General features: G+C 37.7%; 1 long non-coding RNA gene across 1 annotated transcript; it reads right to left on the bottom strand.

The window, feature by feature from the left end:
* Positions 1 to 10,241: 10,241 nt before the first annotated feature.
* LOC118156672 lies at positions 10,242 to 35,915 on the bottom strand. The gene is made up of 3 exons (XR_004746373.1): positions 35,839 to 35,915; positions 14,325 to 14,437; positions 10,242 to 10,359 (listed from the first exon to the last, which is right to left on the bottom strand). It is a non-coding gene; the product is annotated as an uncharacterized LOC118156672 (long non-coding RNA).
* Positions 35,916 to 63,749: the final 27,834 nt, after the last annotated feature.

Below are 63,749 nucleotides of genomic sequence, written 5' to 3'. Positions count from 1 at the left end.
TACCGTAGGTAGATAAGACATTTCACATTTGAATAAGAACTTAACAAAAAGTCAGGGGGGAAGGAGGATAGAGTAAATTCAAAATGACTTATATTAAAGTGACTTTCCCAGAGGGTCAGCTTACTGAGTTCGTTTCACAAGGGATATTTTTAGCAACTCGGAAATTTCATTTAGAACAACCGGCTTAGAAGTAACACAAAAAATTAGAAGTAAAGGCTACAGCTCTGTAAACAGGAAAGGTCTGGTTTAGTATCATATAACAAAATTTAATTTAATTATGCCAAAATCAAACTAAAATTTGGCTACCTAAATTGAAAAATACATAGCAATTAAAGATAACAAAGTGAATTTTAAATGTGCTGTTTTTATCTAGTAAGATCTATGTTAGTTTAAGTTGGTGTAAAATGATCTTAGCTCTACTCTCTCTTTGCTGCAGAGTTAAAGTACTGTTGATAAAAATACCTCTCAGTAGTGGGTGAAAGGTGCAATAGACATTTCAGGGATTTTCTGATTTCAGTACTGTCCAGAAATATATTTACCACTCTTGTTTGAATGTATGAGGAAAGGTATATGAAATTTCTGTGGGGTTATTTATGAGAACGAAGTAAATCTGTGTTGCTCCCGGTGGGCCCCTGTTTCCTCTGCATGTTAAAGCTATGCTTAGTGCAAGGCTGGAGAGCAGCCATCCTCACAGTTTCAGGAAACTGAGATGAACAGCCATTGACCTAGGGCCACTCTCCCTCACAGCAGATCAAGGGCCATTCTGGTTTGCTCCCAGCTTCCTCATCAGGATGCAATGGTACATCCAAGCCGTGAGCTGTTTCCTTTGAGTGCACCTCCTCTGCTCTTGGTTGGTTAGATAAGGAATATTATAAAGCTCCCCAGTCTCTTTGATGGACACAAAGGGATGTCCTACCCTTCCTTGTGTGACTAGGACTATGTGGTACTGTGTACGTGCTCCTGGTCATGGGACATCATGGCAGTTGACCAGCTCTCCTTCTGCTGGTGTTTTGGGGCACAGGTGGCAAAGCGTTGGCACAGGTCCCAGGCTTGGCACTAACGCAGCTCCCCAAACACTTTTGTAATTTCTGACATAGATACCTTAGACTTACAACTGCTTATTCACAGCAGCTATTAAGTTATTTTCATTAGTGATCACAATCAGTAGTTTTAAAAGATCTAACCGAAGTTAAAGGTGGCAAATAGATACCACTGTGTGTGATAACATGTGGAAGATAATCTGTCCACAAAATCTACAATTTAAAATCAGTGGCTTCTGAATTTCTCTTTTCAGGCAGCTCCCACTTCTGTTAGTAGCTGAGTGTTCACAGCTTCATTTCACCCCTACCATTTTTAAAGTTACTTTGAGTGACTCTGTGGGATTCTCATCTCCCCACCTCTTTCTCTCCTCATTCGGGAGAAGGCTCCCAGTAATGCAAGTGGGGGATGCATCGATGTATAGGTAAGAGTCAACCAATCTTTGTGGCTAAATGATACAGAGAAGCCACAGCTACTGAGAAGGATAGAAATTGATGAGTAAATAAGAATTATTGTTTATTCAACTAAGAAGCTGACTACATCATAATAAAAATGGATATTGCATGAAGCGCAAGTGGTGGCACTCAGCATTTAGACTGGAACAAGAAGCATTTTCAGTTTAGGCAAGAGAGATTAGGAGTTCCCAAGATTTAACTGGTAGCACTTAAAGAATTAAATGCTTTCCATCCTTGTTTATACTGTTGGTGAAAAAAAGTATTAAATATGCTTTTTGTTTAACCCTTCCATATGTGCTGAAAAACACACCAAGCAAACAGAATGAAAGCATAAAATAAAATTACTGCATTGCAACACTTCAGAAATTGTTGATGATAAACACTTAATCCTCATACTAGAAGGAGGTAGATGGTCTCCCATGCAACTGATGAAACTACTTTTTTAGGTACTGTAAGACTAATAATACTTCCATAAATTGTGCAAACTGTCTACTATGAAGCAGAAATATAGTTTTTTTTTTTTTTTCTATAGTGAATGCAAATTTGATCAAATAGTAAGCATATCACAAGATTTGCTGACCATATATTCATCTCTGTTACTTAAAGGAAAAAAAGAAAATAGACATATTCTTGAAGATTTAATACTGTTCCTCTCTATGTTCATTAGTTTGTCTTTATTTTTATATATTTTATTTTTTTGCTCAGAGAGATATATATATATCTTATATAAAAATGTTTCTTGCGATTTACACTTAATATTTCCTAAATTTGATAATATGTTAAAAATCAGCACATCTTATCATAGTAATTTAAAAATGGAACAAGCTACAATTAGATGATAATTATTTCAGAATTTGAGAGTTCATCTTACTTTAATTTCCTTTATCTGTATTTTTGTACACTGGTAAAATCTTCTAATTATTGCTACAAAGGTGTTCATGATAAAATCCTTGAGAAGATTTGGCAAATAGCCTGCATAACAAGGAAACTCATGTAACTGGTATTATAGAGATTTGTTTCCTCTTTCTTTTCAAAACAACAAAATTTTTAGAAAGGACTTCAACCTGGCATGGTAAGATGGAAAGGGTAGGATGCTGAAAAAGCAGTTCCAGCCCAACAAAGCCCTTGGATATATATTTTAATGTTAAATTCTCGGTTTACACCAGAGCCAATGGCACCACTGATTCAATAAAATAAGTGTTCTTAAGTGACCTGCTGGATTAGAATCAATATTTTCTGCCTGCTACAGGATGGAGTTCCTTAGATAGGTATTTAACAATCTAACACTATATAGCAGAAGTGCACACCATTGTAATTGCTATAAGAGCTTGAGAACACCAATAAGCCTGTGGACATGCATTATAACTTTTAATTGATATTCCCTTGTAAGCAGATGAATTTCATAGGTTAGGTATGTTATTCCAAGATGTTTGAGGGTGAAACTGCATGTATGGTAAAGGAAACCTATGACATACAGGAAAGAAATATCCCACATCCCCAAGTCCAAGCTGGAAGATCAGTCTCTGATTTATGTCACCTCAGTGTGTAACACATCTGAATTTGGACAATGTGAGCTTTAGCTTTACCAGTGCATGCATCAGTAAGATTTACCAGAGCTTACCGATTTGATGTGCAGCAACAGTGGGGCTTTGCCTGGCCTTTTTTTAACCATCTCCCCCACTGTTTAATATTTTTCTTCCCATCAACATTTCAAGTGAAAAAAAAAAAAAAAAAAAAAAAAAAAGTCAAGGAAACAAATACTTGTTACAGCCTCCTTGGTTTTCCACTACAGCTGACAACCCTGACCAGTGCAGATTTCCTGACTTCTGGCTTAGAGAGGGTGTAAAGACAACTAAAGTGTTTGTGTGGTGGGTGTTCTGCACAGAACTTGTGTTAACTGTGCTAAAATGTGTCACAACTAGCACCTGTTTCCTTCCTTGTGATCAACACCAGATGGACTGTAGGTTTTACTCAGTGAAGTCAATTCATCTCCTTGTTAATCCCTTGTGTATCAAATCAACTCTTGAACTTTTACTCTGTGAGAGGAAGAAAAAAAAAAAAAAAAAAAAAAGAGAGAGAGAGAGAGAGAGAAGGAAATGTTTAGTTAGGCCTCATTAAACTTTTTCTGCCTGGCACTGTAAGGTCATGGATAAAGAAGACCTCTTCACTTTTCAAGATGTTGAGTATTTCAGTCTTTCTACACTACCTGTTTGAGGACTAGTGTTACCCTTCTGACAATTTTTTAGATGCCTGTGACAACTCCATGTGTCCTCTTTTACCTTCAGACTAGCTTACATCCTTTATTCTTATCCATATATTTGGAAATAAAGTAATGGTTTCTTTTTCTTGCCTGTACTTGTCTGGACTGCTGTATCTTGGCTTTATTATTTCTAGCATATAGCTCACAAGGACATCACAGCTGCTGCAGTGCATTGCTCTTGCTTACCAATGGCTGAAGGCATATATATTTTTTATTTATGGTTATTAACCGCTACCTATCAATTTTTGTTCTGAAGTGCTTGAAAGATGCAGATTCCTCATCTGTCTTCTTACTCCTTTATCTAGCATGTCTTTCCACAACGCCTCATAAATACAGTTGTTTGTCTCTTTTACCCATTATATCAACTATGAACAAGTACTGAGACATGTTTGAGGAAAAGATGAGTTTGAGAAAATATTACAAAAAAATTGCTTTAAAATAAAAAGCATTTTAAAGCAAATTGAAGGAAATGTTGAGATGCTCTAGTCACCATCTGTAGGCATTTGTCATTAGGAGAAGAAAAGACCTATTGGGTCTTAATAGTAATTGTAGCAATAGCTGGACATATTAAGGCTTATCATCAGTTTTTAAATGTGAGTGCTAGCAATGAATAAAAAAAGGTGAGTCCACCTTCCTGGAAGCCTGGCACTGGATGACTTTTCACATGTTTTAGTTTGACAGACGGTTTAGTTGATGAAGGTTCCAGAAGTCTTTTCTCACTGCAAGATCAATTACAAATGAATCAATCAATAGGTATGATTGATTGATAAAATGTTGTCAAAATTCAATAATATTCTTTAGGTAAATCAAAAATTGATTTTTTTTCTCCTCCTTTCTCAGCCTTTCTAGATAATACAGTTTTGTCAATATCCACAGTGTTGCTCAGAGGCCTGTTTAAGACTTTTCACATGGAGTTCTGTGTACCGGAGTATTTCAGAGGTGCTGGAATTTGTGAATAGCTTATTTGGTTGCATTTCATCTAAACAGTTATTTCTGGCTGTAAAATAAGAAGGAAGGGAACATCCACAGGCATTTTGGAAGTTCTACCTTTTCTATTCTCAGTGTCTACACTCTGGATTTACAAATCTTGACATTTAATCCTTAGAATAGCAATCCTCTTTTGAGATGTCTGGATACTTAATTATTTGAAAAATAAATGAAAGGAATTTTGAGAAATAAAAAATAGCTAGAAGGAGTGACTTACCAGGAAAGATTAAAGTGCTAAATGACAGTAAAAGAGAAGAGGATGAGCCCTCCTTCCAGATGGAGGGAGATCTTGGAGCAAGAAACTGTCCAAATAGGTACAATTTTGAACAAAAACAAAAGGTCCTTTCAGGTCTCTAAATCCAATTCCCTGTTTTAATAAGTTGAGAATAATAACTTAAAAGCTTTTGCAAGACTCATGCCAGAGATCAGAGGAATAGTGCCTATACCAAATGGTATAGTGCCTATACCAAATGGTATAGGCACTATGCCATTTATATTTTTGTAGGTCTTTAAAAGAGATTTAGATGTAGAGCTTAGGGATATGGTTTAGTGGAAGATTTGTTAGCATTAGGTCAGAGGTTGGACTCAGTGATCTTGGAGGTCTCTTCCAACCTAGACTATTCTGTGATTCTGTGATTCTGTGAAATGCTAGCATGCAGCTCTGTGGATATAACACAACCATTCATGTCAAGTTCTGTTACTGCATATTTTGTGCATTTTCATATTTAACAGCATGGTTTAATACACTGTGCATTGAAACATTCCACAGTAATGTTAATGACAGACTCCAGCACTGCAATGTTTATTTCTAAAAACAACAATGTTGGCATGGTAATTTTCTATTATTTCAGCTTCAGGGCTAATCAGAATTAGTTTGATGATTACTTTCAACTTCTCTCCCTTCTTCTCCTCCTTCTCCTCCTCCCCACTCACAGTGATTCACTTCTGATTTTCACACACTAGGAAGAAAACTGCAGTATTCACTTGGAGAGAATTTTTGTTTGCTTGATGAGATGTTTTATTAAAATACAGTGTGCTTACCATTCACTAGTAGTAGTGGTCACAATTAAGCAACAGAAACAGAACATTTAGAAGCTGATAAATTCCCTATGGAGTTTTTTGGAAAACTCTTACATATATTAGGTTTGGAAAATCATGGACATGAAGAACATGTTGACCATAACGAAAGAGGAATCTAGCAAAAACTGTCTCTTCAACGAACAATTTCAGGGTAAACAAGCTGAAGGTAAAAAATGTATTTAAAAAAGAAAGAACATCTAGTAACTGCAAATACAAATTTGGGAAAAAAAAAAAAAAAAAAAAAAAGACAACAATAACAGAAATCAATCACTGAAATCTGGGATCAAGTATTAAAATGACCAGGAGGAAACATTTAAAGATGATAAAGCCATGCTTTTTTCAGTGGTGTCCAGTATCAGGACAACAGACATTGGGTAGAAGCCAAAACACAGGTTCTGTTTGAACATAATGAGCAACTTTTTTAAGGTGAGGGTGACTGAGTGCAAACACGGGTTGTACAGAAAGTCTATACAGTTTTGATGCTTGGAGAAGTACAGAAACTGCCTTAGTGTGGTCTTGGTCAACCTGCTCTGGGTTGCCTTGTTTGAGTGGAGGGGGTGGACTGGATGACCTCTAGAGGTTCCCTCTAACCTCAACTATACTGGGATTCTGTGACTGGGTGCATAAAGGTACTACAGCAGAATGAACAACCTGGAAGTAGTGAAATACCTCTGCTGTTTGTTTTTTATGTTCACTCATTCAGTTTTGTGAGCCAAGCTGTCCCTTAGAATTGTTTGAAAGTTATTTAGTTAGAGATAGATAATTTCTATACTACATATTGATGTGAAAAACACTGAGTAGTTGTATAGAATAAGCAGTAGTAGTTTTAGTTTACAATACAGAATCATCTGTGCAGTAAGATAATGCTAATGTCTGATAATGCATTGTTTATTTTGATCCACGGAAAATTAATTATGACAATTCAATGCTGACAATTGTCTGCTGACAATTTTTATTTTGAATGAGACCTGATACACTCAGCTCCTCAAAGGTTATTTTGGGGATGCAGTCCATATATGACTAATTTTTGCATCTATTTATATGTAGTATGACCCTGTAAAGATGTGAATTTTTAGTGTGGCTTTTTATTAATATTAGCTCTATTCCTCTTTCTTCTCCACCTTTCTTCCAAAAGCTTTCTCTTTAATACACAAAATAGTTGGATATTTTAATGTTTGATATATTCTGTGAACAGGAAAGTTAGGTCCTTTCATTTCCCTCATGATGCATCTGGAGCCGCAGAACATTCCTAGAACTTCAACAAGCAGCTGGGCATAGAGGCAAAGGTTGTTTTTTTTTTCCTTTAGAAGTCACTTGTATGTTGTCTGTCCTCTTTCCTTTACTTCACCCTTTTTATTCCCAGAGATCTCTGACTCAGCCTATCAATCTTCAGTTTTCCTCTAGCTTGTTTTTAAAGTAAATCACTTACTTGTTCATTTTCCTTCTGCTATTTCACCAATAAAAAAGGAAACATATGAAATAAAATTGCCTTTCTTCTTGATCTCATCTTCTAACCCATCTCTCTTAGTCAGTGACTGTGATTTTTTTCTAAAATTCATAATGACTTTCCTCCACCTTAATGTCCTTCTCTGCAGTCAATTTATTTATGTTTTCTCTTTACTCTAAGGACCCTTCCAATAGGCACCCTCTTCCAGTGAATACTAATTTGCAAAAGAATAAAGAGAATAAAATGGCTGAGCTGTCCTTTTTCCCATTGAAGGCTCTCTTGTCCCTTGAGTCCACAGGAACACATCAACAGAAGAGTCAAATGTTTAGCAAATTCTGCACAGAAAGTTTTAGGGAGTCATAGTCCTGAACTGTATTTTGACAATGCAAATATTAGAGTATTTTTTTATTGTTGTTTTACTTCTTTACTGTAGTGGTTAAGGTGATCTGTTGTTCCTGAACTGCAGGGAGACCTTCCTGAGGTTGCTTTTGTGGGGAAAACAGTTTGAAGTATAATATTTATTGCAGATACCAATAAAAAAATGAGCCTCTCACCTGAAACTGTCCTATGTCCTCAGACATACGTAAAACTGAAAATCTGAGGAGTGGAGGCTATGAGATTTGGGGTGTATTTCAGTTTTGTGCTTCTCTTTCAAATTACAAAACTTCAACTTTCTCTTTTGATTGATAATTTGTAGTTTTCATTTTTATGTCAGTCAGTTTTGGAGATTAAAGAACACTAATTCTCAAAATACACATTGCTAATGTTCTTACAAGTTGTAGCTCTTAAAGAACAAGCAAGCAACAGAAAACACAGAATGGAATCACATTGCCTACAGATGTAAATATGCCTGTCTAATATCATTAACAGTCATGTTAATGATCCCTAGATCAGTCAGAAGTGAACACCATTACACAATGGCTCAGAAAATATTTCCCAGCAGTGTCAAGTTTCACTTTGCTTGCAGGTTTCACATGCTATGTGTATTAATTTAATTAAATGGATTCCTAGCACTGCACTATTTTTATCCATATAGTATGAAAAGCTAGTCAATATTTTTAGCAAAGTGTTTCTATTGAAGTATGCTATTTCATTCAAGCCAAAATGTTTTGCTTATACATATTGATTTATAAGCTTTTTACAGAATGATTTCTGCAGCTGACTTTCTGGATGCTTCAGGAAAGGGAGTCTATTTTCAGACTTTTAAATCCAAGAAAAGGGTTATATTTTTAGTAATTGGTTCACGAAATACACGATGGTTTCTGTGCTTACTACAGGCTGTAAGGAGGTAAACTAAACACAATAAAAAACAAGAATTATGATGAGAGGGAACAGCTATTTCCTTGCTCATTTATACTGATATGAAATGATGCCAATCCCTGATCTTAAGATGATCTGTAACTCCAAGAATCATGTAGAAAATGAGAAGGACAAACAAAGCATAGAATAGGTACTGATAAATCAGCTAATATATTGCTCTGGTTAAGAGGGCAGCCCCACAGAAAGGGATCTGGGTGTTTTGATCAACATCAAGCTTAACATGAGCCACCAGTGTGCCTTGGTGCCTGGGAGAGTCAAATGTATCCTGGTGTCCATCAGGCACAGCATTTCCAGCCAGCTGAGGGAAGGGATTGTCCTGCTCTGTTCTTCACTGGTGCAGCCTCACCTCAAATACTGTGGGCAGTTTTGGGCACCACAGAATAAGAAAGATATAAAACTGTTAGTGCCTAAAGGAGGGCTACAAAGATGGTTAAGGATCTGGAAGGAAAGTCATATGAGGAGCAACTGAAGCCACTTAGATTTTTCAGTCTGGAGAAAAGGAGACTGAGGGGAGGCCATGTGTGGAGGCCTACAGCTTCATCATGAGGGGGAGCAGAGGGGCAAGAATTGATCTCTGCTCTCTGGTGACTAGCGATAGGACCCAAGGTAATGGCTTGAAGCTGCAACAGGGGAGTGTCAGGCGGGGTGTTAGGAAAAGATTCTTCACCCAGAGGGTGGTTGGGCACTGGGACAGGCTCCCCAGTGGTCACAGCACCATGCTGCCAGAATTCAAGCAGCATTTGGACAATGCTTTCAGACATGTTATCTGTTTTTTTTGTTTTTCTTTTTTTTTTTTTTTGTTTGTTTGTTTGTTTTGGGGGGAGAGGGGGGTGGGAAGGGATCCTGTGTGGAACCCAGGAGTTCGACTTGATGATTCTTGTGGGTGCCTTCCAACTCAGATATTCTAAGATTCTAAGATATTCCAATGCAAATCTATATAGAGTTATTATAGCATACAACAGCAACGTGTTTGTTTTTTTTGTTTGTTTGTTTGTTTTTTCTGAAACAAATCTAAATAAACCATTGCAGGCTACCGGTGAACACAAATGCCAAAATACAACATAAAACTTAAGAGTTTTCCTTCCAGAAAGCCATACCATAGTATATACTATACCATTGGTATAGTATGATTTACATTGTTTATAGTTAGATCTGTCTTTGATTTGTGCATGAAATTCAAGCACTGCCCTGCTCAAGGAACAATAAAGTATGTGGCCTGAGAGGAGAATCAGTAAAGGAAAATAGAAGTTGGCTACATGACCTGAATTTGACTAACATTCATTCATTCAAAACTCTTGAGGTTACTGAGAGTGGAAATTTTATTAAAACATTCTGAAAGGAAGAGGAACCTGTTTGATTGCTACTGCCTACCTGGATTTTTACATAAAAATATTAAAGATTCTGATTAGATTAATAACAAAGAAAATGTGTTTCTTCACACAGTTTCCCTGCTTTCTGAACTTAAATTATTATGTTCATTTTGTCTTCTTCATCTCAAGATAGCTTTTCTTCATATTAATCCACCTTCTGGTGTGTCCTTTCTGCTCATATTACAGATCTGCTCTAAATAATAACAATCCACTCAACCTACCCAAACAACATGAAGCTATAAATCACTAAACTAAAATAGAGAGAGCCTGTACCTCTAGAAGAAAAAAGTGAGTCCTGGCAATGTAGCCTGGATAAGAGAATGTTTGTGTGTCTATGATGGGGCTTATAGCTCTGCTGTCATCCAAAACAGCTGGTCAACATCCTGATCAAGCTGGGCTATGCTGAAAGAAAAATAAGTATATTTTACTTAAAAGTACATTGAAGGAGCTTTGTAAGTACATTGAATCAGCAGCAATTAATCTGATCCTACACATTTGTAACTTATTGTAGGACATTGTTCTAAAACAGATGATTTAGTGAATATAAAGCATTAGGTTCCACAAGAAAATCCTGGGTAGGAGACCAGACCACACAATGGAGTCTCCAAGTTATAAAATCAGAGCTATATTTTAAAGGAATCTCTCAGACAATGTTGATAAGACATACCAAAGAAGACTTTGCAGGATTGATTTTTGAGCATAAGGCTTTTGAAAGCTGTCAAACACTTGGAAATGTAAGAATAAATACACTCCTCCATTATTTTCTGGAATTTCTCAGATTTTTATGTAACAAAAATTATGTGCCGTAGTATATGTTCAGTCTGTGCCAAGTATTGTATCAGGCAATAACCGAGCATGTCCTTACACAGTAATTGGGTCAGTTATATGCAGTTATTTCAAATTAGCTGACAGAATGTAAATTCATTAGGAAAAATAAATAAATAAATAAATAAATAAATAAATAAATAAATAAATAAATAAATCTGATCCACACCTGTAACGCCTTGAATTGCTGCAATGTAAGAAATTCAACAAATAGCTTTCACACCTGGTCATGTTCTCTCTCTCTCTCTCTTTTTTTTTTTTTTTTTTTATAAGAAACATTTTTGCAAAACGTAGTGCTTTAAGTGGAGACTATTTACATAAAACTGTTGATTTTAGATGCACTTATTTATTTATTTATTTTAAGCCTGATCCATTCAGTGAACAGCAAAAAAGTAGTTATTTCCAAAAAAAAACTCAAATTTTCAGTATCAGTTACTCGCTGCAAATTACTCATGACTGTTTACAGAAGTTATTCAATATAAAGTCTTGGATTATTGACAAGATTCTCTAAACCAGCTCTTAATTTGGTGATGAGGAATATGTGCTTTGAATATCATAAGTTCCAAAGAACCTTTTCTGGTTATGAATTATTAAATCAAGTTGCATTTAATGGGATTAAAAGTAACATTTCTTTTTTTAACTGACAAACCTGCCTCTCGTTTTGTCTTGATTTGTCATTGCAGGGATCAAAGGTAGATTGTTGCATATGAACAGAGGGCATGTCCTCAAAAAGAATACAGAAGTGGGACTAAATAGACACTTAGTATTTTCTCCTCCATACTGACAGCAGAATAACAAAAAAATACTTTAGCTCTGTTTTTTAATGTCAAGGCAAGGATGATTCTTCAAGTTGATCCTGAATTTCTCTCTACTATGGTGAGTGGAAGTTTGGTTTCTTTTGTTTCTTTAGAGAGTTAAACAGGACAAGAACTTAAGCTGGAGTACCTCTCTGTGGAATTTTCCTCTTTTCTTTTTTTTTTTTCTTTTTTTTTTCACTGACACTTTTCCTCTCTTCATTCTTCTTCTCTCTGATAATTTTTATTTTTGTCCCTTCATTATCTTTTCACACTTTTATCTCCTTTGTAAAAGCATTCCTTGATCCTTGAGGTAAACTATATCACTGCAAGACTGAATCTTCTCTGGAGAGAGCTACTTCTGGACATTGGAAAATCCTTCCCTAAAACTTACAGCATGAACTAGTAACACCTTCCCCTGTCCTGTCCATCCAGACTCTGGCTGTGAAAATTGCATTGCTTAATTGTATCCATTAAAGCTAGCAGTCTCTCTAAAATACTTGTACATGTCCTGGACTATACCAGCTTCTCTCAACTCGGCTCACAAACATAGCTTACTGGTTTCACCCTCATTCACCCTGTACCACAACATTGTACAAAAAACAGGTTTAAACATGCCTATAGTAAAAGTTATATAACTTTTTAAGTAAAAGTTATATAACTTTATAAGGAGTGAGAGGGTTGGAGGGTAAACAAACCTAAACTTATCTCCAACCTCTATTTTGCAGGGTTCTTCCTGAGCTGTTAGCTTGCAGAGCTCCTTCTCATACTACAATGTACACCAGCCAGGGCTATCAACTTCAAAAAGTTTGAAGTTTAATTACATTTGTTATGTTTTATTTAGTATAGGTGAAATACAAAAGCAACTACCTTGAGTTTTGATAATCTATAACTTTTCAGCTCTTTGCTTTCTCAATGTATTCATATTTTCATCCTTATTACAAAGTACAATGTACAACCTGTACATTAACTGGTTTTGATAAAAAAGTATGGGTTACATGGAACTGTGAAGCCAAGGTCTGCAGTTCCTAGTTTTTCCATATGATTGAGAGAAAAACAGAATCAGCATCCTAAAGGAGGAGTAGATGAAAACTTGTTATTATTGATAACAAAAGCCAAAATCCTTAATCCATGCATTCATTTATGGAAGTTCACAGTCTGTAGCTGCAGAATCACAAAATGGTTTAAAGACCATCTAGTTCCAATCCTTCTGCAGGGACACCTCCCACAAGACCAGGTTTCCCAAAGGCCCATCCAGCCTGGTCTTGAGCATTTCCAGGGATGGGGTATCCACAGCTTCTCTCAGCAAACTGTGCCAGTGCCTCACCACCCTCTGAGTAAAGAACTTCTTCCTAAAGTCTAATCTAAATTTACTCTTTTTTAATTTTAAGCCGTTGTTCTTGTCCTACCACTACACTCCCTGACAAAGAGTCCCTCCCCAGCTTTTCTGTAAGCCCCCTTTAGGTACTGGAAAGCCACTATAAAGTTTCCCCTGAGCCTTCCCTTCTCCAGACTGGACAACCCCAGCTCTCTCAGCCCGTGGTTATAGGAAAGGTGTTCCAGCCCCTTGATCATCTTTGCGGACCTCCTCTGGACTCATTCTAATACTTCAATGTCTTTCTTGTGCTGGAGGACTCAGAACTGACCACCAGACTCCATGTGGGGTCTGACAAGAGCCCTCTCACAGAGGGTTAGAATCCCCTCCCTCTACCTGCTGGACACGCTGCTTTTGATACAGCCCATGATACGGTTAGCTTTCTGGGCTATAAGAGCACCTTGCCAGCTCATCTCAGGCTTCCCATCAAAAAATACCTCCAGGTCCTTCTCATCAGGGCTGCTTTGACTTTTCATCCAGCCTGCTTCCTACTAGCTCCTGTTACTCACTTATTTCTACTCTGCTCAGAATTTGTTTCTGACAAAGACTACAGGTCTTTGCCTGATTACATGTGTAACAGAGACAAAACAAAGGAGAGATTGTTAGGTAACATGGAGCAAAATTGCAGTTGTTTAAAACAAACCTCACAACATAAACAAATTTCAGCCATCATAAAATCGAATCTGTGATTTAGGGCAAAACTAGCTCTCTAGTCCTTAACATCTGATCCAAAACACAATAGTTAGGTTTAGTCTGGGAAAGAACTCAATATATATATATATATACATATATACATACATACATACGTAGTGTAATTAAAGCCTGTTCCTAGTTTTAACTTTTTAATAAAAGTCAAATGCTATCTCTAAAAACTCTTTTTTTTTCTGTTAGAAAGTAATTAAATGCAGAAGATGTTAAGAATGCAGAAGATATTATCTTGTGTGTGCTTGTAGGCACTGAGTTAAACACAAAAGCCAGTAACTTGAAATGAAGCAATTTTCAAGAATAATGTTATTAATTTTTCAGTGAGAACTGTGACAAATAAATACAGAAAAGGTTAAATCTTGGTAAAATAACCCTCACAGAAACCAGTTAACTCTGCTGCTCTAGATAAGACTTTCATATGAGTTGTACATTTTTATACTCAATGAATCTTTCATGTTGTTCTAAGGTCTCCATAGGGGGAAATTAATTGATGCTGCAGAAGCTGTGTGATAGATATATGACAATATCATATATAGTTTCATTTGCACCCAAAATGCTTGACAGGAAAAGGTGACATTACATGAAATAACTTGTTTTGATCAACTCTTGTTAAAATTATGCAATATGAAAAGAAAAAAATGCAACTAGAACAAATTTACATCATTCACGGGGAAGAGAAGTTAGGTGTCTTAACCAGGTGTTTGTGTTTTCCACCCCAATGTTGTAGATTGAATTGATTCAAAAATTGCCAATTGCATTTCAGTTCTGACAAGCTTCCAGCCTGCAGAAAAATAAATAAATAAATAGATATATTAAGAGAAATTTCTTCTCAGAAAGAACAGTCAGGCATTGGAATGGGTTGCTTAGGGAGTTGGTGGAGTCACCATCCCTTGGGGTGATTAAGGAAAGGCTGGATGTGGTGCTTAGGGACATGGTTTAGTGGGTGACATTGGTGGTAGGGGGATGGTTGAACCAGATGACCTTGGAGGTCTTTTCCAAACTTAATAATTCTGTGACTCTACGATTCTACGTATATATATATATATATATATATACGTAGTATATATATATATATACGTAGTATATATATATATACGTATATATATATACGTAGTATATATATATATATATATAGTGGTAGCAAGGGCAGAAAGCTGACCTTATATATTTATCCAGCTACTTTTGTGTCTATTTAGAAAGCCAGTTGCATACGTGTAGGAGAAGTTAAAACAGGGATGCTTTACACACCAGAAGTCTGAGAGTGAATATCTAGGAACACTGGAATCTGCATTCAGGTTTCCAAGTCAGCCATGATACAGATATAATGCATTCAGTTTCCAAAATCTTTACACAGTTGGTGAGACTATATATGGATTCCCTTGCTCAGAAACATCAGACACTGGTTAAATTTAAAAATTTAGAATTTTTTTATTATTTATTGATATTATTTTTAATATATGTATTTCATTGCTCAGACTGGTTAAGAAGGTAAAGGGAGTGGGAAATCATGGATAAAAACACTTCAGACCAAGAGGGTTGGGAGTGTTGTGGTGATGATAGGAAAATAAATCCAGATGAATATGACAATTTTAGATGAAAGAACCTCCTTTTGTAAAGAAAAAGGCTGAAATGTGTTGTTTTATGAAAAACAAAACAAAAAGAATTCATCCAAAAGCGTCACTGAGCTGACTCATATTTACAAATTGTTTCAACTTTTCCAGAACAATTGGTCTTTTAATTTGCTATGTCAAAGTATGACTATCAGTTTTTGTACTGATCATTTGCAACAGTAATACATTAATTCTATCTATAGTCTGCCAGTGTGGTAGTTCATATCTTGCCATTGACCAAACAATTTTATATACTAAAATCCACACTTTGTTTAAAATATTTTTTAATCTAAAAGTGATTTAGGATTTGGAAGATTGTCCCTTTTGGTTGGGACTTCTGTAGTTTAACTAGGCCTTTTCCTATTCATTTGTTTTTTTTTTGTTTGTTTGTTTGTTTGTTTATTTGTTTGTTTTTCCCAGTAACTACCATAAAATTATCAAATTAACCCAGAAAGATAACAGGGACTTCAGAGTACGGATATAACTGTGCACCTTACAGGATTCATACATATGCTGTGGTTCACAACAGATATTAGATTAAACTGCTCATAGTACAAATTTATGGTGAATTATTAAAACATATTGTACTAGATATAGTGAGTAGATTCAATAGAGTAATTAATGGTGGCAAAAGGTGAAGGCCAAGGATCTTAACATGATTTCTGTGAATATTAGGCACACCTCAGTTTAGTGTTTTGCATGGCAGCAAGTCATTAAGAGCTGTGGGATGACAAAGGGAAAAAACTGTGAAGAGAAGCCATCGTCATTGAGAAGTAAAACCAGTTTCTTGTTAACAGTATGGTAGCTGTAAACTAAAAATCTCCCCTTGTTGGCTCAGTCCAAGGTAAATGCAATGTTCCAAGGGAGGAGACCTGACCTGGAAAACTGACAGGCAATGTAATCAACCTGAGAGTTGGTGGCACATCGTGAACCTAAGAAAATGGTGTCAGGATCCTCTATTTAAGCAAGATTTGTCTATATAGGCCTTCTTTTGTTCCTTAGCTTCTCTCACACTGCTTTTTTCTCTTGTTTTAGTAGCACCTTGTAGTAAAGAGACACAGCAAGTTTCAACAGATGATGTCTGAACACAAGGTCCCCCAGAGAAATCTCTTGAGAGAACACAACCAAATTAGCACTCCACAAAGAACAAAAACGATAACGACATGGCTGAGAAACACAAGAGCAGAAGTGTCATGGAGCTCATCTTCTCCATGGACAAGTCACTGTCACATCCCTTTAAGTCCAGCACAGTCTTAGTGTACTCGCTACAGACTGGGGAGGAAAGCACTGCATTTAAGATAGGTTCACAGAATCACAGAATCACAGAATAGTCTAGGTTGGAAGAGACATCCAAGATCACCGAGTCCAACCTCCTACCTAACACTAACAAGTCCTCCACTAAACCATATCCCTAAGCTCTACATCTAAACGCCTTTTAAAGACCTTCAGGGATGGTGACTCAACCACTTCCATGGGCAGCCCGTTCCAGTGACTAACAACCCGTTCAGTAAAGAAGTTCTTCCTAATATCCAACCTAAACCTCCCCTGGCACAACTTTAACCCATTCCCCCTCGTCCTGTCACCAGGCACGTGGGAGAATAGACCAACCCCCACCTCGCTACAACCTCCTTTCAGGTACCTGGAGAGTGCAATAAGGTCACCCCTGAGCCTCCTCTTCTCCAGGCTGAACAAGCCCAGCTCCCTCAGCCGCTCCTCATAAGACTTGTTCTCCAGACCCCTCACCAGCATCGTAGCCCTTCTCTGGACTCGCTCAAGCACCTCCATGTCCTTCTTGTAGCGAGGGGCCCAAAACTGAACACAGTACTCGAGGTGCGGCCTCACCAGAGCCGAGTACAGGGGGACAATCACTTCCCTGGACCTGCTGGCCACGCTGTTTCTTATGCAAGCCAGGATGCTGCTGGCCTTCTTGGCCGCCTGAGCACACTGCTGGCTCATATTCAGCCGACTGTCAAACAATACTCCCAGGTCCTTCTCTGCCAGGCAGCTTTCTAACCACACATCTCCTAGCCTGTAGCTCTGTTTGGGGTTGTTGTGCCCCAGGTGCAGGACCCGGCACTTGGCCTTGTTGAACTTCGTACCATTGGCCTCGGACAACCTGTATCTGAATTTTACAAATTTAAGTCTGATAAATAAAAATGAAGTTGTAATTTCATAATATGCTAGCATCATGAAAGCTGTATTTCTCCAGATAAACTTTTTTCTCTCCCAGCGAAAGTCCCTGCTTCTGCAATATGGCATCCTGGCTGATATAGTGCTGTGAAATAAATGAAGTTGCTGAAGTTATCCATGTTAAAAAGGTATTCGTCTTTCTCCCCTACCCTTTTCTGTATATATATATATATATATATATATATATATTGAGGGAATATTATTTTACCATTTTTAATCTTATTCAGCTGACAGTATGGATCCAAATAAATGCTGCCAGCCCCAGAAAAATGTGAAACTATCCCTTTGCTATCAAACCATTACACTGCAAGAGTCAAGAATGTACTTAAGCAGGTGTAAGCAAACAGTGATGATACCATCTGCATCAAATAGAAATTTAAAAAAGTCACTATTTTCTGGGGTGACAAAATTTGCTTTTGATTTCTGATCCAGTTCATTTCCGAACAGAAATCAGGAATTAAATATTTAAAAGCCAAAAAGTGAGTGTTTTAAGCTGTCTATTAATGTTTTTTTGTATGTTTGTTCTTGCAAACAATAACAAAATTTTAATAAAAAATATCAATCATTTGTAGACTTCTTCAAAGCCTCTTAAGCAACTTAAAACTACAAGTGTTGCTGATTTATTTAGATTAATCTACTCTCCAAAAACACTGGGCCCATATTTACTACAACATGCATTCTCATTTAAATGATTTGAATTCTGTCCATTTCAGTAGAAATTTAAGAGCCTAAATATTTTACTTAGAGTCCTTCTTCAAGCCTGCCATCACAAAGGCAAAGGTTGAGCCACCAGCCCTTGGGCATCCACTTTGGCCTCTCCCTGTGCAACAGCTCTGCATTGAGACAATAATTAGTGATGATGCAGACCCAGCCAAGTGATGCTTTTCATCCTGACATGGAGTTGTTCCTAGTGGAGACCCATTCTTGGGCAGCTTACTTGCTCTGCTAGCCTCCCTCTACAGTCAAGGGTGAAAACAGATCCTTCAGGAAGGAAATTCAAAGATTTATATTAGGCTTCTACCCTGAAACTTCTTTTGAAGGAGCCTGTTTCAGGCTCCTTCATAAACATTTGGATACTCATAAACATTTGGACACATAAACATTTGGATACTTTTACTTTAATCAAATCTGATTAGCCTGCTTTAGAGTATCCTGTGCCAGAATAATCAAATCGTCATGTCAGGGCACACATGAAGGTGGAACAGGTTTGATTTAAATGAATTAAGATGACTAGGGAACTTCTTCAATATTCCAGGTAAGTGCTAAACTTAAAATTCTGATTGTTCCAGAAAATAGCCCTTTTTTTCTGTATTTAAATCAGAAAGTATATCATATAATGCAGAAAGCTCTTTACAAATGTTTTATTGGAATAGATATCTCGTTGAAAAATGCCATTCCTTTATTTTTGCAAAGAAAAATGTATTTTTTTTCCATCTTGCACTACAACTGGTTTTATGTATGAAACTTCAGTCTACTGTAGATCTCAGCTGAGCCTCACAACCTCTTAAGCATCTTAAGAGTGAAATTCAGCATTCTGTCTCACTATTTCTTCACACATTTTGCTCTATCCTTTTTTTTTTTTTTCCTGCCACTTTCACCCATCCTAGAGCCATATTTTTTTTGAATTATTTTTTTTTCCTTAGCATTTGCTTTAAAACTCAGGGCCAGATTGTGAGCAGTAGATCAGAGAAATGTTCCTATTGTCATTAGTAATAGCTAATGTGACTGCTCATTAGTGGTAGCTGTTCATAATCTGGTCTGTGTGATTTAGCTTTCTTTCCTTATAAGACAAGCTACTGATTTTCTCTCTACAGCCCACATCACTCCTCAACTAGTTATTTCTCCCCTACTTTAATATATTAATATATGTATATGTATACACACACACATCTTTTAAGTGCTTATTCTCTCCCATTCAGTGCTAAATAAAATCTTAGGCATTCGCACATGACAGTGAGATTCATCTGAGCAATTACAGTCATTTACATCTAAAACTGTCACATTAGATTTCTTTTATGCTCTGTGTGGAGAAAGAAGCAATTGTAGGACACAATTCATCCCATCTAAGTAAACCTCTAAAATGGGTCAGATGAATCCCATCTGACCCATGAAGGGAAGGGAAGGGAAGATAGATTTGTATATATAATATTTTTCTTTGTATCTTGGATTCCTAAACTTCTCAATGATGTCTCAAATAATGAAACACTCTGGCTAAAATCCAAACATTTGTATTCTGAAGAAGTCTTTGGAATTTCAGGTGAGTTACAGTACAGAAGTTTCATGTTCCTACTCAGACTTCATTTCCTATGAAAACTCCTCAACATTTTATGAGTAATATCTAGAAAGTTGGAGGAGCTTTCCTGTTTTTGCTGCACTATGCAAGCCGAAGTCCCCATGGGGAATCCAGTGCATGCAAGAGAACAAGGACATGATGTAACTGAACTGTAGCTCTGGTGAGTACCATGGAATCATATTTAGCTATAGTATTTCAATTTGGATATGTTATTTTTTGCTTAAAAAAAAAAAAAAAAAAAAAAAAAAAAAGAGGTGGTATTCAAAACTGTGGACATGGTAGAAGCCTTTTATTACTTATACTCTACTCTTTATCAAGGACAGAAAGTTTACTTTTCATGGTCTCACTTTTCATGGTCTCAGACTCACCTCTATAATCAGATCATGAATCATAAATACCCATGTTAAAATGTATTTGGAAGAAGGTCCACTTTCTTGAAATATATTAAATAAGGCAAATAATATGACCTTTAGGTCTCTCTTTTCTTCTGACAATTTGGACTGAACATGTAGCTTATCTTCAGAAAGTTTTTTTATTATTATTATTTCAAGAGAAACATGAAGGAACAAAAGGAAGAAAACAGTATTGGGAACATTTTCAGAAGTCTTCTGAAAAGAAGACTTTCAAGGAAAGACTAAACCTTAATAAGGCTTTGTTTATAACTAGAACATAAATCATTATTTTGCAGACTTATAGCCACCAGCTTCATGCCTTATTGCATTGTCAGTCTTTTTTGTTCAACTGTTTCATTAAAAACTCATTTTACAGATGGTAGAAAGAGCATAGCTATGCAGAGTCACGTGTTCCTTGGTACTTGATTCCTTACTGCTTGATTTAACATGAATTGCCAGATTATCAGAAGCTCAGTGAGGACCCCTCACCTGGAAAGAGTCACAAGAGACTGCCTCTTCCCTGAGTTCAGATTTTAGCAGTTTCAAAAGGCAGATCTGTGTCATTTCATATTCTTCCCCTGTGGAGGGAGACATGAGGGAATGTGAATGAATGTCTAACCTACATATGATCCAGGTACCCAAAGGAATCTTTTCATCTTATCTTAATTAGGTCAGGAACACATTAAGAACTCTCTACTACTTCTGCTTTGTCATTACTACATATTTCAAGACTTTCTGTCTGCATTTGGGGTAAACAAACAGGCTGCCTATTCTGGGAAACGTACTTTGAAAAGATGATGGTGATTTGTTCATTTAGGATTCAGGAAGGCTAGTTAAGGACTGGCCTGTGCTTAAGGCATGCAATAAGCTTCCCCATCTCCACAATGTGTTGTGGTTAGAAATACAATTTGTTATAAATAGGTATGCACCTCCTGAATTGAATTACTTGTCTAACTAACTAGGTTTAGGTTATGAAGTTTTGTCAGTGAATAAGTACTAAATTCCTGGGGACTGCACAGTTTGCTATATAACTTATATAGTTTTAAGTTAGGCATCAAAACTTGCCCTATTAGAATTTTAATGTTGGTGATAAACAGGGAGCGAAAAGGAACAAAAAGCATACATCTATAATTAATGTTCAAAGAGAGAAGAGCACAGGTAAATGCAGTGCAGACTTTCACACTTTAGCTAAGTAATACTGTGCAGTCCCTCACAATAACCCTCAACATTGCCAAGTGCCTGCTATCATTCATGTCTTCTCTTCTTGCCAAGATTGCCAAAGAAGTTATCAGGCCTTCCCAAGGGATGAGAGTAGGAAAGCAATTTCACACAGGTCAGAAATGCTGCTCAATATTAAAGCTCATATCTGCGTGCCTCAATTAAAACCAAGGATTCTCCTTCCACAGTTCATGTAAGGAAGTAGTTTTATTCTCTCTCTGATGGCAATGTACATTATGACACAGTCTGAAGTTGCATTCATCACTCTGCATTCACAGCACACTGTCTTGCCAATTCTACTCTTCCCTCCAGCAGTAAGAATAAAAATGATCACTCTTAGGAGTGAATCAGTCAAATTACTTACTGAGAAGAAATACTGCCAAAAAAACCTCTCACTTTTCTGTCAGGTTTATCTATGTTGGGAATGACCTATCAGTGAGTGACTCTGTCTTGTGTTCAGGTCTAATGCAGTCAGGAAGCCCAGTGAGACAAATGACACTTTGCATGAAAGGCAAACAGATACAGAGAGAAACCATGACTAATAGCATAGGGAGTGTTGTTATAACCTTTAAAACTGTTCCAATCCACTCTTCGCCTTGACTATTTACTCACACCTTCTTTTCTAATAAATATGCCCTCCCACACTTGTCATTATGCCATGCAGGATCTCACAGCTCCTTTTATTTTTTTATTTTCTTTTAACATATGGTCCTTTTGCTTCCTACTCAGTCTCTAGAACTACATTTAGAAATGATGCTTAAATACAACTTGTTTTACTAATCTACAAACTCTGCTCAATGCTCTTCTTTATTAACACCTTTTCACTTGTCAGTATGGTTGAAGGCATGAGAGATTTAACATTTTCATTTTGCATTGCTGTGTAAAATGTTTTTTTTTGTTGTTGTTGTTGTTGTTTTTTTTTTGGTTTGGTTTGGTTTGGTTTGGTTTTGATTTTGATTTTCTCACCAAATATCAAGATGCCATGATGTTCTTGATGCTACTGTGCAATAAATTCAAATGCAGATCTCAATACTTTCTCTGGGTCCCACCTCTATGTAAATAATTCATTCCCATTTTAGAAACTAACACAAGCAAAAAATTAAAATGAAATTTGTTTCTGCAAAACAGAGCTTTAATGCTTCATATGATTATTAAATAAATTCAGAGAAATTTAAAATAAAGCTACAGTAAAACACCAGAGTCTGAATTTATATTCTGTAGTTGTATGAACACTTACTGGTGATTATAATAGTTTACAATTTAATATAAATATTTTTAAAAATAACTAATTTACTTCATGAAATGCAGATGAATAACTCATTAACTTTGCTTTTGACAAAATCCTGTGTAGGATCTGTTTTAAAAATATCTCCCTCCAAAAACCTAGAATAGTTCATCGCTAGAGATAACTACCATTCAATCCGGAGATATCACTCCTTTCACAGATAGTTATTGGTAACTTCCCATGCAGATCAATTCTCCTTCATGGAAAAGTTTTGTGTCACCAAATATCAGATTGTGAATCTGACTGATGGTTTGGGCTCTATGATCAATAAAAGCTGGTTACAGGATTTTTGCCTCTGCTTAATCCTAGGAGCCAACTGGAGAAGCCCATTTCTGGTCACGGCTAAGATCCATGCATTTCAGAATTGCTGCCAGTTCTGAGTGCTTCGACAAAATAGTTGTTTTAAAACTGGTGAGGCAAACACAAGACCTTCCCCTGACTCTGATGATGCTTCTGTACAAGAGCAAGCCAGTGGTTTCTCTGAGTCCCTTACTGCATTTTTATGCAGTTCTATTCTACATTGGGATAAGAAATCACAGTTCTTCTTCTCCCTCTGGCTGCAGAGCTAAGGATTCCCTAACACAAAACTACACTGACATGAGCTCACTCCAGTACATCATTTCAGATTGCACAGTAAAACCACACTTATGTGGAAATGTTCCAAATAGTTTAGTGTGCATTTAATCATTTTCTGTATTACCAGGCACATCATCATTTAAATATAAATGTCACTACACTTGCTAGCTCTTCTTCATCCATGTGTCATTGTGTTACTGTGCAAAAAAATTGCATATCTAGACTTTCTGTACTACATGTTAATCCACTGAGTTTTTTTCGTCAAAGTAAGTTGCCTTCAACAATTAAGATCAGTGTGAGCTCCTGAGCCTTTAGTATCTGTTTTCAGAGTTAAAAAGGCAAAAAAAAATAAAGGCAGAGTACAATTTGAGGAAGATCTAACAGAAATATATATATATATATATATATATATATTTAGGATCGAGGCAGAATAATTGATCACTGGCAGAAATAAATGTGCAAAATTGTAACTAATGCATCTTTTCCATTTTGTAAAACTGTGTTTAAAAATGGCAATGTTCAAATGAAAGATTAACACCCTTACACAAACTAACAGGAAATGTATGTTGGAGCTAGAAACCTGTTTCAGGTCTACTTTGCCAGGTATTAATAATATGTTCTCACATAACTCACCACCACCTTTACCACCTATACTAACCTGGACTTGGAAAAAAAAAAAAAAAAAAAAAAAAAGTTAAGGGTAAAATTACAGAAATCACAGCTTGCTAATATAAATTTACACTGAAGGAGTACTTACACATGTAAAAAGTACCTTATAAAGAAAATAATAATAATAATAACAAAATAATCTAATTTAAATGGCTACATAAATTTATCTACCACCTCTTGGAAATGGAAGGCCTAGCATGGATAAAGTCTGAATCTGAGACAAGCATATTCTGCCTTCAATAATTTTGTACTTCAGCTGAAAAATAAGCATGCAGGCTAACCCTAGGTGTTAATAAAATATATCAATTTTCCCTTGCACAATTCCACCTTGTTTTAATTTTTTTTTTATTTTTTTATTTTTTTTCAAAAACCTTCCCTTTCTGTCTCTTGTGAATACCAACCCAGAAGTCCCTATCATTTCAGTGAGGTGATGTTTCAGAATCCTGCAGTTTTGGTTAATAATTGATAAGAAATGCTAACAAAACATCTTACCGGTGGGCAGACACATTTCTGAAATAGCAGTAGCTGCCATTTCACTACTACTAAAAATATTCAGCAAGTTAGAGGGACATATCTTTTCATAGGGATTTTAAGCTTCTCTTATACTCTCACCTCCTAGGTTTCTCAGATGAATTACTCTATTAGTAAGTAGGATGTGTATTTCCTCAAGTCAATACTTCTGAAATTAATATTGCCTGATGTGTGTAACTGGTCTAACAGTTGTAATTACTAACCATTTGCTGACAATAGCATATTCTTTGAAGTTATTAATGTTCCTTTGTCTTGTACTTGTGGTTTTTGCTAGGTATCTCTCAAGACCCAAGCTAACCTTAGGGCTATAACACAGAGAGACAGGCACTTTTTTCAAGCAAGTCAGTACTGAAGATCTGAGTAAAAACCTAATGAATATCTAAAACAGAAACAGCTGTACTTCACATTTATATTCATGAGCTCTGTGTTCTTGAAAATATCTTTGCAATCACAACTTTAAGACTCCTAAGAATTGCACCAAGGATATTTTGAGAAGTTATTTTCCAGAGCTGGTAACCATTATTGTCAGTTTCAGTTATTGTACTTTTTCAGAAATTAAAGGATACTTTCTAAAATGCACCAGGAAAAAATATACAGCTTAAAATATAAAACACTTTCTGCTTCATTAGTGAAATGTCACACTGAACACTGAATGGGTATCTATCAACCTCTGCTAATGAGCTGGAGAAAGTTAGTGTTTTTCCACAGCATATTTTCAGGATTTGTAGAATGCTGAAGGATCATGTAGAGTTCACATGATCTACATAAAGTGTAGGAGATTAATACACTTCCAGAAAAGCGTAAGTAGTTTTCTAAGCATGATGGAGCCATCAGCATTCAGATGCCCTTTTCCTACTTCTTCTGCCGTTATATACATTTTTAAAGAGAACAACAAAAGTGAAAGATTTGTTTGCTAGGCCCTCTTATGGCCTCACTGAATGCCACTGTTTCATACACATGTATAAACGGATAAAGATGACATTATCCAACCCTAATATCAAACTGAGGGAGAGCTGCTGTAGCAAATTACAGCTCCAGTGTACTAGGAAAAATGAGAGCCTATTTCTCACAAATAACCTGTCCTAAGCAATGCCTGCAACAAATACAGATGGAACAGCAGCACTGTGAAAAAGAGCAGTGGTAATATATTGGCTTATTTCTCCAATGAACTTGGTTAAAAGTCATAACAGACCAGCTGCCTTGTTCACATCATTGAATTGCCTACAGGTTCCCTTTATTATTATGTGGTACATGAGACTGAAGTTGGCAGCTCCCATTCAGAGAACCCAGAGTCTGCCCTTGTTGAAAGAAAAAAAACAAGGAAAACATCGGTGTTCTTTCTTAGATACGAACTGAAAGTTCTATGTGGAATTTTAGGAAATGGTTAGTTTTCTAAGTTCTCTGTCTTGTATTCCCCAAATTAGTAAAAGTTGGGGAGCAAATTAAAAATAAATTTAAAATAAATTAAAAATAATAATAAAAAATAACAGTCTCAAGCCATCTCCAAGTGTTTTTGTTTGTTTGTTTGTTTTCCTTCAGGGAGCCTACGGTGTACACATGCTTCCAACTTCTAACTAATGCTTACCCCTCCTTGCAATGAATGCACATCCTATACCACCTCACCCCTTGCACATGTTAATCTACTTCAAACAGGAAAGTAGTCTGCAGCAATGTTCTTTGCTTTGAATCTCAGTTGACTTTCTTTTGAATCTCAGTTGAGGTCATGTCATCCTCATTTCCCTGCCCCTGCTCACACAAAGTGTCTTGGTCTGCTGCATTGCAAAAACCTATTGCTTGGAAAGAGCATTCCCTAGTGTTCTCCTGGTTTCCAAAACAGAGTCAGTTTAGAGTTGTTATACACAAAAAGCATTTGGGATATTAATTATGATATGAGTACCTCCTGATGATGAAAATGTTAGTTCCCTAACATGCTCCACTATTAGGGCTACCCATGCTTCCATACTAATCCCATACAGACACTGCTTGATATCCAATCTGGTGAAATAAAGCCAGGCTGCAAAAAAAAAGAAACAGCAAAAAGGAGACGAGTCTGCTACTCCCAACCAAACAGTCCTCTGCTCACACCTGCCACTGAAGCTGACCAAAAGATACAACAGTAAGAAAGACAAATAAGTCTGTTGTAAGGCAGAGGTGAATCAGACGTGCAGAAGGGATGGCAACTAAGGAATTCATTTTCTTCAAGTTTGTTTCAAAGACCAATGAATCCTTGATACCTAGTGGCATCAGGAGTAGAGGAGGTAGCTGCTCATAGAGCTGGAGGCAGCCTTTTAAATGAGGACTGAGATTTGGTATTTCTGAGAGTCACCATAGGAGGAAAAGTCTTCGCTCAAATGGCATACGAGAGTAAAAAGCTGTGAGTCCAATGCAGGAACCCAAGATACAAAAGATTTCTACATATGTGCAGTGTGAGACACCAGGTCACAGGAGGCTATGACCTGCTAGAGAACACCCATAAGATGAATAGATTATCTCTTGTCTTTTTGTTTTATTTCTGGCACCCGATCTTCCACAACCAGAATCACAGAATGGACAAGGTTGGAAGGGACCTCTGAAGATCAGCTAGTCCAATCACCCTAATGAGCAAGATCACCTAGAGCATGTTGTGGAGGATTGCATCCAGGCAGGTTTTGAATATCTCCGGAGGAGACTCCACAACCCCTCTGGGCAGCCTGCCCCTGTGCTCTGTCACCCTCACAGTAAAGTGCCCCCTCATGTTGAGCCAGAACCTCCTGTGTTTCAGTTTGTGCCCGGTACCTCTTGTCCTGTTGCTGGGTACAACTGAAAAGAGACTGGCTCCAACCCCTTGACACCCTCCCCTCAGATAAATATCACATTGATGAGGTGTCCCCTCAGTCTTCTCTTTTCCAGGCTAAAAAGGCCCTGTTCTCTCTGCATGTTCTTGTACGACAGGTGCTCCAGCCCTCTCATCATTTTTGTAGCCTTCCTCTGGACTTGCTCCAGTAACTCCATGTCCCTCTTGTACTGGGGAGCCCAGAATTGGACACAATACTCCAGGTGTGGCCTCACCAGGGCTGAGGAGAGAGGGAGGATCACTTCCCTTGACCTGCTGGCAACACTCTTCCAAATGCAGCCCAGAATACCATGGACCTTCTTGGTCATAAGGGCACACTGCTGGCTCATGGTCAGCCTGCTGTGCACCAGGACTCCGAGGTCCCTCTCTGCAGAGCTGCTCTACAGCAGGTCAGTCCCCAGCCTGTGCTGGTCTTTGGGGTTGTTCCTCCCTAGGTGCAGGACCCTACACTTGCCCTTGTTGAACTTCATGAGGTTCCTCTCGGCCCAACCCTCCAGCCTGTTAAGGTCCCTCTGGATGGCAGCACAGCCCTCTGGGATATCAGCCACCCATCCCAGCTTTGTGTTGTCAGCAAACTTGCTGAGGGTGCACTCTGTTCCATCATCCACATCTTTGATGAGTATATTGAACAAGACTGGATCCAGTACTGACCCCTGAGGGACACCGCTAGCTACAGGCCTGCAACTAGATTCTAACAGTAAGCACAACCCTCTGAGCTCTGCCATCCAGCCAATTCCCAATCCACCTCAGCAGCCACTCACCTAGGCCACACTAACTGCACTCCAAAGTGAAACCAAAGCATATTTCTGACAATACTTTCCTCCTGATGGACAATATGGATGAGTCAGTGGTAGGGCTGTTCTCTGTGCACCACTTCCAGTGTGGTTCCTGGAGGCCATGAGCCACTGAACATAACTCCTACCGTCCCATTGCCAATGCATGCTGCACATAACCTTTAACATCTCATTGTAAAAGCACTGCTTTGGTGGGCTGTGGTAGGGGTCTCTCTTGTGTAACTATTTCAGGCATGGTGAAGTGGAAAAAACGCATACCACATATTAATAACAATAGAAGTTGAACTTCTGGAAGATTGTATTCAGACTTGGAGCAGGTTGAATTTAATATGCAAAATCTCTTTGTATCAGACTCATCATGCAGAACACCAAAATGCCTTTGCTACAATGTTGGTGATACCAGCACCTCTTTGGAAATGTCATTCTGAACCTTTGAATGCAGGGATAACCCTGGCAGGCACTAATCCAGCATAAGTCTTTCACATCTATGGAGCAGACATAATTATCTTCCTAGCATGTCACTTGCCTCCCACATCTGCAATTAGCTGTCATTGTCTCTGCCTACCTTTGAGTGCTACTGTCGACTTCTCTCTGAGTGTTTTCTGCAACACACACAAATCCATTGTTCCCAGTAAAATTTATTTTCTTATTGTAAAGGCAAGTTAATTCTCCTTTTGTTATTGTATTTTACATTCTCATAACTATCTAAACAGTTTGTAACTGATAAAATATTTTTTAGATGGAAATGAATTCTCTTCTATTTGATCTTGATTTACTTCTTTCATGGGTTTTGTGCAGAAGAATTAATAAATAATGATATCAAAAAAGTCATTGGTAAAGGCACATAGAACTATTTATTCTCTCTCTCTGATTTTATGTGCCACAAGATTCTAGCAAAATAGTCTCATATTCCTCTTTTTGTTGTTGAATGAATGGCTTCATTTGTAACAACTCCCTCCTTGCATTCCACCCCAAACCCCAGTTTTATTATCCAAGTGTGAGCTAGGCATAGTGATGGGTTAATTATTCTGAATCAGAATAAAATCATTTTCTTCCCACTCAGATGTGTGGATGAAAAAAAATGGACATAGAGATTTCCACAGAACAGCAAGAACATTTGTTGAGCAGTTTTGAACTGCTGAATTGTTGCAATTATCTAAAATGACACAGAAGAACTCTACCCCTCCTCCACCAGGCTTAATGGGGATGCCGTGCTCACGGCATGTAAATAAGCACTTGTTTAAATGCTTGCAGTGCAATGTGCTCACCATGGGCTGTCAGCAACTCTCTGTCATGCAGCATGACAGAAAACACAGGAGACATTGAAGGCCAAGGAAAGAACACACCACCACCACCATGGTGAAGTGAAAGTTGGTCACAAGATCAGCGGACAGCAACCATGCTCCAGCGATGCAGAAGGCAGATGGGCAGCAGCAGTCCTAAAGTACCAAGTGGCTGGCATGCTGCTGTGAATGGAGCATGAGAAAGACTGACTTGTTACCCAGACATGCCAGCTAATGCCAGCTTCAACAGCAGCTCTCATATATCCTGCTTATTGTGCCAAAATGTCATGAAAACAATTCTGCCTCTGGTGTTGCTCAGAAGACCATTCCTCCCAAAATAAGCTGATGTAACTTACTGCCTCCTCTCTGTGCTCAAGGACTGGCACTTCTGAGAGCAGCCAGAGAGCATCCTGGGTCATTAAACATAATTGAAGATACTTGAATTTTTGTCTGTGATGTACCCAAGGGAATAGCTCTCACATCAGCACAATAACATAGCAAATTTATTAATTGTGGGGACACTATTAATCTGCATGATTCTTTCTTAAAAACAATCAACACAGGGCTTTGTACCAGGACAAATGTTTAAAAATCCTTAAAAATCCTTAAAAACTTCAACAAAATAGAAATTCTGCAAAACGTTTTTTTTTTTTTTTTTTTTTTTTTTTTTTTTTTCAAAGGATTGGAGTATCACCCCATTTTTAGGTGAATTACGTAATCTGTCTTTCCTGGTTTTCAGCTTACTGAACTATTCAAGCTAATTCAACATCATTATGCATCATTTGTCCATACCAGAACATCCAATTTTACTATAGTTTTATTCATTCAGGGCATCACTACACAGTTCAGACCAGTTTGTTTTATGGATGAGAGAGCTTTAAATTATATTTGGCAATAAAAAACAATGGAAAACATTTTTAAAAGTGAATAGCAGAAAATATCTTCAGTCCACTCAGAATATTCCTTCTGAGGTCAAACCAATACAAAATTGAATAATGTTTGTTTTTCTCTGAAAATAAAATCTTTCAGGGAAATTTATATTTTAGTAGAGAAATTTTCAATTTTACAAGAAAGACAACTTGCCTTCTGCTAAGGATTGAGATGAAAATTCCCAATCAGCTCTATTTTCAGCATGAGGTATGCCCATTCATGCCTGGATGGAAAATGTGTCTGTGCCAGCACCCACCCTGCAACAGTGGCACAGGGAGAAGCATGAATGCCCTTAAAGCAAACTTTCACAACGTGGGAGGAAATGCATCTCCATCACGTTCCTCAGAGCTTGGCAGACCATCCAGTCCAGCTGTCTCCATCCATGTCACCTCTCACTTTATTTCTGAGTATAGTACAAAGTTCCACATTCAATACATCATCAGATGTTACTCTTAAGAAATTTTTTAGGTAGCTCCAATAATATCAAAGTTATTAACTATGAAAAATAAATAAATAAATAAATAAAATAATGTCTTTTCTCTTCACTTTTTTAAGCCAAACCCTTTTTGGTTTGGATGCAACCAAGGGCTTTCAGATTTACTAACACTCCCATACCCTCACCCCCCCCCCCACCCCACCCCCTACCAAATAATGCTCTCAAGCTTGCAATCAGTTATCTTGCAGTAAACCTACATGGGACTTTTGCTCTCTGCTTCTCTTCTTTTGGAGCATTTGCAATATATGTAATATAATATTAAAGCACAAAGGAGTACACTAACTGCAAGACACACTTCTCTGATCAGAAATTCTGTTTTGGAGAATAAATATATTTATTTATGGTTTTGCTTTTTGTTTGTTTGTTTGTTTTTCCTACTAAAAGTTTTGGCAAAAGTCGCTTATTTTTCTGGTTAAATTTTTGACAAACAAACTTGGGAAAACTTTCCCTACACCTGGCAAAAGTTTTCATATGCACAATCAGTATTTCCAGACAAATGGTATTTTTGGTAAATGTTATTGGTTTTAATTACTAAGTGTATTTAAAAGGTAGAGATAATGAAGGGCAGAAAAAATTACCCAACTTCCTTATTCCTGAGTTAATGGAACAGCCAGAAATAGAACCAGGGAAGCTTCAGCAGCACCCAACCCATAGCTGGCATCTCAAAAAAAAAAAAAAAAAAAAAAAAAAAAAAAAAAAAAAAAAGCAGGTTTACAATTATTGGCATTATGAGCCAACATTCATGGGCTGTTTCACACAGTGGCATCCTCAACCAAACAGGAAATATCTAAGTTATCTAAGATCCTTCCACATGGTGACAACTGGCAAGCATTGACTTGTTACCAGCACACACTGTGCACAAGCATTGCACTTCCAACATGATTTTTTTTTAAATCACAATGTGTTTTATTGCTACTCAAAGTCTAAAGTTAATGGGCATTGTTAAGAAAATGTTCACTTGCTGCAGCAACATTACTTTATAGTATAAATTAGTTTAGCACACAATGTTCTCAATTAATAGTGATTAAGGTTCAGATATTAATTACAGCAATTCTTTAAATAATAAAAAAAAAAAAAGGCAAAAGTAAAGATGGCAAATCTTTAAAGATGGCAAAAATTTCAGGGTGGCTAAATTGCTAGATATTTTGTCCTTATCAAGTTAGAGACAGTGACTCACTCTATACAGAATATTTTTGAGACTGTATAAATATGCAAATGTGAGAGGGGTTGCTTTTGTTTGTGTGTGTGTGGTTTTGTTTTGGGGTGTTTTTTCCTTTTTTTTTTTTTTTTTTTTCAGCGATCAGATTTTGATCTGGTGTAAAACTGGTTTAGCAACATCAGATTTATCCATCCCAGATGGTGTAGCAGAGGTTAAGTCCACTTACATCTAATCATTTTGTGGATAATAAGAATTTTTTGAGTTGCCTGAAGAGCTTTACAGAACTGTAAAGTTCTAAACAGATGTTGAAGTGTGATCTTAAAAGATGTTTCAAGCTGTGTTTCTGGGTCATCTAAGTCCTTAATATCTCAGACAGAGGAGAACTTGCAAGGCTTAGATACCTGTTTTAAATGTATTTGTTATTCTAAACTGTACATACATTCATGCATTCTCTGGAATCTAAAAGTCTGATTCACCGAAAGTGGTTAAGTAAACATACCTTCACCTCAGCTCTGCCAACACATTTCTTACATATATTTCATCTGCCTGCTTTATGACTAAAAGATTTTTTATTTTTTTTCCAGAAAAGCTAAAACTTTACCAGGAGAGTGCATTATCATCTTCTGTTTCATGTATCACATTAAATTATGGAGAGTTATTTGACTAGTCAAGCACTGACTGAAAAACACTGATCTTTGCTACTAAGGCTGAAAAAGCATTCATTTAATTTTCACATCCTTGATTTTCAGCAGAATCAGAGAGGGAAAAAAAAATCCTTCTATTCACAATATAAGCAAAATTCCCCTGAATTTAATAAAATAAGCCCCAGAGTAGTCTTTAAAATTTATGTAGAATTGCATAATTGCATTTAAAAAGAGTAAATAAAGACTTTGAAGCTCATAACTCATCTTTGACAGGTGTGTTGGCATTTTGGTAAGCAGATGAATGAAGGGACTCTGAAGAGGAGCTTATAGCACAGTTCAGAGATTCTCCTTTGTGGTTCTTTACCGGTGAGTGCAGGCACAAAGACAGGGAAAAAAAATGAGTTGATTTAAATTATGTTCAAATCTCCCCTTTGCCACCTTCTATAAGACTGGAATGTAAGACTGAAGGAGGAGGAATAAAGAGGCAGAACAGGCATTTCTGATTTTCCTGTCCAGCGGTGTGTTCTGTTTGGCTGAAAGATATGGGGAGAGTCCAGGATGGTAACTGAGACCAACCCTCAAACTGAGTGGAAACAATTACACCAAAACCTCTCCAGACTTCTCCATTACTAATCCTGGTGCCAAAACACACTGAAGACCAGTCCTGAGACCTTCTCCAGGGCACTTCCCAGCATCACTGAGTAATGAGGAGTATCCTGCAAAAACCAGGGAAGCATTGGGTAGAGGAACACCTCTGAGGGTCCCTCACTGGCATGGCCAATGCAACTCTGCTGTCCCCCAATTACAAAGCCCACTGGGACGGGGCCTCATAAAAAAGCTCAGAAGGATGTATCTACTGTAATAAGCACATCCTCTCACCTACACTATTTAAGCCAAAGTAAATTTACTCATATGAGGAGAAAGGGACTTAGGGTTCAAACACCCTAGATATCTGCAGGGAATTAGAAGCTCTTCAAAACTAATGAATAGTCTGAAATAAATCTGTCTCATTTGGGAATGTTTCTTTTTGTCATAAAATATATGAATATTAATTGGACTAGGGGTTCAAACTCTACTTTTTTTTAAAAAAAAAAATTTCTTTGTGAATCTCCTAGCCAGTGGGCTCAATGTTTTCTTCTCCCAAGTGAATCTTTAATTATTATGTAGAAAATAGATGAGCTTCATTACCTTTCATTTTCTTATTATTAAAATAAATTCATTAACAGGAAGAAAAGGAAAGGGGTTCATTTTTTCTCAAAGGAAAAATGTGAAATGAATGGAATATATAACATACCAGATACTGATTTTAAACATGACCATTTATGCCAATTTTAAGCTGAAGTGTGTGTATTGGTTTAAACATAGTACATCTGATTTCAGAATTTAGGAATATGAATAGAATTTGAACTTAAAGAACCACAACCAGAACTGGACTCAGCTTTGAGATCAAGTTAGAGGCTTTTACCTTAGGTGTGGTGGGAGTCCATACCCACCCAAATTTTACAGCTTAAGTATTTTCTTTGCATTTCTCCCCTAGCATTGGCAGGAAGTGACAGCACAACAGAGATTTAAGAGAACAATATTGCACAAAAAAAAACAGTACAGGTTAATCATTATCAAAATAATACTAAGATAAAATTATTCACTTATTATACCTTAGGGCAAAAAATAGCCACACTCTCATAAAGGAGCTCATAATCTTCTCTTATGTTCCCTTTTTCACACTCTACTACTTTGCTACAAGCCCACCACAGCAAGGTTGAGGTTAGTCAGTGAGAAAAGCGAAATGGAACATGTTTCCACTGATCCTTTTAAAAATTTGATTATTAATTGTGTTACAGACACACTGTGCCTTTGTGTGATCAAGGAAACGCCCACAGAGGTATGTCTTGCCATCTCTACACACATAGAGATGGGCACGTACAGGTACTTTACAATGGAATAACTATTTTTCTGTTTTATGAAACATCACAACTGAATATTGTTGTTAGCATTGTCTTGGTAATGAATAATTAATATGGATAATAAATAATTATATTGATAATGAAAAATGTCTTTGTTTTTCATCAGATTTTTCATTTAAACTTCCAGTGTCGTGTGTACACACATGCCCAGCTGCCTTCTACAAAACTTTTTGTCAAGGTCTTCATCAGCTAAAAAGCTTTAAAACTCTTGGGTCATGTTCAATGATTCTATAGGATAGGCTCAGTTTGTGCAACTTCAAATTTCAACCTGATCTGATTTGTCTTTTTAACTTAATGACCATCCTTCTTTCTTAGCATGATGAGCTAGTATTTTCATCAATGAGTATTCTTAAAAACAAGACAGGTTAGTGAAAGATTGTCTTTGAATGAAAGACAGAATTCAAGATTATATTGAGTCTGATGATTAAACTAGGTCATACTATTACTCAGATCTCCTACCTTTACAGACCTGCCAGATATATATCCTCACTCACTATTAATACTCATTGCAAAGAACACTGACAGAACACAAGAACCTGATGAGACAATAGCCATATTTTCCGAAAGCATGAACTAGAAATTGCACATATATATCATACACTGTTAAAACAGACACAACACTTTGGTCACTGGGCTAATCTGTAGCATTTTTGTATATGCATAAACTGAAATTTCATATAAAAATAAGAAGTTGCAAACTTAAAATTATTGGTCTCAATACCCAGTTGTGTTTGGGTTGCATAAGTTTGACTTTGTCTGCCTTGAACTCCCCTGAGTTCAGACAGTAAGATTTGGTACAGAATCTGTTACCCCTTCAGTGAAAGTGAGACGATTTCTAAGTGACAGTGTTTATAGTCCACAGTACATCATGAGAAGCTGGCAGGAAAACTCTATACTGGGAAAGTTGTTTAACAGACAGACAGACACACACACAAATATACTAAAGGGAGGTGAAGACCCATCACTAGCATTCTTATCACCTCTTTTAAAATAAAACTAACAAAACACACATGAGCAGGAATTATGGAAGAAATCAAAATTATCTAACAAAATCAAATTATATAACAAAATGAGGGGGAAAAAGGCATGCATACATTTGCTAAAGACATAAAATTCAGGAACAAGTTAGTAAAATATTTCTGAATATACCAGGAAAATTACTTTTGATTTTGCTCTATTCCAAAGAGATAACAGCTATTACATTGACAGGTAAATACACACTCACACACACACACACACACAAAGCAAAAGATTTCTTGTGATTCAGAATGACTCTGTCTGCAATATTTGAGAGACTTTTCCACTTTAATCTTACCACTGCATCTGTCCAATATGATGGAAATTGATGTTGTTCCCATCTACAACCTGCTTATTAGTGAAGGGAAAGAACTGTACCTACACCTCTCAGTGACTTTCAAATGAGACTCTTGGCAGCAGGAATGTCAAACACCTGAGTACAGATACAATGCAAAGGGCCTACAGTGATTAGGATCTCTGGCAGAAAGCAAGAATGATCTTTAAGACCAAGCTGTGAAGACACCTCTCAAGAGATATAATGGAACCTGTGAGGGACAAAGGCTGGATTAGATGGACCTTAGACTCTTTTCACTCTTATTTTCCAATGAAATATGAAATATTGAGTAAAAGGGGGTGAAGTGTTTCAGCAGGAGTGAACTGAAGTGAATCCAGTCTGCTTTTAGAACAACAATGAAAAAGAAGCCATAGCATGATGTTAAAAACATATTAATTTGGCTTTTTTTCATAAGATCTCCGTAAAAAGATGCCAGTGCAACTTAAGGTTTGATAGATAAAAGATTTTCATATGATTTTCTTATAGTTGAATTTGCCATATTTTCTCAAGTTCTTGGCATCATTAAAACATTGGAAAAGTGGTTTTGTTAAAAAAAAAAAAAAAAAAAAATCAGAGTTTTCCTCTGATGAACTGATGAACCCACTACAGAGTAAAGAGGAAGTGAATAATGGTGTTTGTATAATAACATATGTATACATTATATGTTTATAATTATAAGGTTTATGAATATTTGAATTTCATGTAAACATGTATAAGGAAATGGAAACCATAGAAGGGCTGGGCCTTAACAATCAATCCCCTTCATAACAATCAAGACCCCTAACGGTTTCACACATCTGTGCAAAATGAAGTTAAAATATTGCAAACAAAGCAACCATGAGATATAGCCTTCCTAAAAATGTAGTAGTGACAGATAATTTCCCAAGAGAAAATAATTTCACTGTTTAAAACTCTTAATGCTACACCGCATCTCTACATCTAGGGAATAGATTCTTTTCTCTCATCAGTGAATGATCTCATACCAAACTAATCAGTTTGTCAGTGGGGTTTGTATGTTATAAGAAAATTAAGGTCTTGCTTCTACTTATTCCATATTTGCCCCCATTTAAAGACTCAGCCAGAGCCCATAATAAAATAAAATAAAATAATAAAATAAAATAAAATATGAAATAAAATAAATAAAATAAAAATAATTTAAAAGAACAAGAATACAATTATAATTTTAAGATATGAAGAACTACTATAAACAATTAAGAGACCTCACTGAGATTGGTTTACTAAAAGACAGCACAAGATGTTTCTCTCAAAGATCTCTACACAGAAAGACCTAGATGCTATCTGTTGGCTTTGATGATCCTTGAAGTTCATCCAAACTAATAAAACATACAGCAACAATGTTAGCAGCAGAGTATAATGTGTTGATGAAGGGTCTACAGACTTCTCTGGCTGTTCCACCGGAACCAGAAGGCCAGGGCAAAGGCAAGATAAAGGACCAAAGCAGGTGTGGCACCAGTCCAGAGGATCCCAATAAGAGTTTGGGATCAGTAGGACGGGTCAGGCACACACATATTATCATCCTGCTGTCCTCTGCTCTGGTGAGGCTGCACCTCAAGTACTATGTTCGGTTTTGGGTCCCTCAGTACAAGAAGGATATCAAGGCCCTGAAGCATATCCAGAGATGGGCTACAAAGCTTGTGAAGGGCCTGGAACGCAAGTTGTATGGGGAGCGGCTGAGGGAAGTGGGGTTGTTTAGTCTGGAGAAGAGGAGGCTCAGGGAGACCTTATTGCTCTCTACAGGTGTCTGAAAGGAAGGTGTGGAGAGCTGGGGGTCAGCCTCTTCTCACAGGTAACTAGTGATAGAACTAGAGGGAATGGCTTCAAGTTGCACCAGGGAAGTTTTAGGTTAGAAATTAGGAGACATTTCTTCTCAGAACGAGCAGTCAGGCATTGGAATGGGTTGCCCAGGGAGGAGATGGAGTCGCCGTCCCTGGGGGTATTTAAGGAAAGGTTGGATGTGGTGCTTAGGGACATGGATTAGTGGATGACATTGGTAGTAAGGTCATGGACCAGATGATCTCAGAGGTCTTTTCCAATCCTAATGATTCTATGATTCTGTGATATGACATAGCTGAGGCCAAGCCTGGAGATCCTGATCTGAGGGTTTGTGGAGTTACCTGGCCAGGGACCTGACAATCTGCTATTATTATACCATCTAAATACCCCCCCAAAAGTAAATAGTATTCATTGTGTTTGATATTCTTTTCTTGAAAAGAGGTTAACGTTTTCTGAAAGTATTACAAAGGCATCATATTTATTAAGGTCAGATAAACAGACTCAAACAATCATTTGGAAGTCAATAACCTTTCTGAAGTTCTGAAAAAGCCAGAGTCAGTACTTTAAAGTTGATTTTCTCTTCTGAGTGCATTAGTACTTCCTGCTCCCAGAGCAACTCATAAGAGAGCATGTATAAAATCTCAGAAGGAAAAGACAGTAGGTTCTTTTGCATTTCCCATTCAACTCCAGGCCTGTTCAGAGAAGATCTAAGAAAACCTTTGGATTTTTCAGCATTTGTCTCAACTAAAGTCTTAAAAGTTTGACGTTTGCTCATTACTTTATCAAACTGAAATTTGATTTATATTTCATATTCACATGTTATATGAATAGCTCAGAGAACTTACAGAAAGTGAAAATAAGGGCCACGTATACTTATTAAAATTTGTTCCTTTAAATAAGCTCCTAGTAGAATTTTCTGGGTTCATCAAGAGTCTCCAAAGAGTTCTTACAATGATTAAGAAAGCACAGTTGTATATATAGGTATAAAAAATGCTGAAGGTGGAAGAACCTGGTTTCCTTCTAAACAGTCGGTCCTATGTCAGCAGCAGAGTCTCAAGGTGCAGAGCTACATGTATAGACTGCATTCAAATAAAAGCAGCTCAGCCAGTTTCTTCACCACACATGCAATTACACTCAACAAGTTGAAGCTGAGAAATTTTTACAATTTCAGACATTGATAGATGGCTTATTAAAATTGCTGGACAGTTAGTAAAAATCTGCAATAAATCACGCTGATAGTGTATGGCATGATCACAATACCAGAGAAACTATTATGAAACAATAAGAAGCTTATTAAAAATTAGACTTTTTGAGGACCTTTTCCAGATGATGAAAAATAATGATATAAACTGGTTTTCATTTTTACTTTCAAATTTATACTATACTGTAAAGTGCAACACAAAAAACACAAACTATGGGCCACATCATTTGTGGCCCATTTATCATTTTCACAGTCTCCTTCACAGAATCACAGAATAGTCTAGGTTGGAAGAGACCTCCAAGATCACCGAGTCCAACCTCCTACCTAACGCTAACAAATCTTCCACTAAACCATATCCCTAAGCTCTACATCTAAACGTCTTTTAAAGACCTCCAGGGATGGTGGCTCAACCACTTCCCTGGGCAGCCTATTCCAGTGATTAACAACCCGTTCAGTAAAGAAGATCTTCCTAATATCCAAACTAAACCTCCCCTGGCGCAACTTTATCCCATTGCCCCTTGTCCTGTCACCAGGCACATGGGAGAATAGACCAACCCCCACCTCGCTACAGCCTCCCTTCAGGTACCTGTAGAGTGCAATAAGACCTCTTGTGGATACCCTACAAGACAGATAAACTTGCCCAACTCTCAAAGCTCCTTGTCTTCCTTAAAGATTGCATAGGTTGTTCTGTCACCAAGTCATATCTAATCATCTGAAGGACCAAGGACTGGAGGAGAAGATGTGATAAGGCTTAAGCAATTGCTCAGGTAGCAGCCCACTTCAGCTCCCCTCTTTCAGGGCCAGGCTGGACTAATGAGCACCTCACCTGTAGATCTGTGTACACCCACATAGGCCAGGCACCTCTAGGAAAAGACAAAATGATCACATGTACTGTGTGCCACTGGTATGGCCAGGCCTTTCCACCATCCCATTTGCTGCCACCAAACATCATTACTGCTACACAAGGGCATGCAAGTTTCTGTAAGATCTGTCGTGAAGCTCTTCTGTCCTCTCCTCCACTATTATGGTTAAACCAGGGAACAAAGAGGTATGAACTTCACAGCAGCATTGCCAGGCATTTTGTATACTCTTAATATTCTGCTTTTCTGTAGTTCTTTATATCCTCATGGATTTTCCTTCAGGTTTCTTCCTTCTGCTGCCTGTGACAGACCTTTTGTTCTTATTTTCTGTGTTTGTGACAGTTTAAACCCTCTTTATATTGCTTATACATTTCCACATCAACATAAGAATAGGTATCCCCATTCCCCTTTGTGGCTGTAAGGAAACAGCTGAATGTAGGCTAAACTGAAATCAGATTCTCAAGGCTGCCATCAGTTAAATATTCACCCAAAGACATAGGAATTAAAGCAACCATCCACACTTAGTATTGGACCAAAACATTTGGTGTTGTAGGTTACCCAGAGCTTCCAAAGTATATCTTTGTTCATCCTCAAAATATGACCAAGGATTGACAAGATCAAAATTTTCATTTTTAAAACTCATTTCTACAGGAGGCCAGGCACGTTTGATTCCCCCTGTGTTTTTGTGTTCAGCAGAGTCCTTCTGCATGTGGAGGTTGCAGTGGTAGAGGAGAATGAGGGGTGTGGATCATCTCCACATTCTGCTCCAGATGCCAAAATATCTTGCTGTGGCTTTCTGCCAGAGCAGTGCCTGCCACATTTAGTAAGAGACACAGAATGAAGGGGCTATACGGTTTTATAAACACTTTTAAAAAGAATACATGAGAGGAAAACCTTGGGGTATGCCCATCCAGGCACTGGGAAAATAACTAACTAACTAACTAACTAAATAAATAAATAAATGCTGAAAAATGCTGGTGTAGTGTGATGTGGTCTGTAAAACATTTTTGTACAAAGTATTAAGCTAATGGAAAAAAAAATTTGAGCAATATGAAATTTGCAGATGGATTCTCTTCCAAGATTCAAGTTTCTCTTTGAGTGAAGGAAACTTATCTCTTACTCCAAATGTATCACTAGAAGCATCATTTTTTTTTTTTTTAAGGGGGTGGGGGTGGGGAAGGGAATAGAAAAAAAATAAGGAATCTAATGTTTAATTTAAAGGATGTGCATGGTGGAAAGGATATTCCTCAAGCAGACAAAAAGTTGCCATCAAAATTCTTTGTTATAATAATAAATAAAGACATAAATGGAAATTTTCAAATGCTAAAGTGTTTCAATTTAGACTCTAATTAGTTCCTTTCAAAGCTGTCCACATATTAGCCAAATAACCGCCTTAGAAGAATCAAGAGCATGCAAGGTTCATTTGATCTCACTGGTAACTCCCACTTGGATTAAGCATGCATTTTTTTGGTCCCATATTTCCTGGCAAGGCAATATACTTTCCTGCCTTATGGTTGTTCTATATTTATTCCACATTTTCCTCATGGAGTGCTCCAAACTTCCAGCAAACTCACACCACTGCACAGTGTTCAACATAAAACAGCATATGCTTTTCTCCTGCAATTATCTTTTCAAATATTTAGTCACAGATTCACAAAGTCTCAACTTTATTATTTTTCCCTTTTCCCTGAGAAAAATAGCAACCTGCAGACAGAGCAAGAAGTGGAGGTGACAACAGGCTGTGACCAGCTCCTGAGCTAGAACAGTCAAGGCAAATTCTTGTCCGCACAGACAGAGGCAGAACAAAAGAGCTTGTGAGGGAAAATAAAGCTGCAGGTCTCTGTCACTGCCTGATACTTTCTTCTGTCTTTTAAAAAGCAATTAAAAGTCAAAAATGTTTTTAGAAATAAAGCTGTTTTTCATGCGCACACTGCCATTTTGTGCCACACTGTTCTGAATTTTAAAAAAGACCAAAACCCTCAGTCAATGTTAGCATTTGGCAGCTCAGACCATGAGCTTGTTAAGTTTTACTTGGTAGAGATCTGCAATTTTATAATGTTCTGTGCTGGATAAAAGCCTTATGACTGCTGCCCAACTGGAATGAAGTGGCAATGACATACATGGAAGGATTTTATTGAAATATTTATAAACAAAATTATCAAGACCATCCCCCTGCTCTATGATTATGTATAAATCAATACTTTATTCAAATGAAATATCAAAATTTCACCCAGTACAATGTATAAAACTCATCAGGAGAAAAATGCATCAGACATCATCAACAGGTGGTTCCAAGATCTGTAACAAATCGAGGCAGCATATTACAAGGTTTCTCCCAGTCCACAGCTCACCACAGTAAATGGTAGGCAAATACCATAGGAATTGCCACAGGTGGAATAAAAGGGAACATATGTGATATACAGATCAGTAATTTCATGTCTTTCCTTAAACTTCAGGCAGATTACTTAGGGGTGATCTTTGTGAGAGGCAAGTAGGGACTTCAGTGTCTAGGGCCTACCACACAGGTCCACAGCTGCGTTTCTGTCTACAGAAGATAGCATCCTGCTGTCAGCCTTGCTGCAATTGATGTGAGTGAAGCTGACTGCCTGTCTTTGGCTTCAGGACTAGCAGGAAAAGAGGACAGAGTCCTCAAATGGAAAATGGCATGTGTATCCTTTGGCAAGCAAGTTTTCAGGTGAGAATAAAGTTCTATCTTGTCTAGGCTTAGCAGTGCCTTGTTCACTAAGGATCACTCAGCATGTGGAGTGCTGTCCCATGTCAATCGATCTGCCTCTGGAACTGACCACCTCTTACATGAAAACATTTTGGCAGGCTCCTTCAAGAGGACTGCAGGTATAAGAACACCGTCAATGGTTTTTGTACCCCAGATGCTCTGGTAACACCAGAGCCTAAAAGCCAGTTCTTATTTCCAGCACAGCTTGATACTCAGATTGCCAACAACAGCACTTACGTGCTTCCTCCATCACTACCTTAACAACTGATTTTCCAGGATCAAAGAAATTGTCAAACAATATTGAACAGTCTGGCAACACAACTAGCAGCTCATTTCTGTGAGTTCTGTTAAGTTTCCTTATTTATATTTTGTAGTCCTCAGACACCAGTCAAGCATCCTGCCTGGTTGAGGATAGGCTGGTTGCTCTTGTGAAAGCTGTATGGCAATTATTGTTGCCTTTGTACCTGCAAAATGATCCAATCTGTAGACCTAGATGGTTCTCTCACACCACTCACTCTACTGTGCACTTACTTACAAGAACATACTCTACATCATCCATATAGACCATAATTTCTTCCTTTCCATCTTTTGCACATATTGTACAAGAAAAAAAGATATTCCAGTCTCTATGGATATGGTCACTTGTGTCACACAGTCATGAGAAGCCATTATTTTCACACTACAACACACACAGAGGTAAGCAGTCTAAGATGTGGTTATGGTTGGGTCTGATTCTGGGGCAGAATATTGTCCTTTGCCCAGTGGTAGGAAAGGTGGGGGGAGTCCCCAGTCCCAAATCCAGTGTGGATGCAGACTGGCAGGCCAAGACTCAGGTCCTGGAGGCATAGAATCTGAGGAAAAGACACCTTTATGGTTAAACTCGTAAAGTTTTCTTGCACTGACAGGTGCTCTCTATCTGAACTCACTAGAGTCTTATAAATCACTGGAAATGCCTAAGTATTTTACACCAAATTATTCCAGCAGAAGGGGTATTGTGACCCGAGTAGTCAGCTACTACTAAAATTTGGTTTCCTGAATCCAGTGATGTAAATGAACAAGCTCCCATTCAATTCAGTCTTTTTTTTTTTTCAATCCTTAAGTATTTAATCAGAAATGCTACCAAGAAAGCTCTCTATCCAGTGTTAGCTGAGAACAGACACAAAGAGTGAGACTGATATTATGGTTGTTTTATGGTTTCTAAAACTAATACTTCTTTTGTGCTCCACAGTAGTTTTTAGAAAATAAAGGATTAGAAACAAAAATGTGTGATTTCTTAATGTACTTGGTTTTCCAAAATCCTTCCCACACTCAGCTCCTGCAGGCAGTTAACCATGAAACACCACAAGACACTGTGCTTTAAGTGATGTCAAGGAGGTTCTCTAAGGGAAGTATTTCAGTGTACTGCTCTGAAAGACTCCAGGGACATAGACAAAGCACTGGAGTAAGACAAATGCACAAAATACATGGCAGGCTGTCCTGAAATAGCTTGACAGTAGTTCAGACTCAGATACAAGCCTCAATTAAGAAACAACATTGATTACAGCTGTTAGTCCTCTATTAATCTATTTACAGAGGAAATGATATCACTGAACCTAAATGTGTCATGGTGGCCAAAATTGGTACTTTCAGTTTGGTCTGTTGAAATATCTAATGAAAAAGGACTCTTTATTATTATTTGTTTAATCAAAAATGCTTGTTTGGGTTGTCAGAACTATCGAGGTAGTGATATGGGGGGAAAAATGCAGAAAAGTCACAAAATGAAGAGTTCAAATTTAACAGAGGAAAAAATGATGAATGAAGTACTTAATCCACAATGTTTCTTCAGGAGTTTTGGGGTTTTTTAATTAGGAAAATGGAGAAACATCTTCCTATTTTTGGATAAATTTAAAACAATTCTTCCAACTTATCCACTTCAAAATATTAAATAAATTAGTCACTAGGTAACAATCCTCATTTCATTCTACCTAATCATTTATTTGTGTGAAAATACTTATTCAAATCGATGGCTTTTAAGGAACAGTGTTTTATAGATTTTTCTGAATTCCATGCATCTCCAAAGAAAAGACCAGTAGACAATGACCAGACAGAGCAAATATCCAGGGAGTGTGCTTCTTTCAGAAACATCTGCATGTAAAAATGGCATTTATAATAATAAAACTACAAAGATTTTTTCATTTTTAGCATGGCAAGGAACACACAGCAGTACAGTAAAGAGGTAGTGTCAGAATCCAAATTTGTTCTCCATGATAGGTTTTCCAAAAGTGTTTGAAACCTTTCATTTCACAGCACTTCAGCTATCTGTGGAAAATAGAGATGGAATCCATTTGTGGTAGAAAAAACTAAGCAGAGATGACAGCTCCATCATTAAAGCTTTTCTTCCTTGTGCTGCTGAAATAGCTGATGGATTTGAGGAAGTTGGAGTGCACTTTTCTTCTGAAAATTTCAGTTAGACTCATATCTGTTTGGATTCACATTTTTTTAAATTACTCAACTTCTAAAGTCAAACATATGAGCAAGTATATACTTGATAGGTGTAATCAATGTCCACCAAGAGCAGAGCTGCCAGGAAATCTGGACTCATTTTACAGGATGAAAGCCTGTACAATACACCCTCTGCTGGGTCTTCCACCATTCCATTGAGTTTTGTAAATGCTTTTGTAATTACTTGGACCCTTCAGTGCTTTCACCAGTTCGAAGGAAAAAAAAAAAAAAAAAAAAAATCTCTTTTACATGCAGCTCACTTAAATAATTTTTCCAGGTCAAACACTCTCACCAAAACAAAGGCCACTTCTCTGGCTTTCTGCCCACCTGCCTGAGCTGGCAGGACTTCTTGCACTGTTGTGTGAACTGGTGGCAGCACTGGCACTGTGTGCATGTTTTGTGCCAAGTTGAAGGGAGTTGATATTCTACAGTAAACATCCCTTTTCCTATTATTATCACAGACTGTATCACTGAGTGCAATCTCAGCTGCAGATTTCAAAATAACTTGAAGTAAATGCTTTATGTCACTGTTATGAGCATATAAAAAAGCAAAATTACAAGCAAAGCCAAGTGTGCAGCTTACACTGACCAAACCAAATACAGCCATGCTATTGGCACGTATATTGTGCAAAATCTCACACAGTCGTGAAATTTCTGAGACACTCACACAAAATAGCATGAAAATAAGGGAACGAGGGAATTTCAGGTGTCTGTCCTCTTGGTCTACTTTCTATTGGAGATTATTTCATAAGAGATGTATCTTGTCTACCCACATAAAAAAACATGTATACTTAATTTGGTAAGTCCCCAGGTGTTATTATTTTAGGAAGAACTGATACCTGTGAGGGCTTTTATCAGTTATGTTCTCAGTATCACTTCACTCCAGTTTCATTGTTGGTAGGACTTCTGGTACAGTGGGACTTCTGCCATGATTCATGTGTTTTAATATTCATCTCTCTCAAGGACTAGATGTAGACTGCCAGATTAATTTCATTTGCAATTTAAAGTTTAAAGACTGCTTGTCTTTGTTGTTGTTCTGCTGATGTCTCAGTCTCTTCCAAAGCCTGTGATGGTTCCCAAGACAGAGGAATGTTGTGCTGTTTGTAATCAACAGTCTCACCGAAGTGATAAAGCTCTCTCTGGTACACACTGATTACTTCCAAGTCCCACAAAAATCAGTATAAGGAGTATAAGGTAAACTGACACATGACCTGGCCCTTGCAGATGCTCTTGAAAGACAGCTTGAAGCTCAGGGCAGTCAAGAAATGTAGTACTCAAGGACTTGGTAAGTGATAGCTGAGTTAGGCCAATGTGTCTCAGTCCTCACCATTAAAAGTACCTGCTTATTACCTGAAATGCACACTGACTTTCTGAATTCTGTATGTTTAAACTTGGTTAAAGTAGCCTCATAAGAAATTTTAATTACTGCCAAGAGCAGCCAAAAAACCTTGACAAGGAGGTCACCAAATTATTTCCTGGTCCTCAGGCAAATATGCATCATTTAAGGAAGATTGCTTTTGAAATCTCTTCTGAGCCAGACTAAAGTTAACAAAAGATATGGAAAGAAACATACATATTCCCTTAGAAAAGACATTGTAGAGGTTAATAACTCACCTTCCTTTTTAGGCAAAACATGGTGAAAAACTGGAAATGCAAACAAAATGGACTGGTTTCTCACATTTCCTGAGTGTTCACAACTTGAGATCTTAAGCACTTTTGAGAATAATAAGTATAGTATTTTAGAATTCCATGGAACTACAAATTTATTTGTATTTTTTTTCCCCAATTGCTTTTTTACTTTGATACAACCCTAATGCATCTGGCTGAAGTATATAATCATTGTCCAGATGTATAAAGCTGATTGAAAGAACCTTCCTCTATCCTCAGTGCTGTGCTTTGAAATACCTAATTTTATTTATTTATTTTTGCTGCTTATTGCAGCAAGCATTTTTCCAATTCACCACCTTCTAACAGTGATCTATATCTAGTAACATATTGAAAAAATCATTGTTGATTTATTAGCCATGAAAGATTTTTAAAGGACATGACAGGCACAAACAGCTGTCTAAATAGCAGACAATATTGTAACATTAGGAGGCTCAAGAAGTCCCTCTCCAGAGTTCCCACTGCATCATGTCTTTTCTGCACTGAAACACATATTTAAATGTAAGCATGGAATCAGTCCCAGCAAGCACAGTTGAATAGCAACCATGCATAAATGTAAACACAAAGACTGCCTTCATCCTTACACTCTACTCAGCATAAAGCATATAGCTGACACTCTTCCTCAACAGTGTGGGGAAAAGAGAGAAAAGAGAAAGAGAGAGAGAAGGAGAGAGAGAAGGAGAGAGAGAAGGAGAGAGAGAAGGAGAGAGAGAAGGAGAGAGAGAAGGAGAGAGAGAAGGAGAGAGAGAAGGAGAGAGAAAGAGAGAAAGAGAGAGATTTTTTTTTTCCCAAAATATTACTGTACCTTATTTGAAAGAATTGACATGTGAAACTGAAATCTGGGTACAAAGTCAACTTCATTGCAAAATTAAAATTTAAGCTGTAGACAAGTGAAGAGTATAATATATAATATCCAGAAATATATTGAATAAAATCAGTTGTTTTAGTTATACTTGCCTTATTTGACTAAATTTTTGCCTCCTAGGAGAATATACAAATAGCAGTTTCAAGTTAGGGGTAGCCACAGTTGCATGAATAGGAATATGAGTTTCAAACCATTATAACAATAAAGCACAAATAACTTTTTTGCATATTTCAAGTACTTTCAGCTTAATAGCTACTTTCACTCCAGTGAATTAAGGATTGAAAAAGATAACTGGTGTTTTGTTTCATTATCACGCAGCAAAATGTGTTTTAAATGTAGTACTAGTGTTGTTGAGAATGTCTCAAACACAATTTCAATCACAGGAAGTGTTGGTGTTGATAATATAACGGATGAGTTTCTCGCCAAAATAAAGCCACAAAGCTATTCTAACTGTTCAGACAATGTACCCAAAAAGAACAAGAATTTAAACTCCAGGGATAAATAACTTGCAAATACTAAAAACAGAACTTTACTGAGTTCTGAAAGGTCTTGAAGGCTTAGCTTTTTTTTTTTCCTTTTTTCTTTTTTTTTTTTTTTTCCTTCTTCAGAGGAAGCAGTGAGTGTGTTGGCCTTCACTTTAAACAAGAAGTCAACAATACAGTCCAAGAAGTACAGGTTTCTCCTGCTCTGACCTTGGGTGCTAGAAGCCACCCTTCCCCTCCTATTGCTATGACTCTTGCAAACCAGAAATCTTATTTTCAGATTCTTCAATGCACAGGAACTGAACATGTTTGTGCTTACGCTCATCAATGCAAGAAGGATGGATGTACATAGGCTGGTCTTTTCAGAAAGAGGAAGCCTTCTTTCAAGTTCTCCATGGGCACATTATGAAAACTGTAGACATACTTTAGATTATATCATTCTTGCCGTCTCTGTGCTATTGCTTCAAGGCATAAAAATTCCTTCCTCTTCAGGTTCTCACAACACACCTGCTTGGATAAACCTCAACTTCTCTGAGAAAAAAAAAAAAAAATGTTCACAGAAACATTTTTCCTTTGACCTGGGACTCCACCTTTTCCCTGAGGCTAACTGGCAAGGCCATATCCTCTTCAGCTGTTCAAGTAACGCCCAGTAATCATAACTACCAAACAATTTTGGGCTGATGGAGGTCTCTAGTGGAAAATCAGCAGAAACACAAGTTCATCTCTGATCAAGATAAGATCTGTAGGGGGGAGAAGGGCCCCCGCCCCCCCCCCCCCCAGCACGACACAGCAGAAATATTTTGTTAAACAATTAGCTCCAGAAATAAAAAAGATATGTTGAGGAACTGTCTTTCTGGGCAGGGCAGAGCCTTTGTGGAAGTCAGAGCTGAGGTGCGGTTGGGAAGAAGTAACTCCCATTGTCATCTTACTTTTGGCAAGAAACAGTCAAGTAAATGTTTCTTTGGAACAAATCCAAGATTCACTGGGTTTGTTCAAAATACAGTAACTTGTGATCAGTGGCTGTACATTGTTTGTCTCAGTAGATATAAAATAATTTCTCTAGGTGGGAAAGGTAAAATTATTTTTGAAAGGTCAGTTATCTACATTATGCACATGAGAAATATTGTGTAACTGTATAAATTATGATTTTTCAACCCCAGTAATTTTCTCAATAGTTGAATTGTTTAGAAACAGGACAAGAACAAAAGCATAACCAGGAGACAGAGTCACCAGGAGACTGCAGCTAAGAGTAACATTCTTATCTGGGAGTTATGGTGGAAGCATCTGCAAGCTGATGTGCTACCTGCAGATCCAGGTAGACACCCAAACACAAAGAGTCAGTTTTGTGTTGCTACATGCCACATAGGTCATTATGGATATAACAACAGAAAAGGAAGCAAACCTTGAACAACACATTGCTCTGAACTTGATTTTTCTTTTTTGGCAAAAAAAAAAAAAAAAGGCAATTTTTTTGAAAAAAAAAATACAGAATCCACTGATTTATAAGAAAGAGTTATACTCTTTACAACTATCATGTTCATCTTGGAGATAAGGGTCCTCTGAAGATAATTTAATGACCACATCTTCATCTCAGTATGAACAAAAAAAATAAACCATACAAAGCAGAATGGGGTTCAGGGTGTCTGGGAAGTCTAGAGAACTCCTCAACCAGAGGAGAGGAACCAACTCATCACAAACAGATCTGGGGACATGGAATAATTTTCCACTTTGCATTGGAACCACAGCATGTTTCACCCCCATCCCTCCCCCTCTCCCCACATCTGATCCTTGGCCAGATTTTGCATATGTTCAAACTGAAAATCAAAACAGTTCATTATTACTGCCTCAGAGCCAGTGTTATTGTTTTAGAATGGAAGAATTTAATGTTGATTTAGTTATGGATAGAGAGAGAAAAAAAAAAAAAAAAAAAAAAAAAGAGGACTCAGCATTGCTGAAATTCACATATATACACGTATGATTAAAAGAAAGAGTGCACATGTACTCAGTTATACCAATATAACTAAAGTGTTTCACTGAAATACCCTGAGGAAAGTAACAAATATTTCCCTAGTATACCTATAGCCAATTATGCAGCAAAGAACAGCATTTGAGGAGTGGAATATTTCTTCTCTTGACCTCTGCAGACCTTAATGTGTAGTGTGGTTCTTATGCCAGTGGAAGTTAATCTAGGTATTTTACTAATTTTATCTGACTAGATTTTATGGAATTGCATAATGCAACAAGGGTAGACAAGAGAGACTTCATCACTCTACTGTTAACACTTGATGTTGTTTATTAATATTATTATTAATAATAATATTCAGAATCTTTCGGTCACAAAAATTTTTTCAAATAACAGAAATTGACCTTATGTGAAAATATTAGCTTCCATGCTTCCTATGATCCCAAAGTGTATATGAATTTAAAACATTAGACAGAATCAAGCAAATAATTCATAACTTCTCCCTTCTGAAGTATCTTCCTAGAGGACATTCTTTCCTCACTGTTATAAAACTGAAAATAATTTTGTCTTGTATTTGTATTATATTAGCTTGCTAGAAGAAACAGACATTCAAGAGTCATTTACTGTTACTACCTGGTAACCAGACTGTTAAATCATGGTGCTGGGTTTTGCTTACCAGTTGGAGGTGTAAGCAAGAAAATTCCAAGGGCAGGAATTGTGTTTATTTCTGTCGTAAATAATGAATATTACCTTATGAATAGAATGACTGACTTATTTCTGTTAAAACTGACCTCTAGAGGTCATCTGGTCAATTTGTCCCAAAACAGGCCTTAAAGACCCACTTCTAGTTGACACCTGGCTGTTCATGCTCTGCTCCAGCCCACCCCACCCAGCCATCATTGCCTGCTGTGAGCACTGCCAACACTTGCTGGCCACTAGGAGCCCACTGCTAGCTGGCCCCAGTGCCTCAGCCTTCTGCATCTTCCAAGGAAGCAGGATGCTTGACAACACCAGCCCCAACAGGAACTCCTCACAACCAACCACAGGTTAGACTTCAGCCGTCCTGGACTTGGAAAGCTACAGCTTACTGCTTCGTGGACATTTACATGATACGATCAGAGGGCTTGACATTCCTTGTAAATGAGCATAAAAGAGATGCAAGCACAGCTCAAACAAGATCATTAAGATTCTGGATTCATTTTGTAGCAGTGATTTTTCAATGTTCATATCACTTCAAATAACAGGTCATTGTAAAAGCATTAAGACTACATGAAATGATTTCATATTTTTAGCTACCTATGTATTTGCAATAAAACCTGCAATTTAAAATTTTACTCCAAGATTTCATTCAAGAAAGGGACTTTGCTAAAATTTTCTCTAATCTTAAGAAACCCAAGAAATTACTGGGTAGTATAGAAAGATGTTCTCTGGGCCCTGGATATCCTCTATGCAGAGATAAAGTGTAATTTTATCTGTCCACTTATCACCCTACTAGTTTTTTTCAAGTTATGATGAAGTGTTATTGTACAAACAAAATGAATCCTTCACAAAATACAGTACTTATAGCTATTACAAAAACTTCTAATATTTCTTTTGCATTGTTCATTTTGATTATGAATAGATTGGTACAATACCTCATTTGTCAGTCTGCTGAACTGAAACCCCTCTTTTTATTTATCAACAGAAAACTAACAATGCTTTTTGAAAGGGAAAACAGAAATAACAAAACTATTGTTTGCTGTTTTCAAGCACCTGGATGAGGAAAGAGAACAGTTTTTTCAGATGATAAAGGAACCACAGTCAGGACTTGCGTTTAGATTCCCACCTGTAAGAAATCAAGACAATGAAATGTTCTTATCACTTTTCTCATACGAACTGTTATATTCACCTGGACTGAAACAGCTAGTGACCCCTTGCAGAACAGGAGAAAGCATATCTGTAGCACACTCTGGTTTCTCAAAGACAAAAACATCATAAAATCTGAAAATTCAGTTGTCATCTAATGTTTAAAGAAATAAAAGCACTGAATGCATCTGCCCTCACAATAGGGTACAGGCAAAGTAACTCTCCATACCTCTGCCACAGACCCCTGCTGATTTTCCTTTCTCAGTACCACAAACTTTGCAGAGCACTAGTCTTGATGAAAAGCCAATTATTAGGGCCATCACACACACTACCAGATCCAGGCATACTGATGGGTGAGACGGTGACCTCCAGAGTCAAGCTAGTACCCCATCCAGGGCTGTTACCTAGAGTCTTCTTCTGCTGGAGGGGTTTGTGCAGAATCAGACAGGATGGTTGAGGTTGTAACATACCTCCTAAAGTCATCTGGTCCAGTCCCTGCTCTGGGAAGGCCACCTAGTAAGGGGTTGGCCACAACCATGACCAGATAGCTTTAGACTCTCTCCAAGGAGAGAAAACGCACAGCTTCTCTGGGCAGCCTGTGCCAGTGCTCAGACAGGGTGGGAGGGAACAGAAGACTGGCAGTAATTGAAAGTTAAACTTCCCCACCTGATTTTGATGGTCACTATGAGAGCAGCAAGGGAGCAGCACAGTTCATGGTCACTGGTGTGGTGTAGCAACACAGGATAGAAGAGCAGTGATGAGCCACCACGGGTGGCGACCCACAGGCACAGCTCCTGGAAGACCATCTGTGGTCCCAAAGACCCACCTCCTCAGATGTTCACTGCCTGCTGTTCAGGTACCCCTAGTGCATGAAGTACACTTTACTTTGGCATTGACAGCCTGGGGAACTGGAGAATATAGAAGCAGACAGCTTTAATTTTGTCCGTTTACAACAGCAAAATGCATGCATCCTTTCCACCCTTGCCTGCTATGTTTCTCAGTCGTTAAGCAGACATTGCCCTATCTGCTAAATCCCTGACTCTGAAGACACAAGTGCTAATTTTCATACTTGTGGAGAAGGAGAAGGAAAGGTTGCACAGAAATATATCCTGTTGCAAGGGCTTTAGGAGCAACCAACCAGACAGAGCCAGGTGTGTGGCAGACTATCTCCAGAAGAGCCAAATATCTGCCCCAGACTGATTTTAGCTATGCTGATTAACATCAGGTGAAAACATAAGTGCAGGAGTTAAGAAACAAAGGAATGCATTTTGCAGCTTATGTTGCAATTTTGAGCTTCTTGCAGCAGGCAATAGAAACATCTGGTAATAACAAATGCCCTGAAGACAAAGACATCATACATTAATATTATGGGAACTATTCAAGACTCTGTTCAGTATATGTGAAAAACCGGCCAACTGGCAAATCATTTCCTTTCACTAATCTGATGTAATGAGGTTCTTGGTTGGAAAAAAAAAAAAAAAAAAAAAAAAAAAAGTTAAGGAGAATATGAAAAGCCAAGCATGTGAAGTATATTTTACTCTCCAGAAGCCAAGCTCTAGTGAGTAATAGCAGTGGTGGAGACTTGAACGCAGGGGTCTGGAGGTGGATGACAAGAAGTACAAAGGAGCAGCATTACAAAGACCCACCTTCTCATACAGGGCCCCACACAGGACGGTTTGCATGGCATCAACTGGTTTGTGCAATCTGCAAAGAAACCCAGCTCCAGGCCAAATGCACTTGGGAAACAGGTCGGCATGTTTCCACTGAAGTCAGATGACTTTCACTCCCTGACAGCAGTGTCAGAATATTGTGACCTGTATCATCCAGGTTACCGTGCTGTACTTCATGGCATAGTGGGTCATAAGAATTTTATGTCTGTGTTGGATGCTGTGGGCCTCCTACCTTTGTGCAGTTAACAGGCAATGGAATGTACTTGTGTAATTAAAGAGTTCATTTTAAGAAACTTGAGATTTGCTTTGATAAAAGTCTTACAGAAATCATGACTATGAAAACTAGTGCATTAAAGATATTCTTTCTTCCTCTCTTTCTGTTCTTTAAAATATTATCTAGAGATAAGGGAAAAAAGTCTTCTCTTTACGATGTCTCTGTATGTTTTAATGAGCTCTCTTTGTGTGTACGTTCATGCCTTTGCCAGGTTCCCAGGGAGGCGAACACAATGGTGTCATCATGGCTTTGAAACTGGAGGCAAAGATGTCAGGCAGAGCTTGTCGGGACACCTTCTGAGGTTTTGTTGGGAAGCCTTCAGGGTGAAGAAAATTGGAAGTGACCTTTATACAGAATTACTATACATGCAAGAAGGATTAGACAGAGAAGAAAGGTTCAGGGAAAGGCTTCTGTTAGGGTTTACTCATATTTGAAGCCAAGTAAAGCAAATTCATTTCCCTAAGAAAGTGCTGCCATATGGAGCAGAACAAAAATGTGATTTAGTAAGCAAGAAATATTAGATGTTATAGCAGAAAACATTAGTGCCAATAAGCAAAATGACATAGGGTTTTGACTTGTTGCAAACATGACTGGTTCCTGTGATACTTTATTATCGCAAATTAATATCTCACTATAAGAAAGTAAAGGAAGGGTGGGCCTAAAGAGCAGGAAAGTCTCAATGAGTGCTAATGAGCTGCAGCGCTGTCTCACCAGGAAAGCGGAAAGCTGTGGAAGCTTCTTTCCTTGAACTTTTAAATAGTTTCTTCTGGTATTCCAGAGGAAATCTCTTTACCCACCTATTACAATGTTTGTCAGCTTTTCTTAACTCCTTGAACAGCCTAACTTTCCAAGTAAAGAATTCATGGGCCTGAAAGAAGAGTTGTATATGTTGCTGCTGGTGGATATTGGTGCTAACTTTGAATTTTGCTATATGTGTTTGCCATTTTATTAATTTAATTACTTACATTAAAAAAAAAAAAAAAAAAAAGGAAAAAGAAATGTATATTTTAATATCACACTCACAGATTTTGTTCTCTTTTTCACTCATATGCAAGCAAACAAATAAAATAAAGGCAACCAATAAGTGTAATAAATTAAAACTCAAAGCTTGAGTGTGTTGTTTTATTTATACTTTTGACAGCCATTTTATGGACCACATTTCAATGTTCTTCTTTGCATCACAGGTAAAGAAATGGTGGAACAGAGAATGGCTTTGGGGGGGATTGCTCTGTCACTTTTGTAATAAAGCAGGCATGACTGCAGAATTCATTAGGTGGATTCCTTTGAAGGGAAAACATGAGGCAGACCTACAGTGCCGTTCAAGGCCAGTACAAATCACAGCATATTGCCAGCAAAAAAAAAAAAAAAAAAAAATCAGCTCTAATCTTTTGCAGAGCTTTCCCAACAGCTGTTCTCACTAGCCCATGCCTCTTTGAAGATGGAGTGCTGCAATCTGCTTTGTGGAGCTGACCCCAACACCTGCCACACATGTCCCCAAAGAGGAGAGCTCCTCTTTGTCTGCTCTCCCTCATACCAGCCTTCCTTCTGGATGGTTGATGATGTTTGTGAGACAGTATAACAGTGCCCTCTGGGTTTACTAGATTACACTGAGTTGTCTGGTGGGGATAGGAGGAGAAGGGATGCTCCCTGAGGCAGGAGACATTTAGGAGTGGGAGGGGATGCAGGGTCTGGGGCCAGGAGTTGTAGGTACCATGACAAAAGGAAAGGAGAGGAACCATGCTGTACGCAGCAGTGGTCACCCCTAAGTGGGGTTTCCAAATTATAAATTATTCCCATGTCAATAGGTGAAAAATAAAAGCCCCTAATCCTTGACTGTGCTGTTCCTTACATGTCTCACATCATTGTTCAAAGAGCCCTCTGAAGAATCCATGACTTTAACTGCAATCAGAGACATGCATTTTTCTTCTCTCAACTTCAAATTGAGTTCTGCTTTGCCAATAAAATTTTTAATATAATCAGGTTCCTACATGGGATCCAGGCCCAATGACATGAAAAGAAAACCCTGGTCTGCCAGTCTGAAGAAAATATTGTGCACGAATTGGAGATTAACAAATCCCAACACGCACACTTTAAATGGAGGCTGAAGGGCATGTTCGCAGTAAATACATTTTTAACGTACTCTTCCCTGCTTTTCTTTGTAAGATGTTTGTTTGTTTTCAAATACAAGTGTGTTCAGTAGTTGAATCATAACCCTAACTGTTGGCAGATTTGGTTGGCACAGTGTAGCTTTTCTCTCACATTTTGTCTAACAGTGGCACAAAGCAAGCTTCTCAGTGCTGCAAAAAATCAGTTAGGAATTGAACAGGAAGACTCAGCACTGCCTAACCTACAACACACCCACAAACATGTTGTTTAAGTTTTTCATTTCATGAAATAACACAGCAAGGACATTTGTCTTTTTTTTTTTTTTTTTTTTTTTTAAAAAAAAAAAAATTAAAAAAATTTTTTAAAAAAAATTAAAGTCTCTTTGTTTTTCTGTATTTTCTCTAGATCATATAACAAAATTCCATCTGTGTTAAATTAATGGAACTCATTTTCATTCAGTATAGATAAATAGGATCATTTGACTGGAGTTTAGAGGTCTACGTGTTGATGTTGTCCGAGGACATGAATCTAAACCCAGATTCATTTAACTGAAATTGTTTAGGGTTACTACATACTCACATGTTTTTCTGCTTGCTGTGGTCAGTTTCCTCCTTTCTTCCATCTGACATGTACAAAATGTTCTAGTCACATAAATAATGTTCTCCTAACCAATACAATTGTGACTTTTTTTCTTTCTTTTTTTAATGTGGGAGAAGTGTAATTTCACAAAATCTTAAGAAATGTGACTGAATTACTGATTCCTTATCAGACTGTAGATTTATTTCTTAGCCCAAACATTGAAATAAACTTCCACATTTTATTGAGATTATAGTTTCCTATAATTTCCTCCACAGAAATCAAAGGAAAATTGCTTTGTATATTTTCTTCCCTGGTCAAGAAATGGCCCCAGAATCTTATTATCATTGGGAACTTTTAATAATCCACCATTCTAGATCTGGCCTTAAATTTGGGCAGGATAGCTAAACAGGTCCAATGAGTGGCAGACACCTTCCAGGTATTTGGAAATGAAAGGTGATACATCTGGGAACTTTGTGACAGTCAAAAGCAAACACCCACTCAGTGGATTAAAGGCAGATGAGATGGAAGAAGAAAGATACCTGCAACAGGTATTGCTAAGCAATTTTCTGATGACAGGTTTAACATGCAAATTACAGGCAAGCGATCCATTACAGGATAGAGTTTTAGAAATAAGTAGAAGAATGTGCTTTAAATCAAGACCAATAATTTTTTGATATCACAGAGTAACCTTAAGTGAGGTTTTGTGAATTAGGAAAGTATGCATCTGAATTGTGTCTGTGCTATACATGCTTAAGACGAATGCCACAGAAGATCTACAATGAAATGCTTGCTATATTTTATTGTGGTGCTATGGGAAAGGTAAAGGGAAGAGACCAAGAAGGTTGATACCAGCCTGTCATGAAAACAAGACCTTGTATTTTGTCCCCCTGCCACCGACGATCCCGAAATGGAGAGGGACTTAGAAGGAGAGAGGCTGGCTCCTTTCATGCCTAACATGATGAGGGGAGCTAAAAGGAACGGAAAAGTGACCTTGTCCATAGCACAGGGCGTTTTTGCATAAGTTGTATTATTAGACTGATGAAGTATTTCTAATAAAAAATAAAAATATTTTTTTTAAAAAAAAAAAAAGTTTCTTCTTACAAGAAAGAATTTTCATATACCCAGAACATCTCCTATGCCAGGAGCAAACACGTCATCTCCACCAAGGTTACTAAAAGTTGCCTGCATCTTTCCACAGACCAAATTTGACCTTGTGCACTCTCTGGCAGGTACCTACAAGTAAATAATCTCCTTAGCTGTTCTTGCAGTTCTTTTTCTTCCAGGGATGTGTAGTCACAGAACTGTATCACAACATTTTTATTCCTCTTTCAGGCATCACTGCTGGAAAATAAAATTAAAAAAAATAAAAAATAAATAAAAAAAAAAATAAGGAGAAGTCTTGGTATGATCAGAGAGAACTGGTCAAAGACAACAGACACAAAACAAAATCATGCTTATCTCTATCCAAATTGCCCGTTTCATTGTGTCTGTGCTGCACAGCCTCCATGCTGACTCATGTTATGACCTCATGGGAAACTCCTCTTAAAAGTGATGAGCGGTATTTCTGCAATGTACATACAAGATGTCATTTACTGGCATCTGACTTCAGTACTGTTGTTGTCCTAATAAAACAGCTAGAACTAAATTTTCTGAGATCTTCTGAGATAGTGACCAGTAGAGAGAAGGCATGAAAGAAATTTTGAGACTAATGATGATGAGAACTTTAGGAAAACAAATTTTAAAAAGCGGTATGTAAACAAATATTAAAAAGTGTTTTGTTTTGTTTTGTTTTATATTGTGTGAGCATAAGAGGAGGAAGCAGAACTGAGGAATAATTCCTTTGCCTCTCTGCCAAGTTTCCTTTATTCTTTTGAATTAGGAGACAAAAGAAAATTGACCAAGGGGCAATGACCCTCATTCTTTTCTCTATGATCTATTGACTGAGTGCCTGAGGTTCCTGTGACCTGCAGAAGTGCTTGCAGGTACAACAGATTGGACTTTTTCTGACAAAATATTTTTGTCATCATAAAGAAAGGGTTCACGGTTCATCAGAGCAAGAACTGTTTGTAGGAAGGGACTGCCATTCAAGAATCCCTCAGTTTTTAAGACAAAAACATTTTTAAGCAATTCGATTTCATTAAACAAACTGATTCAGATATATCCAAGATCGAATCCTCACCTTCCTTTCTAAAGCAATTTCTCTTTTAAAACTTGAGTTGTTAGAAGTGGTTTACAAACACAAAACGTCAAAATGTTTACTTTCTACTCTAAAAATGTATCCAGTAAATTAAACAAGGTACTTTCTTCCACATTCAGCATATGAAATATTTCCAATATCTCAAAGTTCCCACCAAAATAAATAAATAGATAAATAAATAAATAAAATAATAAATTAAAAAGTCTGAGTTACATTCTCTTCTGTGCTCATCTTCAGCTGGATTCATACACACAAGTGATCCCTGTTCTCAGGAGTAAGCCCCAAATGTGATGTTACAAGCATTGCAGGAGATGCATGAATAACACTGTTGAAATAGAGAAAAATACGCACTGCAGGGTACCTGAAAGTAACACAGGTGCGGAAAATAACACATATATCTATATGTTTGCATATTTACTCTCAGTTTCTAAAAAACACCATCTTTTCAAATTTCTCTTCTTTAAGAACAGAGCAACAAACTGTGCCCAGAAATCCCTTGTGAACTTACTATAGCTAAACTTTCTCTGCCTGACTCTCATTTAATTTCCTGTTCTTTCCCCTTTCCAAGGAAGAGCAACCCTTCCCTTTCAGGACCAAAACTAGTGAGACTCTTTCAGGCTTTCTCTCCGCATAGGTCAGGAGGAATCATCTTTCCCCCAGACTGTGCATTTTCAGTGTTCTCCATGATACTGACACAGCTGGTGGAAACCATGCAGTCACAGCTTTGCAGCAGCACCATAAACACCAGGTTTCAGTACTCAGTTTTCCTTGCCACACACATGTGCTGCTTGCAGCATGAGATCAGTTAGCTCTTCCTGATGAAGCACATTACGGTAAGCAGGCACTTAGACTGGTCTCATCATGCAGGCTCACCAGCATTTTTTCGGCTGGGAAACAACTGTGAGAACAATGGAGGATACGTTGCTGACAATAGGTGCAATATCATTTACATTTCTGACAAGCTCTCAGCATTGCTTTATTTCAGCTGAGTTCCTGCCTCCATTATGTGACTGCAATGTGTCGAGTGATGAAATGCTGGCTGCCTGACAATAGCTGAAGAGGGATACACCCAGTATTGGTTGAACACAAGGTGACTTTCCCAGCTTGTAAAGGCCTGGGAAAAGACATAAATAATGTTGGCATAAACCACCATATCCAGAACGTATTGAGTTCTTCCTCACACATATGTAACAAACTTAAATAATGGCCAGGAGGCTACTGCTCTTACACACAACAAGGCCACATAAACTCAGAGCCTGCGTTCTTGCACATTGTTGGGGAAGTTTTCTTTGGGTCTCAGGATTTTATTTTATTTTTTTTTTCATTATTATTTTCTGCAGAAAAGGCAGAAAAATATATTTTATTTCTCAAACAATGGTTTAGATAGATCAACATACTTTACTCCTGCCCAGATTCCTGCTGCTCTCTGTGGGGAACTCACACATTTGCAAGACAATAATATACCTTTGGTAGTTAAAGTGTAGAAAACGTTCAGAAAAGAAGTGATGCTAGGCAATGACTACAGAAGTTCTCAGCAGAGGACCTGTCCACCACTCTACCAAACGTGTGCATGCCTCACTCCCACCTCCACTAGGAAGAGATGGTGCTCGTCTAGCCATCCAGGTCACAGCTGTGCACACTCCTGATGAAACTTGGTGGAAGATTTTGAGTAACCAAGCAGCAGAAAAACTCAAAGCCGATGTCACAGTCCAGTAGCTCAGCTCAGCTGCTCTCTCACACCGGTAAATTTCCAATGTCTTTCCAAGGGCTACATGGTTATTCTGGAGGGAACATATTCCTTACCACCTACACAAAGGTGCATTACATCGTCAAACTGCATTTACTAGCCCATCTTCTTTCCCTCAGGTTGTGTGTCAACACTGACGTCTCTATACAGCAAACCCAGATTAGGGCTAGTTTTAATATAGGCATCAAGCACCTCTTTACCTGGACTCCCAGGGTGGTCTTTCAGACCCAGATGAATTCTGCACTGCAGCATGCAAATTGAAAACTGTGTTTAAGGCAGCTCATGTGAGTCTGCCTGTTCAATGCAACAGCAGTAGCCAAGAAATCCTGGCAGCATTGCTCTTCAGCTTGTTAAATGATAGATTTTCAAAATGCTTCTATAAAAATGAACTGCAGAAATTGCCAGGTTGAGATCTCAAAGCCCTTAAAAACAAACAAACAAACAAACAAAAAGGGGGGGGGGGGCGGGGAGGAGGCAAAGCAAAATCATGCTCTTTGTGAGAAACAGTGCACCAAGTATTGCATGTGCTCAGAGGGCTCTTTCTGACACTCCAGGAGATACTAAGTCCTTCATTAAGAAAAAGTTGCAATAATATTATTAACTCCAAAACAAGGCCAAGGAGTACAAGAAAGCAAAAACTGTCCTTTTCTAAAGTGATACTTTCAGCTGTCCAATCTATAAGGCTATTTTTTTTTTTTTCTGTATGCAGACTACAATGGTGTTGTCACATCCCTAACTACATTTAACTGAGATACAGAGGTAAAAAAGCCTTTTACACCTTTTACTGCTGCCCCCATCAGATTTCAGGTGCAGCAATGGACACTCCCTGCAAAAGTCCTACACAAAGCTCACTATTGCTTCCCAAAACCCTCCTACTGCATAGGCAGGACATTGGGAACTGGTGGCTGCTTGTAAACTTCTGGAATACACTTGCTTCAAACATAACTTCACGGATACAAGTGTTCTCCATGTACTTCTGCCAGGTTCGGCAGTAACCAGTGAAACCATGGAGCTAACTGCAAGTGAAGATGGATAATTGGGACCCAAAACTTCAGCAGCACTCCTCTTTCCAGATGAAAAGGAGCCTTGGATAGTATTTTGTTAAGATAATTTAATCTTTAGGAAGTGTAAAAAAATAAAGCATGACAGAGAGTTTGTTTCCTGGAACCAGTACTCTTTTGGGGTGTGTGTGCTGGAGAGATGGAGGTCAAAGTTACTGTGGTGGCTACTCCTTTCTCTGGGGCTCAGGCACTCCCAGGCAGCTGCTGCAGGAGACACCTCAGCTTGCTTCTGCTGCAGGGGGTGTAGGAGAAATGGAGTTGTGATAAAACCTTTGCCTTGTGATATTGTGGTGTTATTGCTCAGTATTAAAAATATCTTCCTGCTGTTGATCTTGGCATTGATACCTAAAAATCTCAAGGACTGTGAAATTGTTAGATTTGAGGAATTTGTTCTGCATGTCATCCTGGATTAAATATGTTATACTTTTTTTGTACTTAATATTATTGGCTAAGACAGTAGATGCATGTTCATGAGTGAGGAAAATTAGGCCCCAAAGCACAAAAAGGTATATTTTTTTCCCAAATAGCTGAGCAGTGGCCTAAGACAATGATTTATTAGTGATCATTTGAAATTTTAACCTATCCCTTTGACAGCCTAAGAAGATGTATAAACATCACAAGTAGAAGCACTTCAGATCAAAAAGGTAGATCACAGAAACACAGAATCACAGAAAGGCCGAGGTTGGAAGGGATCTCTGGAGATCATCTGGTCAAACCCCCCTGCCAAGCAGGATCACCTAGAGTACATTGCACAGGAAGGCATCCAGGTAGGTTTTGGATATCTCCAGAGAAGGAGACTCCACAACCTCTCTGGGCAACCTGTTCCAGTGCCCTGTCACCCTCACAGCAAAGAAGTGCCCTCTTATATTCAGCCAGAACTTTCTATGCTTCAGTTTGTGCCCGATCATTCATTTTCTTTTGCTGTTCTATTGGTTATTATGAGACCTTTTTAAACTTTGAATAATATGTTCATGAATTTGATTTTTTTTTTTTTTTTCACGGTTTCACCATCCTATCCCAGTTGCAAATGGTGTTAAAAGATTAAAATAAATAAATAAATAAATAAAAAATCCATACCTTATATGAAGGACTACAGGGCATTATACTCAAAGCAAAAGTAACACTTTTTAAAATGTTTTTGAGGACGCTTGAAAAATTCTCAAAAATCTTCTAGAAACAGATGCTGAGAGGCTTTGCTCTCATATTCTCCTTTCTTTGCTGGTCCAATTAGCATTGCCAAAGAAGCAGAATTACAAATAAGGGCATCTAGTTGCAATTAACAATATAATCAGTAAAAGCAACACTAACATTAATATTATGTATGGGAGAAGTCTCCTGCCATCTGGTTTTGCTTCTGCTTCTTTCTCAGAGACAGCTCTGGTTAGACACTTATTATCAGAGAGAAGGTGGAGCAAAGCCTCCAAGTGGAAGTTTATTGCTCTGCCTCTAATTCTGGGGGTTGAGATCTCTTATTCAGATAGAAAGCTTGCTCTTCCAGAACAGGTTCTTTTGCTAAGAGGTTTCTGATATGGCCCAAAGCAAGAAATGACAATGTATAGGAGATTACCAAGGGAACGTTGAATTCTTTTTTTTTTTTCTTTTTTCTTTTTTTTTTCTTTCTTATTGCTGGATGATTGCATGTTATATTTGTCTCCAAGAATAAAATTGGTTAATCATACCACTGAGTCACTCTGCTTTGCACTTCCTACATGATAAAAATAAAATATTTTCATTTTTATTTATTTATTTCTATGTAGACAAGGAGTATGCTGCACAGAAGCACTTATATACTCTAAGGAGCTTCACTTGCAAAGCAACATTCTTCTGATTACCTGCATTCCCCCTGCCTAGAATGGCTCATCAGAGCTAGTTTGTTTATAGTTTCTGATTAATAGAACTTGATTCGGGTCAACTACATATTCGTTGAATATAAAGATAAATCGTTGCAGAGGAATTCATTTGCACAAATGTCATTGATGTGCTGCTCCTTTTTCATTAATAAGAAAATTAAAGTGGCAACCCACGCAAATTCCAAGAGCAGGTTATCTGAACATAGTAAACTCTGATAAGTAGGATTAAAGGCATGCTACAGTGAAAATGTATGGTGCAGAAAATGCTTTAACACATCTGAAAAGAGGCTGGCTCAAGCTACCAGGCTTTGTTCATCACATAGACCTTTTATTTTCAATAGAGACTATCTTAGGTAATGCAAAACAATTGCTGAGCCTAGAATAGCAGTGTAGAATGGAAAAGCATGCAAGTAAAGAGACTTTACATCTCACAGTGCAATGAACAGAAGCAAATAATTTCATACCCTCTTCAGAGCAACATGAATGTGCAGTACAACTGAG

The sequence above is a fragment of the Oxyura jamaicensis genome, chromosome Z (genome assembly GCF_011077185.1).
Source record: "Oxyura jamaicensis isolate SHBP4307 breed ruddy duck chromosome Z, BPBGC_Ojam_1.0, whole genome shotgun sequence".
In the NCBI taxonomy this organism is placed as follows: Eukaryota; Metazoa; Chordata; class Aves; order Anseriformes; family Anatidae; genus Oxyura; species Oxyura jamaicensis.
Note: the sequence above shows the minus strand (reverse complement) of the source record. Positions and strands in the feature narration are given on the sequence as shown.